Below are 72,089 nucleotides of genomic sequence, written 5' to 3'. Positions count from 1 at the left end.
CACTAGGTTTGACAGCATGGGAGATTAGAAATCCTGTGAGGAACTCATAGATGTTAAAAAGAATGTTCACAACTTTTCTGTACACGTCTAAAGAATAGAAAACTTTTCTTGTACTACATCAGCATGTGACCACAAAAGTAAGTAAATAATAAACATGTTAATTCTAAGCTGAAAAGTAAAAAAGTGTCTCGTCTCTTACTACTGTCTGCCCAGCACACAGAGCTTCAGGATTATAGTTTGTCTTCTTCTTGTTTTCATGTCCTTATAATAGAACAAATTAGATCCAGAGGACAGATAAAATGATGGTTACAGATATATTTATTATTTTTGCCCTGTCCTAATCAGAGTGTTTTATGGGAGTTTCTCTGCTGAAGAAAACCTTTTTAGTATTAAGGAAAACTGAAGAAAATAAAACCAATACACAAGAACTGATGCTTTTGCAAAACCCCCTAATTAATACAGGAATAAATATGCGAAGAAATAAATGACTGTTAATGAAATAAACAAAAAATCACGCATAAAGAAGAATGTTATTAACTTTAGCCACTTTGGTTAACAATTATAAAATCCCCAACTTAGTAATTAGACAAAAAAAGCCTTTAGAGTGAAACACAAACCGTGAAAGGTGCTGTGAGCAGGATGGCAGAAGCAGCAGCTGCAGGTGTCGGTGTTCTCTCCTCACTGGCTGTGCTAGAGCTTTCTCTTCATAGCGCATGCACTTTTGCATAAATTACAACGACGACCAATTGAGAAAATGCAAGCAGTGAATTGCAGTAAGTGAAATGGTCCTTGTCACATTTCATTATGTAAATATCATTTTCTTGTTCCCTGAGGGAATGAGATGTTTTATGTACAAAACTACAGACAATTTTGCTACATGGCTGATGAATCTCAGTCCTTGCTCTGCTGTATTTGACACTTAAAGGGGTATTGTAGTATTTAACAGAATCCACTAAAAGAGTTCTAAAATCTTGCAATCTATAATTTTGCAAGGCTGCCTTCAGGACCTCTTCAAATATTGGAACTTCAGGCCAGTTCCCAAACTGCACACTAATGTGCTGAATATTTACAACAAGGGTCATGAGCCTAAACAAATCTGTCAATTTAAAGATAACACACACACACATATATATAAATATATATATATATATATATATATATATATATATATATATATATATATATATATATATATATATATATATATATATATATGCATATACCATAGATCCGTTATATAAGCCGAGAATTTCGTCCTAGATTTTTGGCTTGGAGTTTGGGGTCGGTTTATACAACGAGTATCGTTTCAGATTCAAGATTTCCAGCGCAATGCCGGTTTTGCCGATGAATACGGAAGTAAATAATGACGAAACCACAGAGCCATCTTTCAGATGAAGAAGTAACTTTGCATGCCGGTACTTTAAATTAAATAAAGAATTTATTAAAAAAGTGTTTTAGTTGTTGATTTTATTAATAAAATTTATAATAAATTATCGGAAGTTTAAAATGAAATTTTTGTTTTGATTTACGATCAACATCTTGCGTTACTTAAACGGATGCGGTCACGTATCCACTTGCGATTGTAAACAAACAACCGAGAGCGTTAGTAGCCAGTCGGAGCCCAGATACATGTGTTTGTGGATGTAATTTCCGTCATTGCAGTGATGTACCTATATATATAATTCATTAAGACCATGCAAGCAAGACACATAATTGCTAAGGAAGGAAGAGAAGGTAAAAGTAAGCGATCGCAATCGAAACGAAGATGGACATTGTGTGGAAATATCTCCTCCCTTACTGAAGCCCAAAGATGTCAAATTAAATGGTGAGTACAGTATGAAATTGTTTCTAGAATAGAATGCCTTTTATTGTCACTATACGCATCTACAATGAGATTAAAAGCAGCTCCTTCAGTGCAGAAAAAGTTCTGTATAGGGCTTGTATGGTTGTTTTTAGCTTTAGCATAACGCCGGATCTGCGGCCCCGCTTCTGCTTTCTTTCCCTCCTCCGTCTGTGTTGTCTCCTAGACCCAACAACAATCCACGGAGAGCCCGCTGGTCTCGCTATGTTGTCTGGGATGTTGTGCGTGTGATGAAAAACACTCGAAACAGATGTCTGGCTCTGGACACCGATGTCTATAAGGTTCTGAATGGTGTAGCGGATGTTCGCCAAACCGATCGTGCACAAACAAGGACAAAAAAGTACAAAACAACAAAAAGTGCACTGAAAAGGAGAGCCCTGAGCTGCGACCATGCGTGCCACCATGCTCCTAGCTTAATCGAAGTAGGCTTGGCACTTTTTATAACTTTTTGGTTAGTACATTAGAAAAATGATTGGTGTTTTGGTAAATTATGCACATTATATTGTATATCAAAAATGCCGGCAGTCTCAAATTCTCACCGATAAACATTATAAATATACCCGAAGAGACACTTTTAAGGAAATTTAGAAAATTTTGCTTGGAGAAGGGGGTCGGCTTAAATACCGGTCATCGGCAAATACATGTAATTTAGTAGGTAGAGAAGGGATTCGGCTAATATACCGGGTCGGCCTGTATTCCGGGATCTACGGTATATATATATATATATGCATATATATATATATCTATCTATACTAATAAAAGGCAAAGCCCTCACTGACTGACTCACTCACTCATCACTAATTCTCCAACTTCCCTTGTAGGTAGAAGGCTGAAATTTGGCAGGTGCATTCCTTACAGCTTACTTACAAAAGTTAAGCAGGTTACATTTCGAAATTCTACACGTAATGGTCATAACTTTCGACAACATCCGCCATGTTAAACTTTCTTATTTATGGCCCCATCTTCACGAAATTCGGTAGGCGGCTTCCCTGCGCTAACCAAAACCGATGTACGTACTTATTTCATTGGTATGACGCCACTGTCGGTCGCCATATTGAACTTTCCAATGTCACTAGTTCTCCACCTTCCCGTGTAGGTAGAAGGCTGAAATTTAGCAGGATCATACCTTACAGCTTACTTACAAAAGTTAAGCAGGTTTCATTTCTAAATTCTACGCGTAACGGTCATAACAGTCGACAGCATCCGACATGTTGAAATTTCTTATTTATGGCCCCATCTTCACGAAATTTGATTGTCGGCTTCCCTGCGCTAACCAAAACTGATGTACGTACTTATTTTGGTGGTATGAGGCCAGTGTCGGCCGCCATATTGAACTTTCCAACGGTCTTTGCTACTTATGGGCCCATCTTCAAGAAATTTGGTACGCGGGTTCCCAATGCTAACTGAATCCTACTTACGTACATATATACGTCCATAGCCTGCAGTTCAGTCGCCATGTGAGGCGGCGTTGGGTCCCCCATCCCCACGCCTCCCAAATTGGTTGCCTGCCTATATAAGGCCGTCCGTCACTCCGGTCTCGTCATTCCCTTCCTTACTTCGCCACAGAATTCACGTCTTCCTGCCTTTTTATTTAACCCGCGGCTTCTCTGCGGTTTTATTGTTCATTTATTATGATTATAGTTATTGTGTAGGTATTTTAGACTTACTTTACATTGTTCAGGTACCCAGTTCCTTTATCGTTCCAACCGTACCCCCATTAACATGTCTATCGAGGTGATCACCATCAATCAAAGAACTGTCATTTACCAAGTGGTTTCCATGCCCAGAAATGGCACCTGCCTTTTCCATTCTCTGTGTCACATATTGTACGGCCATATCAGGCTCACTCTTGATATCCGGAGGAACATTACTGGGACAGGTTCAAGGTTGGACTGATGATGGTACAGGAGATAATTATACTACACAGGAGCACTATAAGAGTGAAATGCTTAAGTCCTTCACCTATGGATCTGCATGTGAGTTGATGGCTGCTGCTGAATTGTTCGGTTGTCGCTTTCAAGTGTACCAAAATGGCCAAATATTTTACACCTTTGGACAACCGCCAATGCCTCTTAAACATCTTTAAGATGTGACGATTTGAGTAGTGGACACTTTGATTTTTATAAATGTTTAAACTCTCAAAAGCTGGATGCGAAGTTATCGATGAAACCGGATATATGCTTACAACGCTTGATAGATGCCGAATGTCACTTCAGCACAACAAGTCCTGCAAATACTGTCGTAAATAAAAAACATACCATGAAATTCAAACCGATTATGACAGCAGCAATCCAAGCTGTGAGATTTGAGGCTAGATTACTGTTCACATGGCCATCTGTATGTTGCAGACTCAAGAGTAAGCTCAGTGCACAGCTTGCTCATATTACAACCAGAGGGCCAAACTGACAACGTGATATACAAAGTGATCCTTAACAAATAATTATTGGTATATTTTCCCTCAGTTTAAAAAAAATTACTTTTCTTCTTAATAAAAATGTTAAGGCAGTACTTCGCTGCTGCGAAGAGCAAGTATTTTGCTAGTATATTATATTTAAAAATCCTTTGACGCGACAAGACTTTTTAGAGATGAGACTTTTTGAAAAAGAGATTTTTTTCAAGTCCCATGAGACAAGACTTTTGTCTTGAGATTTTTTTCAAGTCACGTCCTCCTCTCAAACATTTTCAAACAAGACCATTGTCTTCTAAGCTCTCATTCGTTTGAATGCTTTTGTCAGACACACTTCCTGTGCTCTCAGCTCTTATACATTTTAACCTTTAGCTCACTTTAAGTTCCCAATTAAAGAAGACATATTATGTCCAAATCTTATTGAAGAATTTCATCACAAAGTGTTATCAACATAGAAAATGAGTACATGGGCAATCCTAACACAGAGAAAGGAGGAAGTCAAACAAATTAACATGGCAAATCAGTTACACGGCAAATTGGTTAAATGCGTATCAATAGACTATGCTGAAACAGTTGGTGGTGATCGTGCAGAAAATGAAAACAACAACTTACAATATCCCGAAGAATATCTACAACTGTTAACAACGTCCGGTCAGCCACTGGCTGAATTACTGTAGAAAGAAGGATGTATCCAAGAAAGGTAATGTAGTAGATCTTCCGCGGACATAACATTACACAATAAAGGAGATCTTGATATGCCATTCGTATTACAACATTAACAGTTTCCCATTAGAATAGCTTTTGCAAAGACAATTAACAAATCTCAGAGCCAAACATTCGAAAAAGTAATTTTATTTAATAAAGAGAAAAAAACAAAATTCAATCACGGACAGTTTTATGTCATGTTGATGCAAATGTAACAATTCCCATGAAAATAACAATCTGTTTAAATTGTACATCCGCATCCCCATACGTGAGCTGGCAGACCTGCTAAGAGGCTAGTGTGTAGTGCAGTCAAGGGGGTTTGCAAGCGAAGCAAGCAGGGGGCGAACCCCCATAATATATATATATATATATATATGTAGAAACATTGCATGATGCTCCTGAGCATATAATCACTGATGTTACCTGGGGTCAACAGATGTTTTAGATCTTTCATCATCAGACATCCTCACCCAGGTGACTCAACCATGGTTGATCAGGCAATCCTTTTCTGATTTAGAATCATTTTGAGGCCCTTCCTACTGTCTTTGTGATGTTCTTGATGGATCTTCTGTTCTGTCAAGTGATGCCAAGTGCACTGAGGGCTCCTGCAAAGCCCCTGTAAACCTTTTTGCAGCAGTCCTCATTCTTGGCTTTCTTTCTCTTATGGGCCTCCTGCGATTGCTCCTCCCATGGGACTGTCATCACCAAAGGAATGATACACTTCATTATTTCTGAGACAAAGTGGATGTAATTACATCCACTTCTTCAAATCCTCAGAGAGCTGCCAATTACAAACAATTGCCAGGTCTCCAACTGGCATCTTATTTCTTGCTTGCTGCTCTCCAGCTTCTTCAATGTTGCATTTATTTGTCCATGAGGTTAGACTTACTCTTGGACTGCTCTTAGTTCCCATATAGACAGCTTCTGCAATGATTTCAGCAGTTGATTATGGTGTCAAGTGTACTGACCTTGTCAAGAGTTTTTGGGAAGTTGCTCAAGATGTGCTCCAATGGACAGACTGGAGACACCTCTTTGCCCAGCTTGTGAGATTAGATGGATTGTGCAAGATATCATAACAGATTATCAGAATTGTGGTGCTGCAAGTAGCATTTGGGGGTTTGGTGTTGTTACTGTGTAGCTCAACAGTGCCAGCAGTGATGATTTAATGGTGTGGAGTGCTACACTCTGGGATCCTTTGACAAAAACAGATAAACAGAAATGCTTCAATGCCACTGGATATAAGGAACCTGCTACATCAAAAGGTAAATTAATCCTGGAGCTGAGTAGGAACAGTATTAAATATTGCACCACCACACCATGTACAAAAATGAAGCAAATATATAATGATATGTCAAGTTTTACGATGCATGCCACTCATTTCTCATGTCTTTACTGTAATTCCTTGAATACTTTGACCATGCTCACAAGCAACATGTGTTCCACACACATGATTCAGCATGTCTCGAGTGCTCATCCTGGTGCCCTGCTCATGTGTATGCCAGAAAAATGTCTAATAGCCAGAAAAGCCCAAGCTTTACCAACAGTACAGATTGTCACATCAACACACTTTCCAGCTCATTCCATTGACCCACTTCAATCCTCTCGATTATAAACCTGTCCAATCAGACCTAAATAAAAAAAGCAAAAATACAAATGGATAGAGCATGAACAGAGCAGGTGTCTTATAGATCACCTTTAAAATGAAATCAAACAACTGATGTGTTAGCGGCCTGCAAAAGAGAAAATGGATGGTCATTCAATTCAAGAGCCTAGTGGTGCAACAAAAGAAAAAACAAATACAGAGAAGCAAAAACATTGTTATGCCAAAAAGTATAGCAACCTGACATTTGCCAACTCAAAAATAAAGTTATAAATAAGTAAATGATGATCTGAAAAGGCCATAAATACCACAGTTGAGAGTAATAAGAGTGACCTAACAGCAGCTTTGCACGGCACATTGACACCAACATGGATGTGAACAACAATTTGGAAGACAGTGAGTTCACTACAGGAAAAAAAGACCCACCAAACAAAGCCATACCTGAATAAAGAAATCCTTACACAATCATTTTTTAAATCTGGTTCAAATATAGAATCCATAATGTTCCATTGTGTATCAACTTTTTACCACAAGTGTTATTGTCCTTTTAAAAATGTTTAATATATGTTTGCTAACTGCACTGTCAGGTGATGCTGCACTCAACAATTTGTTTGTTGCATTCACTGTCATACACATTTGGTGCCATGGGGGGCCTTCAGGGGAAGGCTCCCAATATGTTTGCCCACCTCAAAATTATATATTCATATACATTTTAATGCATGTGTTTTACATAATAACAAATATATAAAAAAATAAATAAACAAATTTAAAGAAAAGAAAATAATACTGTTTGGTGAAAAATGTAAAAAATGGCATTTTTTCTTGGACAGTAATTCACTGATATTTTGAAAGTCACAAACTGAGAGTGCAGGACAAAACTGTGATGAAAAATGCTTTCCCATTCAAGGCATTGCCTCGACCGTTACCATCAGGTGCTCTCAATTCACGTTTGCCAGAATGCCTGCAGCTGTTTTCTTCAGCACTGAAGGCTCTGGTTGCTTATTCCATCTCAGAAACAGTGGGGTAACTTGTAGTAATTTAATTTTGGTGGATATTTGAAAACACAAGTGACAGGTTCTTCTGCACATTAAAATGTTAATTGCTCATGTCTTGAGATACTGTTTATGCTGCTTCCAAAGCAATATACAAGGGACGTTCAAAAAGTTTCCGTACTTTTTTTAACTCTATTTATTAGGAATTTAAAAAAACAAATTACATTGCTTTTCTACATAGTCACCTTCGTTTATGACACAATTTTCCCAGCGTTGTACCAGCTTTTTTAATGCAAAATTACTACTTCTCCCACCTTCACTATTTCCAACGAAAATGTAAAAGTGTTGAAACGTTTTGAACATCCTTCATATGTCTAGCTTAATTGCCACCTGCAAAAGTTTATACTGATTAATTAGACTTTATGATGTATTGAATATAAGACAGTCACATCTTAATTCACATGGGCCGCAGTGTTATTTTTCATTTTATTATGTTTTAACTAGAGGGCTCTGCCCCCTGCTCACTTCGCTCGCCCACCCCCCGTGTTTGGTTTACCGGATATACAATTTAAAGTGATTGTTATTTTCATGGGAATTGTTACATATGCATTATTTTCACTTTTACTTTAAAAACTTTTGTAAAAGCAATACTTACGTATAATGCTGCTCGCGTTGTGAAGGGGGGGCGGCTGAGCACACACTGAGGAGATGCTGTCGGATCATCTACTGTCTGCTGGCGAGCTGCCTGTTCTGCTTGTCGCATGTTGTTATTTTAAGAGCTGGGAGCACATGATGCTTGTCTGGCAAAAGCAATCCAACAACTGCTAGGTTAGATGTCTATGGACTTGTTTTAAATGATGGCTCACTGTCTTGTCTCACGTGACGTTGTAAAAACAATAATTGTCCTTTATTTCCGGGGTATAGTTAAATCACTTTCTTGCAGGATGTATAACGCTGCTCACGTTGTGAAGGGTTGGGGGGCAACTGCTGTCGCGCTGCTCTTTGATCATTTTAAAGCCTGTACAGCTGCTGTCCTTTTTGCCACTCCATGTCTCTGCTGCTCACGTTGTGATCGCTTCTCCATGATCATAAATATACACCTGAACAAACTGTGTTTTCTTTCAAATTAAACTTGTCGCTGCTTTAACTGTTGCGGGACCACAGGTTCTCATAGCGTATGCTCCATTATTGTGTAAATCTACGTTTGGTGTATTGAATGATGCAAATGCGAAAAGACTTTGTTTTCTGCTCTTTGCCTTGCTTTGTCCTGCTTTTTTTTCAATTACACCTGGTCCTTTTGTTTGCGCTAATGCAATCTTTTAGTCGTCGATGTTTCATTTATAACGTATTGATTGTCCTTTATACGCTTTATATGCACTGAGACCCCTGTATCGGTGTGTGCTGCGTGCCTATTTACACTACTAATTTTTTTTGATGGCCGTGCTCTGATATTGCTTGTAAGTAGGGTGTGTCTTTTAAGAATCTCATGTTCTATATCCCCACTAGACGCCCAGTGGCCATTCTCTTTCATCTCGCGGGTCTTTTATTTGTCTTCCGTGATCTTAACATGAAGATCACGTATCGTCTCCTAGTCATTCCCTCCCACAGGATATTTTTTTATAATAGAGAGATATCTTTCTAGTACATGATTGAGTGTTAAGCCACTGTGCTTGGGAGGCATATACTGTACCTGATTCATCTCATCTCCCTGCCTCCTGTATTATGTTAGAGACACATGTTTTTTCCTGTCAGCTGTCTTATCTAAATGTTTCTGGTCCCTTTTCATATGAATAAAATCAAATACAATGAAATTAACTTTACAGATCAAAGTGACATACTTTAAACAGTGACTACGCTACACATGCCACCGGGAAAAAACAATGACAAGTTAGAAGATGTAACGTGAGTCGAGAAAAAAAAAACGTGGTCAAAATCAGACCATCAAAATCCAAAATGAGATCACAATCAAAGTCAAAGTCAGTATACCATCAACAAAATAATTAAATATTTAAAGTCTTTATTTTCAGATTTGTGGGAAGAAAAAAGTCCAGAAAACCAATAGCAAAAAATATGTGAAGCCAGGAAAAATACTGTATATAAAGTTTGGAAATCACAACACATAAGACATACCTTCAGGCTTCAAACCTTATTTTGTAAAATCAAATGTAATATTGTTCATTCCTACATATAATATGTTACATTTACTTACATTAAATTTCATCTTCCAGAGATCTTCCATTATCTGCCCTTATATTTGGTTACTACTGTATTTTCTGCAAACTTGGCCAGCTTGCTTTTTAAATTTGTATGTAAAATCAAGATAAATAATATTATATGCACCACTCTGATCATATCCTTCTGTTGCTAAACTGCCCAAATCCCGGTGTATCCAGCTTGTACAGGCTTACCCAAGAAGACGCAAAACTAGAATTGCTGCCAAAGAGGCTTCTTACAAAGCACTGAGTTAAGGGACTGAGTACTTACTTTATATGAATGCGGGGATTTCAGTTACTGATGTTAATAAATTTGCAAACCTTTCTGACAACATGTTCTCACTTTTTCAATGGGGGTTTTCAGTGTAGAGTGATGAGCAAAAATGGCACTTTTATACAATGAAAATTAACACAGTAAAGTGTGCAGATTGTGAAGTCCACTGTATATATGTGGGAGTGCGCATATTTTGTATATACTTTACAACATTTCTCTGTTTATATTGTAATATTACATTTTGTATTTATGTTGCATTTCTTTTTTACATTATATGTATTATACTTTCATGGCACTTGTGTATTTGGAAGTGCCAATAAATAAGAATAATTTAAAAAAATAAAAAATACATAATAACCATCACAAGAATACACTTAGAAATGTTCTTGTTTTTGATGGAATTTGGTATTGTCTTGTTTTTATCAAGATACCAATAAATTGATTTTAAAAAAACAGCCAAGGCATCACCAGGGTTTCTATTGGCTATTACTGTTTGAAATGAATGATTTTTAATTTATTACTCACATATGATTGCAAAGCCCCATTTTCAGAAGACATTCATTTACTGCCCCAAGCGGCAACTCCTTTAGCTTATCCTTAATTAGTCCTGTATAATTGCTAATTAATAATTGGAGAAACTTAGGTAGTTGCATTAGCAGCACTGAAACCTGCTATTCTGCTTATTTGGATAGCAACGTACTGGCATTTGTAAAATTCAGTTCTGGGTAAATATTTAAAATAGTAATAACAATAATAATATTTAACAAGTCTGTGCAGTCATTTCAGCCAAAAAATGCTGTTTGTTCGCTAACTTGGAAACAGAGTCCAAACAATGAACTGAAATTGAAAGCTATCTTTAAAATGACTGTCATGCAAATGAAGGAAACCTCAGATTCGTGACATCCTGTTTAGGACAACAGCAGGATATAATAATGTTTGCTAACATGGGTGATAAAGTGAAAGAAGCAGATTTTTGGCCATTCCAGTAGCTACTATATTTCTTCAGATACCACTTCATTCCATAAACTCTGTCGAACTTTTTCTGCATGGAGATACCGATTCAAATTTGTAATTATACATCCCTTTCCCAAGTAGCTCATAAACTGTATTGTGATTAATTTTTCATTCATTGTAAAGATAAACAGAGAGTAATGTGGAAAGAACACTGGCTTTAAAAATCCACACACAGACCAAAGTCTTTACCACTAGAATGATTAGATTTTAATTGCACGTGTAATCTTCTTTCTCTTAACATAACAAAAAGATAAACAATCTTTGTAAGATACATCAGAATGGTTTGAATTACCATGAATTAAGATGAAGGTGTGAATGCAGCAAAAGATAAAATGAAGATCTAAGAAACATGGCACAGCATCCTGCCCATTTTGATGTGGTTATAGATTTTTCATCCTTCCTGACTTATTTCTTGAAATTGCTTCTAAAGAAAACTGGAGGATATGTGGGTGGATGGATCCTGTAGTCGTTCATTTTGGCAAAATATAACAATGTGAGGTTCTTTCAGATGTTACACAATTCAAAGATTTTCCTTTAGCATTTCTACATCATAATTCTTCATTAGTTGTGGTAATTATACTTCAAAGACAAATGATATTCTATATGGTGTTCCATAAGGATCTCTCTTGGGCCTGCTGCTCTTCTCAATCTACATGCTTCCATTAGGTCAGATTATCTCAAGGCATAACGTGAGCTACCACAGCTATGCTGATAACACACAACTGTATTTATCAATAGCACCTGATGACCCCGACTCTCTTGATTCACTGACACAATGTCTTATTTGTGTTTCTGAATGGATGAGTAGTAATTTTCTCAGACTAAATAAGGACAAATTGGAAATCTTATTGATTGGCAAAATGGATATAATGAGGGTATTAGAAATAAATTTGAATCATTAGGCTTGCAAGTTTAGACAGAGGTAAAGAATGTAGGCATAATTATTGACTCTCACCTAAATTTTAAATCATACATTAATCAGATTACTAGGACAGCATTTTTCACAAATGTAGCAAAAATTAGACCCCTTACAATTTTGCAAAAAGCTGAAAAATTAGTCCACACTTTTGTTTTTAGTCAGCTAGGTTACTGCAATGCACTCCTCTCAGGTAGTCCCAAAAAAGACATCAATCGCTTGTAATGACTGCAGAATGCAGCGGCTAGAGTCTTAACTAGGAAATGAAAATCCGAGCACACCTCTCCAGTTTTGATGTCACTACACTGGTTACCTGTGTCATCTAGAATTGACTCTAAAATACTGCTTATGGTTTACTAAGCCTTAAATAATCTCACTCTATCTTATATTTCAGAACGCCTTTCACTTTACACTCCAAATCGTAACCTTAGATCTTCAAATGTGTGTCTGGTTAGAATTCCAAGAGCTAAACAACCTGCAATTGCTGAGTGCTTTGAGTAGTGAGAAAAGTACTATATAAATGCAAAGAATTATTATTATTATTATTATTATTATTAAACTTAAAAGAAATGGTGAGGGAGGCATGGTGGCGCAGTGGTAGCGCTGTTGCCTTGCAGTTAGGAGACCTGGGTTCGCTTCCCGGGTCCTCCCTGCATGGAGTTTGCATGTTCTCATCGTGTCTGCGTGGGTTTCCTCCGGGCGCTCCGGTTTCCTCCCACAGTCCAAAGACATGCAGGTTAGGTATTTGGCGATTCTAAATTGGCCCTAGGGTGTGTTTGTGTGTGTCCTGTGGTGGGTTGGCACCCTGCCCAGGATTGGTTCCTGTGTTGGCTGGGATTGGCTCCAGCAGACCCCCGTGACCCAGTGGTTGGATTCAGCGGGTTGGAAAATGGATGGATGGATGGAAGAAGTGGTGAACTGTTATGCACCTAAAATCTGGAATAGCTTAACAATTGAAATTCGCTAAGCTAATACGGTGAAGCACTTTAAAAAACTACTAAAAACCCTTTAGTTTAACATGGCTTTCTCATAGCTACATTTTAATGTAACTCTAATATTCTGTATATGCATTGTGACATATTAAGGGCTCTTGCTTCCTTGAACCCTCAGATACCACATCAGACACCAGATAAAAAGTCCAATAATTATTTATTATAATAATAATGTGCACAAAGCACCCTCCACTCCCAAATACTCAATAAAGAATACAATAATCCAATCTTCCACTCCCAGACGCTTAGCCACCCTGCCTCCCAACTCAGCTCGCCGTCTGGGAGCTGTCACAGTCCTTTTATAGTCCCTGACCCGGAAGTATTTCAATCCCCAGTTCATGTGATCCTTATCACTTCCAGGTCAGATAAAAAGTCCTTTTTTTCATCCCGGAAGTACGTCACTTCTGCTGTCGCTTTGCCTATGATGCACTTCCGGGTTATGGGGCACATATGACTCTCTAAGCCTCCCTGCAGTGTCCTCTGTTGGCCCCTGGGGTATTCAGCAGGTTTGTAGAGGAAACCTCCATAGTCCATGATTTCCTGCTGGTATCCGGGGCACCTCCATGCTGCAGGGAGAGCTCCATCTGGCGGCCTGGGGGTATTGGCCGGGATGAAAAGCTGGCCATAGACCACAGCATTTAATTATCTTTTTTTTCATGGCTCCACAATCTGTACTAACCACTGCTTTCTCTGCTGATCTTTTTCCAGTTTTCTGTGGTGGTGATCTGTGCCTCTACCACCTGATCAAAGCACCATGCTGTCCCTGCATTGATGGATTGAAGGCCAGAGGTCCACATGACCTTCATCATCAAGTTCATCCACGTGAAGCCTGAAAACCATGAGGACTGATTGAGATCATTTATGTTAGGTAGAATGCCCAGTATGTGCTGGGGGGTCTTGTGACCTCAGAACCACTGCAGATTTTGTTTTTTTTTCTCCAGCCAGAATACACAGCAATAAACAAAAACCCCTCAGGTGCAAAAAAATGCAAAAAACAAACAGAAGTAAGAGTGCACATGCAAATAAATGATTCAGTGTAAGCTTGGCGGGTATATGGTCTCAAGACGGCCTTCCATCCTCCAGACTCGTACGAGCCTGCAGTGGTGAGGTGAGGGGCAGTGGATGGGTTTTATTTATAAGACTGATAGTATAAAGGAGAAAACCGTCTTTTAGCCTTGATGTTCTATCTGCTATACTCTTACAGCGTCTCCTTGATAGTAGCAGAATCAACAGTTCATGTTTTGTCCTTAATAATGTTAAGGGCCCTCCTGAGAACTCTGGTATTATAGATGTCCTCTAGTGCAGGGAGTGCTGTTCCAATGTTATTTTGTGCCAAATTTGACCACCTGCTGGTGAGCCTTGTGGTCCCATGCCATACTGTCCCCAAACCAAACTGTGATGGAGTAGGTGAGAACACTCTCAATAGTGCATCTGTAGAAGTTGCTTAGGATTTTGCTTGGCACGACAAATTTCCCCAGCCTTCTCAGAAAATACAAACACTGCCCAGCTTTCTCACCAGCACCCTCTGCTTCCTGTGTCTAAGCCAATTCTGCACCCATCTAAAAGTATCACCCTGAACTCCCATTTCTTTTAATTTGATGCCCAACCTCTCATGTGGCACCTTATCAAATGCTTTCTGAAAGTCCTGATAAATAATATCATAAGCTCCACTTTGATCAGATCCTTTTGTTTCCTCCTCATAGAATTCAAGTATGTTAGTAAAACATGACCTTCCTCTTCTGAACCCATGCTTCCTTAATCCTTAATAATTCCTTCCATTAATTGTCCTGTAATGCACATTCAGCTTACTGGCCTACAGTTGCTTGGATCTGCCCTGTCACCCTTTTTATATAATGGGATGATATTTGCCATTTTCCAGTCCTTCAGAATCTGTCCAGTGTGCAGTGACTTTTTAAAAATTTGTGTCAGATAGAGAGGTGCTGTGAATGACAGTTGGAACAGCAAGCAATAACAACAGGGTCAGCTTTAAAAAAATAAATAAATACATTTTTGCGTAATCCATTCTACTAATTTACTCAAGCAATGTAGGGTACTTTGGCTGGTAATTTTTTTATAGCTCTTCGCCTCATCTTTATCATTTCTAATTTTGCATTTGATTTTTCTTTGTCTTTCCTAACTGGCTCACAATCTGTTTTGGACCTGTGATTCCCAGGATAATGTGAGAAGACATGAACATTACACGTGACCAGGTGACTAAACCACAGCATGTGAACACGTAGGCACACTTCACCATATCCTGAGAATCCCATTTGCAGGAGTGTGTTTAAAAATGGTGGCATGAAGTGTGGAAATAACTCAGACTGGGATTGCACATCTCCAATATCCAGCCCCTCCCAAAACATTCAACCCCGCCCCCTTCTGCAGGTTGCAGTAAGATGGACTTGGAATGAAAGAGTAAATGATCAGGAGTTAACGCCAGTGGCACACAATTTAAAATCATCCAAGATTTTTTGTGTACCTAAAGCAGGGGAAGCCCATATTGTAGGTAATTGATTGAGTAAAGCATTGTGCATATTTGAGTAGCCATTTTGTTTTCTGGTTTAATATCATGGTAATTAATGTGTCCACTAAAATATATCAGAGTAAAAGTAGCCATTTGCATTTGAAAATGTAGCAAATGAAAAGTAGCCATAAAATGTTACACTCTAGTAAAACAGAAATATTCCCAAGACATACTCAAATGCAATAATAAAGTTTTTTTCTATGGAGATACTACATACCACTGCTTTACATTTTTATACCCCTTGTAAAAGAAGTGTCACTTTTTGTGTGATGCTTTTGGTGCAGCCTTTGATTCTTGTGTGCTTAAGTGCATCTGCTTCTCTGCTATACTAGTTAGTCACAACCAGGCATCCTCAGCAAAGGCTGCATTGGTGATCTGAAAGAAGTCTGCGGGACCTTGATAAAGTCTTAAAAATTTTAAAGAAAAAATAATTTCTGTACAGAAAATGGTTATAGATCACTTTATAAAGTTTTTGCCTTTTAGAAACAGTGGTGCTGTGTTACGATGTGACTGACATCACGGTATCTGCTGAAGTGTTGACAGATGAATGTTCGGTCTCCAAATTCATATCAGCTTTATAAGCGACATGGCGACAGTATTCATAAGTGACGTGTCTTATCCACTGCTGGCTGTTTCTTTCTGGCCTGAACAGGATGACAAAGACCTTGGGCAGAGTGATGCAGCCAAGAATACCCCAAGAGGATAACACGATGGACACCCCAAGTATGACTGTCTGCAGGTCTTTGTTTTGACTCACAATTATAAGAAGTGTGCAGGCCCAGATGGCAAGGAAGATCAGCATGCTGAAGGAAATCGATCGGGACTCACTAAATGTGGGAGGAAGTGCATTGCTCTTGATCGCCAAAACCCATGAGATCAAACATAGCAAAACAAGGTAGCCGAAAGAAATTAGATACCAATAAATGTTGTTGCAGTCACAGGCCACATTAGTAATTCTTTGTCCTTTTGGAAGATAAGTGGAATGAAGAGGATCAATCAACATCCATGCCAAACAAATGGCTACCTCTCCCAGAGTTCCCACTGTGATGATAATAATGTAGAGGTGAAGCTGAAGCTTGCTTGGCCTTGCTGCTGTGTTGGCAAAGGCGATCAAAATTCGGCAGGACCTGGCAAGAATACTGGAGAGGCAGACCGAGAACCCCATAGCTGAAAGAGGCAGGCCTATCAGACATGTGTTTTTTGTTGGGGTCACAGCAAATAGGAAAGCACTGGAGAAAGCAATAATGAGACCTGCCAGGTAGCAATAGAAGATGTTCCCTCCAGAAGTTTTCACAATGGGGGTCTTGATATGCGTCAAAAAAACTGCCAGAGACCCCAAACATAGGAGGATGCCCAGCGGGGAAAGGATGTAGATCAAAACTTCATGGGCGATAGTGAGAGGCAGGCAGTCTGCAAGAATAAAACGGAACAGAAGAAAAGGACATCAGCCACGTGAAATAAATGAGGCTCAGCAATGCCGGCTGTTAAAGTTCAGCTGGCAAGTCTGCTTTCTTATTTCGTTGGAGACTGGGGTTTATATGAAATTAAATTGCTGTATACTCCATGTGAGAGTGTAAAACCAATAACAGACAAAAAGTAATGAACACCTTAGAATTCCAAGTATAAACATGTATAGTGGGTATGAGGCGGGATGGGTCAGAAAAGGAAGACCATCATCCATCCTTCCAGTTCAGGTTTGGCTTCACAGCCTATTTTTTATTTTGTGATGGATGAAACAATAAATGCTTTTAGATATATAAACATACTGTAGACCCATACAGGGGCACCCTCACCCCACCTATCATACTGTACGAAGTGAAAATGAGTGAATAAGGAGAAACCAAATTATGAACCAACAGAAAGCAGCCATTGACTTGTTGAAGAGCATGCAGCTAATTTTCAATTTTAGATCTGGAAGACTGACTAATCCTGCACTCAGATAGTTCCAGAAGGACACCATTATAGAAAGGAGACCAACAGACTGAAGGAGTAGCAAGGACAGGAAATTTCCAATGGGAGCTGCAAAGGAAGCAGTCATATGAAACCTTCACTGGATGGGAGAAAAAGAAAGTGATGGTCTTGAAGCCTATTGTGACCGCACTGAATACAAAACAGCAAAGCAACCATGGACGGGTTGTAAGTCTATCACAGAGCATACTCAAACACACACACACAAACAAACAACAAGTAATTTAACATGGGTGTCTTTGAAATTAATTTAAAAAATAAGCACTCAGAAGAAAAACCTGTTCAAACAATGAGAGGAAATGTAAACGTCACACAGGTAAATATCATGGCAGAAGTGAAAATCATGGAACCTCTGGAGTTGTAAAGACAGGAACATTTACTCAGACTGCTAATCATATTTATACAGTGTGTGTATGTGTATATGTGTATATATACAGTATATATATATATACTGTATATATATATATATATCCTTATATATAATTTGATACTATCCGTATGTATGGTGTTTATAGCAATACCTCGAGCAGCCACAAGAGCAGCGGCTGCGGGAAGGATGCGTAGTAAACGAAGTCAGATGACTGATGGGGAACGTAGACTTGCTAACGTGACCACACGTACATAACGAGCACAACAAACGGATGAGCAGCGTACGGCTACAAATGCTACTAACGCTGAAAGAAATCGTGCAAATCGGACACAAAGGACAGATGAAGAACATGTACTACAGAATGATACTAACGCTGACAGACATCGTGCCAGCCGTGCACAAGCGACTGAAGAAGCTCGAGTAGCCGCAAATGCAGCACGGGTTGAAAGAAATCGAGCAGCCCGTGCCTTGCAGAGGTCTATTTTAACCACAAATCAGTGCCATGATAACAAAATCTTTTCAAGGACATAGCAAAACAAATAATTCTTTGCAGAGAATGTATGGATTTCACAAACGTTGAACTTGTAGCCCGATTCGATCGGGCTCCCAGTCGCTAGTATATATATATATATATATATATATATATATATATATATATATATATATATATATATATATATATATATATATATATATATATATATATATATATATATATATATATATGTATTGTGACAGATTGGGGCCGCTATCCTCCCTTGAACCCCTGTCCAAGACACCAGATAAAAGTCCAATAGTTGACTTTATTAATCTTCCACAGTGCACAAAGCACCCTCTCCTCCACTACTCATAAACAAACCAACAACCAATCGCAAATACAATCCTCCACTCCCAGATGCGTTGCCACCCTTCCATGTAGCTCAGCTCCCCGTCTGGGAGCTCCCACAGTCCTTTTATACACCCTGACCCGGAAGTGTTCCCAATCCCCAGTCCATGTGATTCTTTATCACTTCCGGGTCAGGTACAAGTCCTTTTCTTCAGCCCGGAAGCATGTCATTTCTGTTGTCGCTCTTCATATGACGCACTTCTGGGTTATAGGGCAAAAATGATTCTTTGGTCCTCATTGCAGCTCACTCTTGCGGCCCCTGTGGTATCCAGCAGGGTCGTGTATAAAAACTACATAGTCCATGATTCCCTGCTGGTCTTCAGGGCACCTCCATACTGCAGGGAGGGCTCCATCTTAACGGCTCCTTTTAAGCTGCACCCAGGAGTAATCCAGGTGGCTAGAATCACAGGTGTGGTGAAAGCCCAAAGTAGGGCTCTGCAGCTCCCCATGGTGGCTACCACGGAACCCAACAGAGCTGTGGCAAACTCCAGTTTTCATGGAGCCCTGTAGGGATCTGAGATGCCCCTGCAACCCAGGGGCACTGCCATCTAGCTCTCCAGGTGAGTCAGAGCCCTATGTACATCTGCTTTCCTGGTCCTTCCATTATGACAGCCTCCTGGCTGGGAAAGAGCCCCAGCCATCTGTCTGTCACAATAGATGAGCAAAGAAATTCATGAGAGTAATTAATTAAACTCAGTCTGTGGTCTCATGAACAGGTGCCACATCAAATACTCCCCTTGAATAGCGAAGGACTAATTAATCTTTTCACTGATCAACAAACATTGTTTATCCTGCTTTGATTATTGTTTTAAATACAGCCATATATGATGCAAGGGTAATGGATTCGGGAGGAGGAACATTAGCTCTTTATCGACAATTCAAATCTCACAAGTTTATTCAAGACTTACTGTAAGACCTTGAATCCATTGAGATATTTATAATAAAATACCACCTATTTGATAATTTTCTAATGTGGCTCTCTTTTTCTTCCACAATATGTATAATATGTATAATATATAGCATATAGACTGTAGGGGGCACTCTTGAACAAGCTCTGAACCCAAATAATGGAAAGATTTTTATTCCAAGAAGTAATAATAACAGGGATACAGGGTACTGAAGACTAAAAAACAATAATAAGGACAACACAACAAACCCTAAACCCTCCCTGGGCCTACGTAATTTTGGATGGTAATCCTATGAAATCTTTCCCATCTAAACTGTACCTTAAGTTCCTGACGCATTCTGATTGTTAGGTGTATCAGATTTGCCCAACTCGAGCTGCTATCTTGTTGCTGGACCATGTCAATATGCATGACTGAAAATCACTGGGCATGTGAAATTTAGCTGCTGTGTGACAGATTTCCAGTAAGATTGTGCTTCCTACTTTTTCTGACGGCCAATATCATATTGTCTCGGTTTAACAGGTACTGTGAGTCCAGCCTCAATCTCCACCCTTTTTTCTTATTCCATTCTGTTGTGGTGTGTATAATGTGAGACATCAGATAGGTGAGCTTCTCTCCTGTTTGTGAGATCCATAACACCCGTGTTCCTTATTTCTTGTTGCTGCAATCCATGCATTGCACTTTCAGATGAACATTTATTGGTTGTCAGCTCTCATGCACACAGAGTCCACCCCTTCGACTAAAGACGAGGCAAGTCATGGACAAGTTGGAGTGACTCACTGGCCAAGTCATACTAGACAACTGGTTTTCAGTGGAGTGTATCTCTGAATTCCTCTGACTCACTAGGATTACATCAGTGGAGGCTGTGACTGAAATTCACTGGAAAAATTGTCTAATGTGGCATGGCCTTTATCAGTCTCCTCTGTCGATTTTCTGACCTCCCTTCCTCCTTCTCCTTCAGCATTAGTTGAGCTCCTGCCAACACTAAACCTCCCATCTTCAAGCAAACTGATACACTTTTGGAATAGGCACATTGATGGCCTTGGAATCTCCTGGAAGCAGCCTCTTAGTCCTACCCCTAGAGTCTCCAGGTCTCTCTGCAGTAATCAAAACCATACATTCCTTAAATGGACAGTCTGTCTCCATCACACCTGTCTATTATCGTGGAGCCAATAGAGACCCGCATATTCAATTGGAAGACATCTGACCTACACTATGTAATCTCCCACTGTCCTCCATTTTAATTTATATCCCAGGAGTAATTAGCACCCACCCTCCATGCAACATATTGGACCATAGCACCTTCTTTTAGTGATGAATTTCTATCACCAGAACTGTTACCACTGCCAGTGTACTTACCACTGTGGTATCTTTTGGCCCCACTGCTTCCCTGCACTGCCGTGTTTGTTTAGCCATAGCTCCGGAATTTGTTAATGGACAGAAATTTTTGGTTTCAAATCACTTTGTTTCCTGTCTGCTTAAACAAATCTGTGTATTTATGTGTATTCCTTATGTCATTCATAATCTGTAAAGTCAGCATTTGCAACTTGTCTCAGCGCTCAGTGCCTGCACTCTGTGAAGAACGCCATATAAAGCTTAACTGGAATGAATTGTAGCTGTGGGCCCTACCAAGCCTAATGTCACAATATTCACGTATTTGTAATGTTGATTTTGATGCTACAGTAATGTCTGTTGTGTTAAAAAATGGACAAAAGTGCTGAATATTTTTTAAGGACCAGGAGACAAAGAGCCTTTAACGGTAATCAACAGGAGAAGTGCTATTCTAGGCAGAGTACTGTGAAAAAGGTTCTAACCATATGTACGATGCTTCTCCCTACCTATCTACAATAGCTAAATACAGATTTACACTACATGGCCAAAAGCACATAAATACCCCTCCAAGTTACTGAGTTCAGGTGTTTCATTGTTGTCAGGTGCATAATCTCAAGCACACAGCTATGTTGGCAGTAGAATGGGTTGTACTGAAGGCCTCTGAGACTTTAAACATGGCTTTGTCATAGGATGCCACTTTTGCTACAAGTCAGTTTATGAAATTTCTGTTCTGCTGGTCAACTATAAGTGCTGTTACTGTGAAGTGGAAAGAGAAACAACAGCTCAGCCACAAGTAGTAGACCACACAAACTCACAGAGTGTGGCCACCAAATACTGAAGTGCATATCATGGAAAAATCATCTATCCTGTGTTGCATCACTCATAACACAGTTCCAAACAGCTTCTGGAAGCAACGTCAGTACAAGAACTGTGCCTATTGAGCTTCATGAAATGGGTTTCCATGGCCAAACAGTTGCACATATGCTTACTAAGAAGGTCACAATTTGCAATGCCAAATATTGGCTGGAGTTGCTGTAAAGCTTGCCGCCATTGAACTATGTAGTAGTGTTCTCTGGAGTGATGAATCATGCTTCACTATCTGGCAGTATGATGGACAAGTCTGGGTTTTGGTGGATTTCAGGAGAATGCTACCTTCCAGACTGTATAGTGCCTTCTCTAAAAGTAGGTGGATGAGGTATAATGGTCAGGGGTTGTTTTTCAGATTTGGGTTGGGCCACTTGAATCCAGTGAAAAGTACTGTTAATGCTACAGGACACATTTTAGACAATTTCTAACAACAGTTTGGGAAGGCCCTTTTCTGTTCTAGCATGATGGTGCCCCTATGCATAAAGCCAGGCCCATAAAAACATGGAGGAACTAAAGAAGCCTGCAAAGAGACTTGAGATTAACCCTACTGAACACCTGGAAGTACTTTTTTGTGGGTCTAGTGGTACGTTATTGAATGCTACAATATTGCTTGATGGGTGCCAGTGGGAGGAAATACTTTGCAGCTGACTCTTGTCGCTAGCTTTTACTAGATGACCAGAGTATCCTCGATAATACCAATAGCAGTGGGCAATGTTTGTGCAAAATAACAAAATACTTTTGTAGCTATTATCAGAAAACACAATTCTTTGTCAAAATAAGGTAAAGAATTTTAGAGAAAAGCTTCTCTAATAAGGTAGAGAAAAATATTTAATGATAATTTGAAAATAAAAGAAAGCTTAATAATAATAAAAACCTCCTAGTGGTTACTTGTACTTACCCGTCCCATTGCTAAAAGTCCCTTCTGAGCAGTTCTGACACTGGCTACAGCAGTCTCCGATCATTTCAATTCTTTCCATGATTTTACAGGATTTAGAACACAAAGATGGGTTTTGCTAAAGAAAAAATCAAATGGAAAATAACACACAGCTTTGACTACTAATTGCCATATTTTTTTCTGAACAATAACAATGATGACCAACCACTAGACCTCTCCTTAATGACCCATGATGTCCCTGAACCCCAGTGCCACTTAAGCAGATGTTGTATTTATGCAACTTCTAGTCCTGGAGTATGTCAGACTTATTGACTGTTCTTGCTGATCTCATCACTGGACTTTGCCAGTTAATGTGACTGAAAATCATGGGCATGTCAAATTTAGTGACTGCATGCCAATCTTCCAGCGTGGTTGTGTTCAAAAACATGTTGCCTAACAGAGCTGGTGTTGTACAGAGGGTTAATGGGTCTTGATGATAGTTTGGCCTTATTTTGGAAGTGAGCACAGAATGGTATTTAAATGGTTTCTCCTTGCAAGGAGCATACATCCTTAGAATGTGCGTGATGGAGGACAATGACACACTCAAATAAATATAAAAGTGTGAAATCCATTTAGAGCAGGAAGACAGAAATAATACAAATGTAGGGCCAACGGACAACACTTAAATACAAGGGCTGGTGTTTCTCTTTGAAGATAAAAGCTAAATATCTTTACCATCACTGATATCCAAAATTCTATTGTTGTTCTGGGAATAACCAATAAAGTGTACTTACGGAAAGAGAGATGTTGTAGCATGTCAAAGTTTTGTGGTTTGTAGTTGCTGCAGTTAGGTATGCTGTGTAGACATATTCATTTTCAATTGCATTCATAATGTAATCTGGGAGAGGTGATGTTGTGTTCTACACAAAAATAGAATTAGAGCAGTTTAATATATTTCCATTTCAAACAATAATTTTGCAAGAACCCAAGTTTGTAAAACTTTGCAATGTTACAGATTATCAATGTTTATGTTTTTTTGTTCATTTGTTCACTTTTTAAATCTGATTTTGCAAGTACAGGGACACAGAGGACCCCTTTACACCTGGATTTAACATGTGTTTTGTACGTGGACTGTAGCCAAGTATATTCAATGTCCACATCATTGCCTGATACAGGTTTGCTGTCCACTTACCTGCTTTTATGGAGATTAAAAAACGCACAGCAATTAAAAGATGCACAAGTGAAATGACCTGAGTTGAGGACTGCACAAAGTACACTTGTTTTCTAATGCTATTGTGTATTTGTAATATCTAGCACTGTCATTATTTTATGTAAAAATGTCTTCTAAGAATATTTTTAAACTGTTTTGTTTAAAGAAAGATTTTCTGAACAAGAAAGAATATACTCAAAGTGAAAAGAGTAAAAAGAGACATTGTTTTCAGGGTTTTACTGATAAGAACAGCTATGATTCTTTCATGTTTTCTTAACCTCCCCACCAGAGTCTTTGGACGATTCTGTTAAATGCTATTTCAGAATTTGAAATTTGTTTTTGTGCAGTGGTGTGTAAAGCTACTGCTTGTGACATCATTTAGAAATGTTGATCTTGAACACAAAGTACACTTCAATATTCTATCTATCTATCTATCTATCTATCTATCTATCTATCTATCTATCTATCTACGAGGTGTGGCAGAAAAGTAATGAGACTGATTTTTTATTTACCAAAGTTTTTATTTTTTTCAAACATCAATGTTATCCCCTTCAAAGTAGTTCCCTTGGGTAGCTACACACCGATGGAGACGTTGTTCCCACTGTTGGTAGCAGTGCTGGAAGTCTTCAACCGGTATGGTCTTCAGCATGTCCGTTACACTCTTTTGGATGTTTTCTAAAGTCCCGAAATGACGTCCTTTGAGGACATTTTTCAGTTTAGGAAAAAGGAAAAAGTCACACGGACTGAGGTCAGGTGAATAAGGGGGTTGGGGAACCACAGGAATGCCTTTTGAGGTCAAAAATTCTGTTATGGAGAGGGCAGTGTGACATGGGGCGTTGTCATGATGGAGCATCCATTTGTCTGCAATGTCTGGTCTCACGCGAATGACCCTTTTTCTGAGCCTTTCAAGGACGTCTTTATAAAAAACTTGATTGACAGTTTGTCCTGGAGGAACAAATTCTTTGTGGACGATTCCCCTTTTGTGCGTGCGTGACGCACAACCAAAAACACAACTTCGCTAATAGCAGTCACAAAAATCACGTAGTTAACGGAAGGAGTTGAAACTCGCACTGAGCTATGGGAGGGTACTGATACACGTGCTCTATCAAGGACAACAGCGCAGCATTGCCAAATCGCTTGCAGTGTTGCCAGTCTCATTACTTTTCTGCCACACCTCATATATAGAGCCCAATGTCTGTCTGTCTGTCTGTCTGTCTGTCTGCTTTTCACAATTGAACTTTAGATTGTGGTTGATTTTGCGACTTCTCTCATTGTGCTAAGAATCATAGTTCACTTGCAGGAACAATATATTTTTAGCTAATCTGAGACAGAGGCTGTGGGATGAAGGTAGGGGGAAGCATGACATGAGGAGTGGGGAGCCGGGCAGGACCCTCCTCGCTGTTCTGTTTCACTTCTATGTGGGCAGAACCGCAGGGGACGGCTAGTCTGTTAAATAATGATTTTCATTTCTATCTTTCCATCCATCCATCCATTATCCAACCCGCTATATCCTAACTACAGGGTCACAAGGTCCAGCCAACACAGGGCGCAAGGTAGGAAACAAACCCTGGGCAGGGTGCTAGCCCACCACAGGATGTGCACACACACACACACACACACACACACACACACGGGACAATTTAGGATCACCAATGCACCTAACCTGCATGTCTTGGGACTGTGGGAGGAAACCCATGCAGACAGGGAGAACATGCAAACTCCACACAGGGAGGCAGACAGCGCTACCACTGCGCCACCAATTTAAGTACAATATTAATTGTGGCTCTCCACAGATGACAAAGCTGCAGATGTAAGGCACATGAAGATTTCTGGTTTTCCGCCTTAGTACAAAGAGACCTCTTTTTTTTTTTTCTTTTGCATATAGAACAAAATCAAAAACACACCATTCTCTATCCTGCAAGCCTGTCCGGAGCTGCTGCTTAAAGGCTGTGGCAGAAGGCAGGAGTAAGCCCTGGACCGTGTACCAGACCCATTCAGGAGCACATCCTTGTTCACACAGGGTCAATGAGTTCTCAGTTCTCATAACCTGCATGTCTTGTGGAGATATGGCAGGGAAACCCCCACAGATGGAGGGAGAACAGACAACAACTGGGTGCATTATTGAAATATGTCTCTGAGGGATGGCAGCACTAACCACTTTTCTGTCCCTGCCATCCTCCATGTGTTGCATTCTTCCGAAAATAAATAATGAAAAGGAGCTTAAATCTACCCACAGCGCCACCATGCCACCCTACTTCTATCTATCTACCTATTATATTGTGCCTTTCACATCTATCTATCTATCTATCTATCTATCTATCTATCTATCTATCTATCTATCTATCTATCTATCTATCTATCTATCTATGGCACCTAACAGTTCTCTGTTTATATTTAAACATTACATTTTGTGTTATGCCAGATTTCTTTTGTATACTATATTTAGTATCATTATAATCAATGTACTGTATATTACACTGGACTCATAAGTGGAAGTATGCTTAATGAGAATAAATTGAATAGACCTGAAGTTTTCTATTTTACTAGTTGTGTCTAGAATTGGGCCCTAGAATCTGGCTATTATTATGCAAACAGAACAAATTAATGAATATATATATAATGTGTTGCAATTATTATTACTGTTATTACCCAAAATATATTGCTTAATTAACTTCATTAAATGATATAACCTAAGAGTCAAAATTAATTCACATTTTCACCTTTGCACAGCAACAATGGCAACTGTGACATCAAAGCATGTCATCAGAGGATTTTGGTATAAAATACTTGCACCTTTAAAGATTTAGACACACCTTTCCCTTTGTTTCTCTTGCTGCCTCCTGTAATGGTGTTTGTATCCATGCTAAGCACACCGTAATCTCAGTATCTTCTCAGTGATCTCCCTGCACATACTCAGGCTGGGAGTGTTCAGCTCTTTTGTAATCTTCAGGCAGACCATGGCCGTGATCCCTTCAACATGGCTGTTCATTTTAGTTACAGCACATTCACTTAATTGGCATTTCAGAAATAATTCTAGACATGTGAACTAACATCACACAAGAACAGCCATTGTCAGAGTTGCAATCTGTGCAGTGTTTTTGATGAGGCCAATCCAAGGTACAATTTAGAACATGGAACTAAATGTCCGGAGACAGATAATGCATGCACTCCAGTGCTAATGAACAGGACACCACAAACCCTCCCCACTCTCACCTCTGTATTTGACATGAGACTGCTTAGTTTATCACAGATCTCCCATCTTTGTTGCCCACTCCAAGTTTTATTACTTATTACCAATCTTGGTTTTACATTCAGAGCAGTACTGGAGTAAAAATTAAGAATAAAGGTGAAAACATTGTGAACTTCTAATGTGTACTTACGTTTTCTGACGCGAGTAAGGGGTTGGTCCAGTTCTGGCATCTGGACAGGTTTTCCAGACATGTGCTGTTGACAGCTTTATAAAGGACTTGAATGAGACTGTACGTCTGTCTTAGTAAACTCGTCTGTAAGTAATATGTATCATTACTGAAATCCCAAGTTTTGTTCTGACATTTTACAGTGACATTCAAGTTGTCTGCAGTTCCTTGGATTTCATATGTTTGATTTGATTGCGTCAAATTTACTTTGACTACCTGAGGAAAAAAAATACATAAAGTAAAGTGTTATCTTCAAAAAACAACTTCCAGAGAAGGTTTATAAAATTAAGCTACTGTAGTTAATGTTATAGATTTTCTTGAATGACAGCAATATAGACAGTCTTCAATAATGTTCGATTTTTTGTACAAAGAGGTCACAAAGATAAAAACTAACTGTGAAAAGTACAGACCAGAATATTCCAAATAATAGGTGGGTTGGCGATGAAAAATGAGCCCCTAGTTTGTGTTTCTGTGTAAGTACAAGTGTTGGGGGGTTCAGCAGAAAATGACAAATAATAGGTGGATAGGTGAATTGGCCCTAGTGTGTGTTTGTGTGTGTGTGCCCGTGTTCGATCTGCAATGGACTGGCGGCCTGTCCAGCGACTGCTCCTGACTTGTGCCAGATGCTTGATGGGATAGACTACAGCTTTTACCCATGTTCCTGCTCTAGATAAGCAGGTCTGGAAGGATGGATGGGTAGGTATTTATAACAATCCACAAAGAGATGTTATACGCTAAGATACGTACCTTAAAATACTCCTCAAAGCCATAAGAGTCCTGCAACTCATGGTAGAGCAGAATTGTGCCATTTAGTATTTGACTGTCCAATGCCAAGTCCTCAAGTGTTTCAAGGCAACAGAAGATAAACGGTTTTGTTTTGTTTTTTGTGGCAGTTAAAAGCTGCTTGAAATCATTTAAATTACCAAAAAACAAAGTGGCATTATCTGGAGCTTCCAAAATTTTTTTCCTGATAACATCTTTCTTCTTGGCAAAATTATTGAACACAACTGTCCAGTCACTGCAAAAGTTCGAGCTGTTTTGATTTTCAAACTCAATGTAGTTGTTACAGGCTTCGTAAGCATTTCCCACAAGGGTCCATTTTTCTTGAGTAAAAAATGATTCCACTGTGTGTCCAAAAGTGGTTATGTTTGGTTCAAACATGACTAATCCATTTTGATTGTACACAATCTGGTGAGGAAAAAAAAAGATATAAATTAGACTGAGCCTTTCAACTAAGAATTGGTCCAGAGTTTCTGCTTTAAAGTGTAGAGTTCATTTGACACACAATGGAGCCATAGATCCATGCACTTCTCAGGGCCTCCATACAGGAGCCTGCAAAGTTCAAAGGACACGGCCAGAATTGTGCATGAAAATACAACACTTGAAAGTTCAGATTCCAGTTATCATCATGCATCTCCTGTAATGAATTTTATACAGCAAGTGTCCACTGGATTAGGTAAACCTGCCAAGCCCACATAATAGAATGTATTAATGGTGGAAGCCAAATAATACTCAGGCCTGCACTAATAGGCCTCTCTTCAAACTCACAATATATTGGCTGTTTAACAGCTGAACATTATCAGCACATATTATGTAATATTTCAAATCAAATGCAAAACATTACCAGCATGGATTTCTTTTAGATTTTTTGCAAAATGAAAAAGATTATCTATATATATATAATGTACATAAATATATAGATACTAGCAAAATACCCGCGCTTCGCAGCAGAGAAGTTGTGTGTTAAAGAAGTTATGAAAAAGAAAAGGAAACATTTTCAAAATAACGTAACATGATTGTCAAAGTAATTGTTTTGTGTATTTGGTGGCAGTGTCACAAAGTTGTTTTCGTCTAGCTGCATCAGAAAATGTACCACGACGTCTGACACGCCTCCTTTTTACTGTTTTCTCACAGCTTGGATTGCTGCTGTCATAATCGGTTTGAGTCTACATATATATATATATATATATATATATATATATATTGTAACGCATGTGCGTGTAGGAGGCCGCGGACAGATCTTAAAGCGCTTCAAAAGACGTTCACCGGCAGGGAGTGGCGGGATACTAACCTTTCTCCTTTGTCTTCCAGAAAAGAGACGCCCGCCATCATAGCCTGCCCGCAGTACGCCCACTTCGCCTTCCTCCACCATCTTTCCTGACGCCAGCAGTCCCATCCTCCCTCACGGTTCCTTCCCAGCATTCCTCCACTTCCGCTCCTCCTCTATAAAATGGCCGCCGACGCCTCTGAAGGGCGCCGCGCATATGAACTATTTTGTTTATATTTTTGACCTGTTTGCTTTTGCAATATTGTGGATTGTCTGCAATATACGGGGCCGGAAAACCCCAAACCTTGATATTGTCTATTGCTTCATCTTTTACAGTGGCGTAGTCGACAGGATAGGAGCCCGAGAGAGATGACTGAAGGGCAAGACCTAAACACAGTGCTGCAGGGGATGAATACCCAGATCCTGGCCCTGAAGTAGGCGCAAGCCGCAACCACCCGCGAGTTGGAGGAAACGAAGGCCAGGTTGGCAGAAGTCCGAAGGGTAAGACCCGATCCGCCTCGTCCAACGCCTCCGCCTCTGGTGCCCATGACAGACGCGGATGACATCGAGTCCTACCTGGGCATCTTCGAACGGACGGCCACCCGGAACGAGTGGCTGCGGTCCGAGTGGGCGTCCATTCTGGCGCCCTACCTGAAGGGACCCGCACAGCGGGCTTATTACGACCTCCCCGAGGAGGAGGCCGCGAGTTATGACCTCCTAAAGCAGGAGATCCTGGCACGCTACGGCATCACGCCGGGCCAGCAGGCGACCGAATGGCGGAGCTGGCAGTTTGACCCGGAGAAGCCGGCCCGTGCACAGGCCTTTGACTTCTGGGGCAAAATGGGACGCTGGTTGCGGCCCAAAGGTCCCCAAGCCCGAAAGGTCGTTGAACAGGTGGCCTGTGAGGGCCTGATAAACGCCTTGCCATGCTCCCTCTCCCAGCAGGTCCGGCGCCATCCTTATAAGGACGTGCCAGGCCTCCTGGAAGTCCTGGAGCGTCAGCTTGCGGTCTACCAAGCCGGGGGGTCGGAAAGGCACGCTCGTGGGAACCGACAGGGACGCAGCCTAAAGAAAGGCTGGCCTCCCCGCGCTGTTTCAAGTGTGGCGAGACCGGCCTTCTACTGCCGACCTGTCCCCTCAACACCCCAACGGAGCCGATGGACTGCACCTGGGCCACCGCCGAAAGGTACTGTACTCCGTCGCACCCGCTGGCAAGTCCAAACACGGGAGTGATGTTATTAAACGGGCACTCGGTGGTGGCTCTATTTGACTCCGGCAGCAACATTACAATTGTCGCTCGCCGTTACGTATTACCGCGACAGTGGCTTTCGCAGCACTTGCAAGTCACTTGTGTGCATGGGAAGACCAAGTCTTACCGTTCCGCTTGCTGTTACATCACATGGAAGGGGCAAGTTTCCAACCCCCCCTATCCAGTAATTTTGGGACAAGACTGGTCGCACAGGAAAAGCGGTAAGACGAACACTGCTCACGGGGCCTCGCTAGGTCTGGTTATAAGGGGGCGAGGCACCCTTCCTGCGGTCTCCACGCCATGCTCTGAGGCAAGCCAAAATGGCGCAGGCGCTTCGGGGTAACTTTCTCAGGCGACGGACTCTGACCCGGAAGCATCCACCGGTGAAGGGATGAGCCAGGGAACACTTCCGCCAACCCGCTCCCAAGACCCCCTGAGCAATTTGGACCACCAATTTCGGTCCACGCCTGCCTCGTTTAAAAGAATGGAATGACGATTCCCTGCGGTTTGCCCGGAATGCGATTGTTCTTCCAGGCAGCTCATAAGCTGACGGTTCCATGCCACGCGAGCCCTTCTTTGTGCTGGAGAATAATCTGTTGTATCGGGTGGCAACCCACGAGGGTGAGGTGCGGAAATTGTTGCTAGTGCCACGTACCTTCCAACGGGAGGTATGTGAACTAGCTAACGCTCACCTCCTAGGCGCCCACCTTGGGGCCGAGAAGACATTGGAGAAAATTAAGCTCCGCTTTTACTGGCCCGGGATCAATGAGGAGGTCCGGCGCTTCTGTCAATCCTGTCGGGAATGTCAGATTCACCAGATTCCTAGGGGGGACCGCGCTCCTCTCGTCCCAATACCCCTGATAGACATCCCGTTTGACCGAATTGGGGTGGACTTTGTAGGACCCCTGGAATCCTCAAACCGTGGCCACAAGTACATACTGGTCATGGTAGATTATGCAACCCGATACCCAGAGGCGGTTCCCCTGCGCTCCGCTAACACCAAGAATATCGCACGGGAATTAGTCAACCTATTTTCAGAGTGGGTATCCCCAAAGAAGTCCTCACGGACCAGGGTACTCCCTTCACCTCAGATACGTTCAGGGAGGTTGCCAAATTACTGAGAATAAAGCACCTGAAGACGTCTGTCTACCACCCCCAAACAGACGGGCTGGTAGAACGTTCTAACCAGACGCTTAAACAGATGCTCCGCAAGGTAGTCAGCGCCGATGGCAGAAATTGGGACCAGCTCCTACTGCTCGTGCTTTTTGGCTACCAGGAGGTGCCCCAGGCCTCTACAGGCTTCTCCCCTTTTGAATTGTTGTATGGCCGACAACCCCGGGGACTTTTAGACATACTAAAAGAGGGCTGGGAGGCTGAGGCCCTTCCCTCCTCCAATATATTGGAGTATGTGGCGCAACTGCGCGACAGGCTCGCTAAAATCAGGCCACTCCTAAAGGACCACGTGACTCGTGCGCAGGCAGCGCAGGCCGGTGTTACAACCGCAACTCCGTCCTCCGGGAGTTCCACCCGGGGGATCGAGTGGTGGTGCTCGTTCCTACCTCCCACTCCAAGTTGCTAGCTCACTGGCAGGGGCCATACGAGGTTAAGGAAAGAAAGGGGCTCATCGACTATTTAGTTAAGCAACCTAATCGTCGACCAAGCGAGAGGATTTACCATGTCAATTTGTTAAAACCCTGGAAGGACAGGAACGAGCCTCCCGAAACTCGTAGATCCCTCTTATTTTTTGGTTGCACGTCTGCCCTTAATCTCGGTGACGAGCTGACACCCCTACAGCGGCGAGAGATAACCCAGGCTATCCACGCCATCCCCGAAGTAGTGAGCGAGTCACCGGGCCGGACCTCGCTGATTGCACACGATATAGTCACGGACCCCGGAGTGATTGTCCGGGAGAGGCCCTATAGACTCCCGGAGGCAAAACGTGCCGAAGTGAAACTGGAGGTGCAACGAATATTGGATATGGACATTATCAAAGAAAGCCATAGCCCTTGGTCCAGCCCAATCGTCCTCGTTTCCAAGCCGGACGGCTCCTGGAGGTTCTGCAATGACTTTAGACGTCTAAACCAGGCCTCCAAGTTCGACGCCTACCCGATGCCCCGCATTGACGACCTGCTTGAATGGCTGGGTGCGGCTCGGTACTTGAGTACTCTTGATATGATGAAAGGGTATTGGCAAATTCCCTTAACGGCATCTGCAAAAGAAAAAACGGCCTTTAGCACCCCTAGTGGACATTGGCAATACAAGGTCCTCCCATTTGGGCTGCACGGGGCCCCAGCAACCTTTCAGCGTCTGGTGGATAGAGTGCTGAAGCCCCACCAGTCCTATAGTGCCGCCTACCTGGATGACGTCGTCATCTATTCCAGCACCTGGGAGGAGCATCTATTGCAGGTCTCTGCTGTCCTCGCGACACTCGCTAAAGCCGGCCTCCGCATTAACCCCCGTAAGTGTTTTTTTGGCTTAAAGGAGGCCAAATATTTAGGCTACCTTGTGGGAGGAGGACAGGTGAGACCCCAATGTTCCAAAGTCAAAGACATCCTGGAATGGCCCCGTCCGAATACCAAGAGACAGGTGCAGGCTTTCTTGGGGCTGGCGGGGTACTACCGCCAGTTCGTACCCCGTTTCTCCGAAAGGGCAGCACCCTTGACTAATCTCACAAAGAAGGGCGCTCCCCTGCATGTGGTATGGAACGACAACGCGGAACACGCATTCAATGACCTGAAAAAGGCTCTAACGTTGGCACCTGTATTAAGGACCCCTGATTTTGGGCGGCCTTTTATCCTCCAGACCGACGCTTCGGACACAGGCCTGGGCACCGTGTTGAGCCAAAGCGTCGATGGTGTCGAACACCCCGTGATGTACCTAAGCCGGAAACTGTTGGACCGAGAGGCCAGGTACGCGGCAGTGGAGAGGGAAGCCCTGGCCATTAAGTGGGCCGTGACTTATCTCCGGTACTACCTGTTGGTTCGCGAATTCACTCTGGCGACTGATCACGCTGCGCTTCAGTGGATGTCCCTCCACAAAGAGTCGAATCCGCGGGTCACCAGGTGGTTTCTGGACTTACAGCCCTATAAGTTCACAGTCACTCATCACCGCGGCGGCCTTCACGCCAATGCCGATGCCCTCTCTCGCATCCACGACCTCTCGGTTAGGTCCGCCTGTCCTGACGGTCTTGGGCTAAGGGGGGGGTGTGTCACATATGCGCGAGTAGGAGGCCGCGGACGGATCTTAAAGCGCTTCGAAAGACGTTCGCCGGCAGGGAGTGGCGGGGTACTAACCTTTCTCCTTTGTCTTCCAGAAAAAGAGACGCTCCGCCATCATAGCCTGCCTGCAGTACGTCCACTTCCGCCCTTCCTCCGCCATCTTTCCTGACGTCAGCAGTCCCATCCTCCCTCACGGTTCCTTCCCAGCATTCCTCCACTTCCGGCTCCTCCTCTATAAAATGGCCGCCGACGCCTCTGAAGGGCGTCGCACATATGAACTATTTTGTTTATATTTTTGACCTGTTTGCTTTTGCAATATTGTGGATTGTCTGCAATATACGGGGCCGGAAAACCCCAAACCTTGATATTGTCTATTGCTTCATCTTTTACAATATATATATAAACACACACACATACATATCTTCATATATATATACACATATATACATATATCTATATACATATATACATATATACACACCTATCTACATTATATATACACACACATACATACATACATACACACACAAATTATATATATGTGTGTGTGTTTTTGTGTGCGTTTGTATGAGTGTGTATATATTATGTAGATAGGTGTGTGTGTGTATATATATATATATATATATATATATACACACACACACACACACACACACACAGGTATATATATGTGTATATATATGTATGTGTCTATATGTGTGTGTATAGCTTTGGTCACTGAGTGCAAGGGAAAAAAAATAAAATGTAGTCTATAAGTTATTAAACAGTAAACCATTAACGTTTTAAGAAGTAAAGATTCATTGAGCACCACTGGAGTGGTTTCGGGTAAGCTACATTTTAAAGACGGTATAACACAAAAGGTAAGTAGTAACAACAGCAGCTAAAATGTATATGGATCATCTCTTGGTAGTTGATCCCTTTTGAAAGCCGCAACACATCGGCTGTGGTATAGAAATGCTTTGGTTTGGGATAAAAGAAAAAAAGGTGTAAAGAAAGGAATCATGCCTTTTTCTTTTATATAGTGTAGAGAGACGTCTTCGCTAACGATATGAGCATCGCGGTGGGTCTCGTGTAGACTGGAGAGACAGCCCTGCCATTAACTGGCTGAGATGGCACTGTCAGTCCTCCACCCCTGTGCGTGTCTTCATAATCCGACCTGGCGACCTCATAATCGTATACGTGCAAAAGAAAGTGCGAAGTGCCTTAATTTTAGTTTGCCGCGGTCTACAAATGGGATCCCGTGTTTACAGTTGTCTGGGCTATAGCTCATGGGAAGGAGGAAAAAAATTAAAAAGTGTTTACTTTTACATAAAGCAGAAGCGCAGTCAGCGTCTCAAAGGCCGGCACAGCTACGCACATGTGCCGGCTGCCCGACTTTTATAGTATTTTTGCAGTGCAGGAAACGGCTCTTTTTGCAGACACGTTCATGTAATCAAAAGTCTCCGCGCTCTTTAGAGGTCTTGCTTGTTCTCTGCCTACTGCGTTCATAGTCAGTTCACATGAGCCTCTCGGAGTACATGCATTGAAGCTTCTGAGCTGTGCCTGTGCTATCTCGTACAATCTTGCAATGTCCACGGCTTTATTTAATGTTAGCTAAGACCCGGCACTTAAAAGTTTCTCTCGCAGTTTCGCTGAGTTTGTGTCAAACACCACCCTGACCATCTCATCTTCATCTGAATATTTAGTTGCAGAGTGTTTCTATTGGATTGCCGCTGAGGGACGGCCTTATATGGGCAGGAACTTAATTACAAGGGAGGCATGATGATGCGAGACGCAAGACGCATCTCCACCTCCCACGGCCATCGAGTTGCCATCTATTACACTATATGGACAATAAAATAGGTTCCAGTTATGACCATTACGCATAGAATTTTGAAATGAAACCTGCCTAACTTTTGTAAGTAAGCTGTAAGGAATGAGCTGTAAGGAATCAGCCTTCCACCTACACGGGAAGTTGGAGAATTAGTGATGAGTGTGTCAGTGAGGGCTTTGCCTTTTATTAGTATATATATATATATATATATATATATATATATATATATATATATATATATATATATATATATATATATATATATATATATATATATATATATATATATATATGATTTATGGGCGGTACGTATATATATTCTGGTGGACGGCCAGGACTCATGCCCAGCCTGGATACCCCTTTGACACTGGGACTGGGGGAGCAGCCATGAAACGCACACTACATCCCTTGGAATGTGTGGTGGCAGCCCTCCTGGGTTACATCGGGGCCACAGGCATGGGACTTAGGGCTCAGCTCTGTTGGGCTTCATGGCCACCACTGGGAGGAGCTGCATGGCTTAATGAGCCCATGTGGGCTGGAACGCAGCTACACCCGGAAGTGCAGCCTGAATTAGGTTACCGTAATTATCACCTGAAGCACTTCCGGGTGGGCTATAAGAAGAGCCTGCAGTCACTACTCGGGGAGCTGGAGTCGGATGGCAGTGGACAGAGCTTGCAGGGGAGGAGTGGAGGCGGTAGAAGAAAAGAAGGGCTGAGCATTTTGATTGTTTGTGCATTGTGTTTGTGCTGTGTGCACCAAACGAAGAATAAAAAGTGTGCGTTTTGAGACATTTGTTGTCCATGTCTGTCCGTGTCCAGGTTCAAGTTCACAATATATACCTGTATATGTATTAATTTCTTAGTTCAGAATCGCAAGCTGATTATTTAAGTGGTTACCTATAAGGTAACGCTAGTCGGTCAGTTGTGAAAAATCTGCCACATTCTCTCAGCTATGAGAAACAGCTCATTGCCACTGCCAGTGAATTAACGTTTTATCTAGTTTGTTATAGAAAAACAAGTTACCCTCAGAGTCCAGAGCCCCGATCACAACATTATAACAGGCACATTCCGAGAAACAGCAAGTTAACATTTCTATATCTGTTTTCTATTTTTATCTGAACAGATACCAGCAGAAACATTTTTTTTTATCAGGGAGCAGCATAAACAGTCTATGTTCAGTAGCAACTCTTTAAAGGCTAATTTTATTTCGAAAAAGCACACAAATAAATGGCTTCACACATAACTCAGCATAAAAACCTGTTGCTGCCTGTTGTGCCAGGTTCAATTTCACAATATATACCTGTATATGTATTAAATTCTTAGTTCTGAATCGCAAGCTGATTATTTAAGTGGTCACCTATAAGGTAACGCTAGTGATTGGTCAGTCAGTTGTGAAACTGACGCCTGTTTGCAGCAGCAGCGGATCGACAGCCAGCAGGAATGCACAGTGGGATGGCTGCCTGGCTGTCTTTGTGAGACGGATGTGCGCGGGTGGCAATTACAGTGAGACACAATATGGTTTGTATCTCCTGTCATCTTAAGTGTCTGTCCTCCCAGGCGAATGTTGCCATAGGACGGTGCATCAGCTACACTTGGGAACCGATCAGCTGCCTCACTTTCATTTTTGATCTACATCTCCAGATCACTTGCATCAAAATCAGAGTCCGATTCAACAATAATATGAAAAAAGTCATCCACAGATTATTTTGCTTTGAGCATTCACTTTGGTATCTCTCCACATCCCATTTTAGAAGTTGTTTGCACTTTGCTACTAATGCAAGCACAAGGAATTGATATCAAATCAACAAAGCTAACTTTCCTTCTAGCAAAAGCATTTCAAAAAGCGCCGTAAGAAGAAGATCACTGATCTCTATGGATTGCTAACTAGACTGAGGCTTTCAAAATAATACAAACCGGATTCCAAAAAAGTTGGGACACTAAACAAATTGTGAATAAAAACTGAATGCAATGATGTGGAGATGGCAAATGTCAATATTTTATTTGTAATAGAACGTAGATGACAGATCAAACGTTTAATCCGAGTAAATGTATCATTTTAAAGGAAAAATATGTTGATTCAAAATTTCAGGGTGTCAACAAATCCCAAAAAAAGTTGGGACAAGTAGCAATAAGAGGCTGGAAAAAGTAAATTTGAGCATAACGAAGAGCTGGAAGACCAATAAACACTAATTAGGTCAATTGGCAACATGATTGGATATAAAAAGAGCTTCTCAGAGTGGCAGTGTCTCTCAGAAGCCAAGATGGGTAGAGGATCACCAATTCCCACAATGTTGCGCAGAAAGATAGTGGAGCAATATCAGAAAGGTGTTACCCAGCGAAAATTGCAAAGACTTTGCATCTATCATCATCAACTGTGCATAACATCATCCGAAGATTCAGAGAATCTGGAACAATCTCTGTGCGTAAGGGTCGAGGCCGTAAAACCATACTGGATGCCCGTGATCTCCGGGCCCTTAAACGACACTGCACCACAAACAGGAATGCTACTGTAAAGGAAATCACAGAATGGGCTCAGGAATACTTCCAGAAACCATTGTCAGTGAACACAATCCACCGTGCCATCCGCCGTTGCCAGCTGAAACTCTACAGTGCAAAGAAGAAGCCATTTCTAAGCAAGATCCACAAGCTCAGGCGTTGTCACTGGGCCAGGGATCATTTAAAATGGAGTGTGGCAAAATGGAAGACTGTTCTGTGGTCAGACGAGTCACGATTCAAGTTCTTTTGGAAATCTGGGATGCCATGTCATCCGGACCAAAGAGGACAAGGACAACCCAAGTTGTTATCAACGCTCAGTTCAGAAGCCTGCATCTCTGATGGTATGGGGTTGCATGAGTGCGTGTGGCATGGGCAGCTTGCATGTCTGGAAAGGCACCATCAATGCAGAAAAATATATTCAGGTTCTAGAACAACATATGCTCCCATCCAGACGTCATCTCTTTCAGGGAAGACCCTGCATTTTTCAACAAGATAATGCCAGACCACATTCTGCATCAATCACAACATCATGGCTGCGTAGGAGAAGGATCCGGGTACTGAAATGTCCAGTCTGCAGTCCAGATCTTTCACCTATAGAGAACATTTGGCGCATCATAAAGAGGAAGGTGCGACAAAGAAGGCCCAAGACGATTGAACAGTTAGAGGCCTGTATTAGACAAGAATGGGAGAGCATTCCTATTTCTAAACTTGAGAAACTGGTCTCCTCAGTCCCCAGATGTCTGTTGAGTGTTGTAAGAAGAAGGGGAGATGCCACACAGTGGTGAAAATGGCCTTGTCCCAACTTTTTTGGGATTTGTTGACACCATGAAATTCTGAATCAACATATTTTTCCCTTAAAATGATACATTTTCTCAGTTTAAACTTTTGTTCCGTGATTTATGTTGTATTCTGAATAAAATATTAGAAGTTGGCACCTCCACATTATTGCATTCAGTTTTTATTCACGATTTGTATAGTGTCCCAACTTTTTTGGAATCCGGTTTGTAATCATAATAACAAAAACTGCATTCATTCTTGATAAAATAATTGTCGGCATTAATTAATTAATGCATTAACGTGATAATAATGCGTTAACTTGCCCAGGCGTAATATATATACAGGTAAAATTCCATTACAACGAACTCCCAGGGACCTAAAAAATATTTTGTTATAACGAACACTTTGTTGTAATGAGATTCTGTATTTGTTACTATAGTGCTTTCTTTAACTTGCGCCCAGACGTTTGCAATCATTACAATAGCTTCTTTTGTGTTAATTTTGTATTGAATGTACTTCGTAGTAACAAGATTTCTATAGACTCACGTCATTTGGGGAAACTGTCGGGACTATAAAAATACTTTGTTGTAATGAAAATTTTGTTGTAAAGATATTCATTATAATGGAATTTTACCTGTATATAGTAGGTGCCATGAAGGAAGGACAGGTGTCCTGGCTGGGAAAGAGGGATTCTTGCCCAGCCAGGAGGCCATAATGTGTGGACTATGTGAACAGACATACCAGGTGCAGTCATTCCCCCAAACGAAGGGGGGCAGTGTTCCTCAAGGCTAATTAAGATACCACACAGAGTGGTATGGGAGTTAAACTCCAGAAAAGCAGCGCTGTCAAAGTCTTTGGATATTGCCAGAAGGTGCTGCCGAGGGAGGACTGCCATGGTTTCAATATGAGCCAAAGTACACTGGATGACCTTAAGCAGTTTCTCCATCAGAGTTAAAAGAGAGTAAATTTAAAAAAATATTTGAAACTGCAATTGTTTTGGGCATTACTGTGTCTGAAGTTCGGGGTTCAGTGCTGCCCCTTGTATTTGCAATATATATGTAAAATGGAATGTTTCTTAGTCTGTCTGTCTATGTGTCTGTACATTCCTTATGCAATCCTACACCCTTTGACTGAGCTCGACCAAATATTGTATTGTAGGACCACACAGACAAGAAGGTCTACTTTGGAACCCAAAATTTTGACCCTGAGGTTCCCAGTGATTTTTCCTCGCCCATGTGCAGTAGTTTCACTCCAATTCCTCCTGCTGGCTCAGACCAAGTGAAACATCCAAACCATCTAAAGCCATACTAGCAGACAAAATGACCAGAGCTTTAGCATTACTTACTTGAGCCGTGCTGTGTGCAGCTTCTGTCTACTGTAATATAAAAGGGAGTATCATGCAGTTTTGGTGGAGGTTGTTGGGTGAGGCTTGATAAGGAGTGGAAGTGCAATGCACCACAAAAGAGAATAAAACAGTTGTTGATTAACTCCTGTTTTGTCTGCTTTCCTTCATAATTTAAGCACTAAGAACCATCCACCTTGAACTAAGAAGAGTCAGATATGACAGCAGCATTCAGAGTTACAAACTGTCAATGTAATACTGTGATACAAAAGAACAGAATATTTACCCTTAAGAACAGAGACATTGATAGAGAGGCAGTGTGAATGACAGGTGGGACAGCTAGCAATAACAACAGGGTCAGCATTCAAAAAACCCATAAACTTTTCCTTTCTTGCCTAAACCCGTTGTACAAATATACCCAGGCAATGCAGTGTAGTTCAGCAAGTCCTCTCATATTTTGTAACACTGCAAACTAAACGCCACAAAATATCCTTAAACATAATGAAAAACAAATCAGGTAAATAACAGGCCCTATCTTACTGTGCTAATTTTTACAGAATCCACATTTGAACTTTCTCAGTTATGAAGTCATTAATGACACTCACTTGATGGAGGAAACTGCAAAACCATTCATGCTTTCTTGGTACATTGTTAAGTGTAAGTACTTTCTTTTGGGTTTCAGACTGCTATCTTTAAAAGGCCTCCATGTAATAAATGAAACCTGGATGAGGTGGGAGACCACTTGGGTCCTGTGATGGACAGTGGGGCACGTAATGGCCCACTCGGTTCAAGACCTTTTACGTTCTCGCCTTCTGCAGCCCTACGCAGTTGTTGCCACCACTCTTGACAATATGTTACTGATGGCGAGACTATACAAAAAAAGAATTTCTGTGCACGCCAACTAGCCCAGGGCCCACAGCAAAAGTCCCTGTTCCCCATGTCATTACCACACCCTGGTCATAAGACATTGTTACCTTCAGAGTTCGATTTCCAAAGTCTAGCATATAGTCCAGCGTGTCTTGAGTGAGGTGAAGAAGTAAAGGCAGTTCAAACAGAGACCAATATTCTTCGTAGAAGCAGGATCCACAGAAAGTGAAGAGCTTGTATCCCACTGTAAATCCAGAATAAGCCACTTCCATGTCTTTCAGTGCAACCTCAAGTGCAGTAACCACTGTATACATGAATGTGCTGTTTTAAAGAAAAGAGAAATCAGCAATAGGTGTAAGAGCTATTCTGGTATGAGGTTTTATGATCTTGAAAAGTTCTGTTAAAAGTTTAAATTAAGGTAAAGATGCCTAACTTAAAAGCATCTCCTATCATAAAACCTGTTGGACCTACTCACTCCTAAGATACCCCTTTATATCTCAACTCATTATGGTTTTCGGACACAGCTGGACTCGTTTATGTTGTGCCAACAGGCACAGAAATGACTCTGGAGCAACAAAAGGCAGAGGACTATTTACTGTATCTAGGGAGCAGGTAAAAAAAGATACCCAAAATTGCTTTTATTTTACTCTTTAACAGTCACAGCTCTATAAATGCATGTTAATTCTGTGTGACAACTCGAGGGTGTCCCTGAGCCCCAAACCCCAGAAACAACTATCAGAGACACAGTCCTGGGTTAATTAAAGGCTTTTTTATTTGCACAAACTGTGTACCTTTTAAAGACTTCCATTTCCAGTCGCCCAGCATAAACAGAACATTTCCCTTCCCTATGCATTGCATTGGGTTCTCCTCCATGATTCCCAGTCAAGTGTTGCCTATCCTTTCTCCTGGCTCTGAGTCCCCAGGTTAAGTGGAGGGATCTCTTTTAAAGCCCAACCAGAGGGTACTTCTGGTGCACAATCTGTTCCATCTTAGAAGCACGTCCAGGTCAGACAGGACCCCAAAGGTCCTTGTACTGTCAAAATCCAACTCCTCCCCCTAGCCAGCCCCCACAGACCCTGACAGTACAGTCGCATGGGGCCACAACTCCCATGCTGCCCTGCACGTAAATATCAAAATGTCAACAGATACAGTAGGAAAGGTATATCAAGTGTCCTCTGCTGCACTGATGCAAATGTAGTACATGCCCTTCACATTTTTTTTTAATTTAATTGATTTTATTGTAATCATTCCATACAAATAGATCAATTTTTACAAAAAATAGGATTGAAAACAAATCAACACCCACCCCTAACGCCCTACACATTTTTTAATGTGAATTTCATTAATTTCATATTAATCACATATTTTATACTGTGACTTAAGTGACAAATTAAACTTCATTAAAGGTTCAAGAAAAAAACATGTCAAAATAAAAACAAAATCAAACTGTTTGCATTTTATGATTTTTACACTTACTCATTGCCTCCATATGTGCAAACTTCAAACATCCCTAAAACATACAAGTCACCTTCTGTCTCCAACAAGCACGGCAGACCAGCTTGCCCCATGATCCCCAAAGAATATCCCAGGATCAAAAAAACACTAAGGATTGGGATGTGTTGCATTTTCCAAATTTCCCTGAAAAGCAAAGGGTTAAAAAAATTAACATAATGACAACTAGACAGATATTAATAGCCTTTTGGGGGAAACACTGAAATAGTTTTCAATTAATGAATGGCTGATGGCCCCTGGTGCCAGTTTAGGGCAGGTTCCTCCCTTACACATAATGCTTCTGGGACAGACTCCAGCCATGTGTCACCATGAAATTAATTAAACCGGCTTGGTAATGTTGTATTGCACGTTATGATTGATGGCCTTAGTTTTTCTTCCATTTCTGAATATTCTCCCTCTTATATTCCTCTTAAGGCCATGTCACATTAGACGACTAGTCCATTGATTTTCAGTCGTAGCCCATATTTACATAATCTTTGAAAGTCAGAGGCACTCGCTTAATGTGACATTTCCTGTGACTTAGTCCAGCTAGGCCACATCAAAAGCAAAAAGTAAAATTTTCTCTTTAGTCATGGGGTGGATTCTATGTGCAAGAGAGCTCACAACCAATGAATACGGGTCTAGATGTACAATGTAGAGAATGCAACAAGAAGGAATAAGGCAGGCAGGTGTTTTGGACTTCACAAACAAAAGAGAAGCTCATCCGTCTGATATCCCATGTCCCACAACAGAATGGAAAAAAAGAAAAAAAAAGTACAGAGCTTGCGGCTGAGTTGGCTGTAGCTCTTAACCCTTCGTACAGTGCCGGCTCCGTCAGGCAGCACATTATTGGCTGTCACAAATGGGTGAGCATGACTGGGCTTGAGTTTTGGTATGCAATACATAGATGTGATATGGCCAGCGATTTTCAGTCATGGTCCAGTGGTGAGGTCTACGATAACAGGCAGCAAGTTTGAAATACCCCATGATTAGAAATCATGTAACGTATTGCCCAATGCCTTTTCACTTTCATATTTTAACAAGGCTTATTTTTCCAGGTTGGATGCTGAACTTTTCAGTTTTCTATTAGTTCTTAAGGACAAAATAGCAGTGTGGTGGAGTGTGGGGATTCCAGTCTGGGCACTGCCTTTGTATGTTTATGTTCTGTGGGTGACACTGGTTGATCATCAGGTACTCTCATCTTACTCCCAGGATCCCAAAACTTGCATTTTAGGGTAATTGATGGCTGTGAACTGGTCCAATGTTAATGTCCCATGTGATGGGTTGGTTCCCTGCCTGGCAAAAGATGCTTTCAGATTGGGCTCTGATTCCCTCAACTCTGAAATGGATTAAATTAATTTGCTAATGAATGAATGATAATAAAGTTCAGAACCTGAACCTGCTTTGTGCATTACAGGCCTTCACTGGTTGCAGAGCACTGGATACATGGCACAAAGCAACCTTGGCAGGGGTACCAATCTGTGGCAAGACAAACTCATTCACACTTCAAAAACTGTAAAGTTGGCAGTCGCCCTAACCATCAATATCTTTGGAAATTACAGCACGGAGAGAAGAACCACACAAACATGTGGAGAACATGCAGACTACACGGGAATAAAGAACAAGCTTGGAGTAGAACACAAGAGAAAATGAAAACAAAACTGATGGCCATTATGATGAACACTGCACATCCTCTCTGTGACACAGTAGAACTGAGGACATTTAACCAATGAGTTATTCCACAGAAGCGTGTAAAGAAACATGACTAGGGCTCCACTATGGCAATACACCTACATAGTGCTTCACTATGACTGCCATCTTATCTTTAGCCAAGTCAAAAGTTCTCGTTTTTCTTTGTAAGTATTTGTGTATATTAGCGGGAGTTGTTATTTTATTGTTATAATATTTCTAGAGCTTCTGTAAAAAGCTCGGTTTCCCTCTTGGTACAAACAACGATCTATTTATCAATCTATCTATTTATCTATCTATCTATCTATCTATTGTGGGAAGCAACCCGGACACAGACAGGTAGACATGATTTTAAAGCACCACACACGTTTATTTACAACTATTTACACACTCGAAACACACACAACCCAGTGCCGCACCACCAATCACTCCAAAGTCCAGGCCTTTTCCAAATGCCTTTGCCTCTTCAGGTCTGCCTCCTTTCCTGTCCTCTCCTCCAAGACTCTGTTCACTTCCACCCGACTCCAGCCATCGAATGGTGGGAGGCAGCCCTTTTATACACACCTAGATGTGCTCCAGGTGCCTCCTGATGAGCTTCCGTCGCCCCTTCCTGGTGTGGCGAAAGTACCGACTGTGGACCCGGAAGCACTCCGGGTGTCCCTGTTCTTCTTCCCCCAGCACTTCCAGATTGTGGCGGAAGTGCTGAGGGCCAGGGCTCCACAGGCATTGGGGCACCACCTGGTGGTGACCACGGGCCCCTATAGGGTTGAGCTTCTAAGCTCCGTTCTCATGGTCCTCCAGTCCATCCACCCCCAGCCACTAGCCTATCTATCTATCACAGCACTAAACTGTACATTGACAAAATGTACTGTCCTAATATCCAAAGATCAATGATGTACAGTATTTGCTAACATAACAACTGTGAAAGAAGATTAATGTATACATGGTATAACTTTCAGGTGCTTTCATGGACTTTCACTCTTAAAACTACTGATCCTTTATGGCACTTTACTAGGTTATGTGAATTCTCACAGCTCCATTGCTTGATAAAGAACCATTTCATTTTGTGAAGGGTTCTTTGCACGTGAAATTAGTTTGTGGGCATTTAAAAGGTTGACAATACATAGACAAAAAAAAAATCTTTAAAGCATAGCAGGCTATTGATCTGAACAGATCAAAAAAGCCTGAACTTAGTCTATGTGATTATACTCTGAAAGAATCCGTTTAAAATCAGAAACCCATCTGAGTTTTAAAAATCTGTTATTGTCTATTCATTTATGGAATCTTTTACAGTTTAGAATAAATAAAGGGTGTTTCACAACAACTTTCCTGGGTATGGTTTTTGTGGAGACCAAAAATGCTTCTGTTATGGCATCACTCTGGATACTTTATTTTTAAGAGAGTAGCTGTTTTGAAAGTTGGAGCAGAATTTTTTTAGTTACTTAAAGAAATGGTCAAGTCATCTGTCTATCTATCTATCTATCTATCTATCTATCTATCTATCTATCTATCTATCTATCTATCTATCTATCTATCTATCTATCTATCTATCTATCTATCTCCTTAGAGCTGTGATAAAACAACACTTAAATTGTACATCACTATTCCATCCTAATATCCAAAAAATTATCAGGAAACTTCTATTAAAGTATTTAAACAGTATTATAAGCTTATTTGCCAAGTACATATTTGTTCACAGAGGGATGCTTGCATAACGTGTTTGTTGTTCTATTCGTCTCTTAATAAGTGACTTTTTGATTTTTTTTCAGCTTTTATGGTTCACTTATCTCAAGCAGCAAAGAAGTGTGTGAGTGTATCAGAAAGTCCTGCAAAGACCCTGACTTGTTCTGGGGACCACTTTTAGCCTTCAGGAGTGGCTGTCAACCAAGTAAAAGAAAACAAAGTCAAAGAAAAATATACAAGTTGAAGTGACCTCTCTCGAGGTACATTTAAAGTCATGCAGAATGTTTCTCTGTTTTAGATGGACAAGTTATATGCTTCTCAATGTGAGATTTTGAAATTTCAAAAATGTGTACAGCTGTAATTGAGATTAAGAAAATTCCTGATTTTAAAACTATTCTCATTGAACAAAGTAACACAGGCTAAGTTCAGGTTTTCTTGATTTGTTGTAGTCTTGCTAGGTAGCCTACTATACATTAAAGATTTCTGTTTTGTCTACAAATTAGGAAAATTTCTAAAGGCTAAAGAACCAACCTCATGTGCAAAGAATCTGTCTCCGAATGAAATGATTCTTTGTCAAGCAATAGATAAATAAGGGACCCCACAACCTAGCAAATGCCATTAAAGAACTACTAATTTTAGAAGTATGAATCTATACTAATAAAAGGCAAAGCCCTCACTCACTCATTCACTCACTCACTCACTCATCACTAATTCTCCAACTTCCCGTGTAGGTAGAAGGCTAAAATTTGGCAGGCTCATTCCTTACAGCTTACTTACAAAAGTTGGGCAGGTTTCATTTTGAAATTCTACGCGTAATGGTCAGAACTGGAACCTATTTTTATCCATATACTGTACTGTAATGGACTGCAGCTCAATGGCCGTGGGGGGCGGAGTTGAGTGTCACATCATCACGCCTCCAACGTAATCACGTGAACTGACTGTGAACGCAGTACGTAGAAAACAAGGAAGAGCTCCAAAGAGCGCTGAAGAAAAAACGCATACAATCATATTCATAAGTGCAGCTACTGCGGAAACAAAGCACGGTGAAAGTTTATAGACACACTCACGATGCCATTTGTCATGCTTTTGACGAATACTTTATTCGCAAGATACAAGTTTAATGAGAAGACACGAGGTAAAAACGAGACTTTGGATCACTTTGTAACGGAGTTAAAATTACTGTAGCAAGAAACTTTTAAGTGCCGGGTCTTAGCTAACATTAAATAAAGCCGTGGACATCGCAACATCACACAAGAGAGCAGCTCATGTGACCTAACTGAATGCAGGACGAGTGATCACTTCCATGCATCAAACTAGTTCAAAAAACGCTTTAAACAATTGACAAGGTAGTAAAAGAATATGCTCTGAGCTGAGCTCCACAGCTAACACGGTCTTGCGGAAGCGACTTCGTCACGCTGCCACCAAATACTCACAGAAAAATCCACAAGTTAATACCCACGCTTTCTCTAGAGTTTCTCCACACTCAATGTATTCCTCGCATCCCCGTTATACCCTCTGATCTCCCATTTCAATTCAAATGCCTCCAATTGACCAGTAATAAGTTTTAAGGACAGACCCTACAAAAGGTTGCCATTGATTTGAGGCAAGATTGCTTTTCTCCTAGACAACTATACGTTGCATTCTCAAGAGTGAGCTCGCACAGCTTCGTCATATTACAACCAGAGCACTGAACTGACAACCTGCTATACAAAGAGAACTATAACAATCGTAATAAACGAACAATAAAACAGCGGAGAACCAGTGGATTAAATAAAAAGGCAGCTTCCTTGGTGAAGCAAGGAAAAAGGATGGCCTTATATGTTGTTCGTTTATAAAACAGCAGAGAAGCTGTGTAAAGACTGCTTCACAAAAAAAACAGCAGAACGCCTTATATGAGCTGGCAGTCAACTAAAGAAGGGAATCAATATATATCTATAATCATAATAAACAAACAAAAAATAGCACAGAAGCCGCAGATTAAATAAAGGAAATGGGTACCTGAACAGTAAAGTAAGTCTCAAATAGCTACACAATAACTATAACAATCGTAATAAACGAACAATAAAACAGTGCAGAACTGCGAAGCAAGGAGAAAGGATGGCTTTATATGGCATTCGTTTATAAAGCAGCGGAGAGGCTGTGTGAAGGCAGCTACACAAAAAAACAGCAGAGCGCCACACTCTTAATGTATTCCTTGCATCACCGTTATGCACTCTGATCTCCCATTTCAATTCAAATGCCTCAAATTTCCAATAAGGCTCTGCTTCGTGATGACAAGTAATAAGTCTCAGGGACAGACCCTACAAAAGGTTGCCATTGATTTGAGGCAACATTGCTTTTCTCCTGAACAACTATACGTTGCATTCTCAAGATTAAGCTCACAGAGCTTGGTCATATTACAACCGAAGTGCTGAACTGACAACGTGGTATACAAAGAAATCCTTAACAGATAGTTATTGGTATATTTTCCTTCAGTTTCTGTTGTGAACGCTGGCCCGGACACAGGCAGACGGACAACATAGTTTCGCCACACACCCTTTATTATATACAATATTTACAGTTTTCGTGCACTACCAACCCCAGTGCCTCCAGCACCAATCCCAGAAATGTCCAGGCCACACAGTCCTTTTGTCTTTCTCTCCTGGCCGCCTCCAGTCCTCACTCCAGCTCCGTCTTGCTTCCTCCCAACTCTCGCCACGACTGCTGGGAGGCGGCCCCTTTTATGGGCACTCCTCCGCAGACACGCCCTTGTGTGGCGGAAGTGCCGGCTGCGCACCCGGAAGCCGTATGGGTGTCCCCTGTCGTCTTCTCCCCAGCACTTTCTGGTGTGGCGGAAGTCCTGGGCTCCAGGGCTGTTCAGGCAGTGGGTCGCCGCCTGGCGGTGGCCATGGGCCCCTACAGGGCTGGGCTTCCATGCCCCCTACCCAAGGCCACCAACATAACCAGGGTGGACACCCCCTCGTGTTCTGGTGGAGGTACAGGCCCTCCTCCAGTCCTACTGGGCGTCCCAGCCGGGCTCCTGCCTCGTAGATATGTGTATATATGTGTCTGTGTGTATTATATATATATATATATATGTGTATATGTGTGTATATATATGTGTGTGTATATATGTAGATATGTATATATCTGTATATATATATGTGTCTGTGTGTGTATATATATATATATTGTGGTATATAGGACGAGGACGAGAGGAGGGCTTGTGCCTCCTCCAGACCGAGAGGGGGCGTCCATCCTGGTTATGTTGGGGGCCTCGGGTAAAGGGCTTGGAAGCCCAGCCCTGTAGGGACCCGTGGCCACCGCCAGGCGGCGCCCCGATGCCGGTTTATCCCGTGTGGTCCTCGGCCGGGACTGGAGCCCGGCCGGGACGCTTGGAGGACCAGAGGAGGGCGTGTGCCTCCTCCAGACCGAGAGGGGGCGTCCGTCCTGGTTATGCAGGAGGCCTCGGGTAAAGGGCTTGGAAGCCCAGCCCTGTAGGGACCCGTGGCCACCGCCAGGCGGCGCCCCGATGCCGGTTTATCCCATGTGGTCCTCGGCCGGGACTGGAGCCCGGCCGGGACGCCTTGGAGGACCAGAGGAGGGCATGTGCCTCCTCCAGACCGAGAGGGGGCGTCCGTCCTGGTTATGCAGGAGGCCTCGGGTAAAGGGCTTGGAAGCCCAGCCCTGTAGGGACCCGTGGCCACCGCCAGGCAGCGCCCCGGTGCCTGAATATCCCAGGAGCCCAGCACTTCCACCACACCAGGAAGTGCTGGGGGGAAGACGACGACAGGGGACACCCAGACGGCTTCCGGCTGCGCAGCCGGCATTTCCGCCACACTGGGGTGTGGCTAGGACTGATTGCCAGGAAGCAGCTGGAGTCCATCCGGGTTCCCATTTAAGGGGCCGCCTCCCTCCAGTCATTGACAAGAGTCGGGTGGAAGAGTGGCGACGTCTGGAGGAGGAAGGAGGCGGTAGGAAGAAAAGAGAGAGAGAGAGAGAAAAGAGAGAGAGAGAGAAAAGAGAAGAAGAAAAGAGAAGGCATTGGAGTGGCCTGGACTAAGGAGTATTGGGGCTGGTGAGCGGAATTGTAAAAGAGAAATGAAGAATAAAGATGTGTTTGTGGGTGACATTGACGTGTCTGCCTGTCTGTGTCCGGGGCGAGGTTCACAATATATATATGTGTGTGCGTATGTATGTATGTATGTATGTATGTGTATGTGTGTATATATATGTATATTTATGTGTATGTATGTATGTGTATATGTATATATGTATATGTGTGTGTGTATGTATGTGTATATATATGTTAATATGTGTATATCCTTCTATATAAAAGCGGTCGGTTGTCCTTCCGTCCCGTGAGTGCTACGCAGGCGCGGAGTTTCACACACATCCCGTCCATTTTGCAAGGCACGATGGGATTTGTAGTTTTGTTTTTCCAGGTAAAAGATGATTTTCTACTCCAGACTGTGTGATATCTTCTTCTTCTTTCTTTCTTACTATATAAAAGCGGTCGGGATTGTCCTTCCGTCCCATGAGTGGAAAGTGTAGCGGTATTCTGCTTATCACAGACTTACTACTTGCTGCTTGCGGTACGAAGCGACATGAAGTGAGCAGAGTTCTAGTGCTCCCATCGTTCCCTTGCTTTTGTGCGCGATGCACTGGAAAAATAGCCAAAATTATGTCTCTGGAAATAATTAATGTTGATGGAGTACAAATGCCTCACTGCGTAGTAAATATCAGGGGGGTTTAAAAGGGCGACCTCAATATAGAAAAAAAGTTTAAATTTCATCACAAAAATAACAGAAACTACGAGTATTAAAGTAATACCACTCAAATGCATTATAACCAAATTAATGAGTTTGTATAAAATATCAAACTGATCTACATATTTAATTGCCTTAAGAAGTGGTCAACTTAAAAATCAGTCGCCTTAAAAGGCGGGTCAGCCTAGTATATGTATATATATATATGTAGATGTGTATATGTATACATATTGTCATGCTTGGGTCACAGATTTGCACAGAGACACCTGTGGTTGTAGAAAACAGGAATTTTATTCAAACACTGCAATCAAACATTTGTTTCTTTTTCAAAAGCTTAAACGTGCTCCATGACAAGTCAGAGATGACAGTTCCACTAGGAGCAGAGAATGTCAGAGAGAGAGAGAGAGATAAAAGCAAAACAATCAATTCCAAATCTCACAGGTGCTGCACAAGGCTTATAAGTTAGCGGAGTATCGCGTGAGGCTTGTATTACGCATTATAGCGCAAGTGAGAAGGGTAAGGAGCAACGTGAAGGTAGACTGTGTTTCAAGGATTGGGGTTTTCCCAGGGGCGCCTGTATCTTCTTGGGGTGCCATCAGCCCTCCAACTCACAATATGTATATATGAGTATATGTAGATATGTCTATATGTAGATATGTATATATATATATATGTATATATGTATATGTACAGTATATATGTTTATATGTGTGTGTGTTTGTGTGTGTGTATATATATATATATATATGACAGCAGCACTCATAACAGTGACAAAACAATTACATTGACAGTCATGTTACGTTATTTTTAAAATGTTTCCTTTTCTTTTTCATAACTTCTTTAACACACTACAGTACTTCTCCGCTGCGAAGCGCGGGTATTTTGCTAGTTTATACTAATAAAAGGCAAAGCCCTTACTGACTCATTCCTTACAGCTTACTTACAAAAGTTAAGCAGGTTTCATTTCGAAATTCTACACGTAATGATCATAACAGTTGACAACAGCCACCATGTTGAACTTTCTTATTTATGGCCCCATCTTCATGAAATTTGGTAGGCGGCTTCCCTGCGCTAACCGAAACTGATGTACGTACTTATTTTCGGTGATACTGTATGACACCACTGTCAGCCGCCATATTGAACTTTCCAACGGTCTTTGTTACTTATTGGCCCATCTTCAAGAAATTTGGTACGCGGGTTCCCAACACTAACTGAATCCTACTTACGTACATATATACATCCATAGCCTGTAGCTTGGTCGTCGTGTGAGGTGGCGTTGGGTCCCCTATTCCCACACCTCCAACGTTTTTGGCTGTCTGCCTATATAAGGTCGTCCGTCGCTCCAGTCTCTTCATTCCCTTCCTTGCTTCACCACAGGATTCACGTCTCCCTACAGATAACTGCAACCTGTTTATTTAATCCACAGCTTCTCTGCTGCTTTATTGTTTGTTTATTACGATTATAGTTATTGTGTAGGTATTTTAGACTTAGTTTACATTGTTCAGGTACCCATTTCCTTTATCGTTCCAACCGTACCCCCATTAACATGTCTATCGAGGTGATCACCATCGATCAAAGAACTATCACTTACCGAGTGGTTTCCATGCCCGGAGATGGCGCCTGCCTTTTCCATTCTCTTTCTTACATATTGCACGGCCATATCAGGCTCACTCTTGATATCCGGAGGAACATTGAGTCTTATGTATTGAATGACTGGGACAGGTTCAAGGTGTGGACGGATGACGGTACAGGAGATAATTATACTACACAGGAGCACTAGAAGAGTGAAATGCTTAAGCCCTTCACCTGTGTGTCTGCATGTGAGTTGATGGCTCTTTCTGAATTGTTCGGTTGTCGCTTTCAAGTGTATCGAAATGGCCAAATATTTTACACCTTTGGACAACTGCCAATGCCCCTTAAACATCTTAGATTCACAGGTGACGATTTCAGTAGTGGACACTTTGATGTTTATGAATGTTTAAACTCTGAAAAGCTGGATGTGAAGTTATCGATGAAACCAGTTGTATGCTTACAACGTTTTACAGATGCCGAATGTCATTTTAACACAACAAGTCCTGCAAATACTAACGTAATTGAAACAAACCATGAAACTCAAACCGGTTATGACAGCAGCAATCCAAGCTGTGAGATTTCAGACAAGATTGCTTTTCACATGGCCAACTGTACGTTGCATGTTCAAGAGTAAGCTCAGCACACAGCTTGGTCATATTACAACCGAAGGGCCGAACTGACAACGTGGTATACAAAGAGATCCTTAACAAATAATTATTGGTATAGTTTCCCTCAGTTTAAAAAGGTTTACTTTTCTTCTTAATAAAAATTTGAAGGCAGTACTTCTCCGCTGCGAAGCACGGGTATTTTGCTAGTCACAACATAAAACTATGAAAGCAGTAAAATCTTGTGTTGTGAAAAGGGCCATCTTATGGAAGCTTCCCCAATTTGATTAACATAGAAAACTAAATAAAGCAACATAAACCAAACAAGAATCTACACATCTACATCTTTAGAGATGTTGGAGGTAACCAATACAAACATGCAGACTCCATACAAAAACATATGCATGAGATATGAAACTAAAGCTGACTCTGGATCTGTGAAACCGCAGCACTTACTACTGTGCCACTATGTATTACATTGTGTTAGATTATATTCTAGTATCTGATCCAAACATCTTTTGCATTTTCGAAAGCCATTTATTGAAATTTCATAGTGTCTGTGGTTATGGAGGACTTCTTGTGTATCCCACAGTAAGGAACACAAGTGAGCAACCAACCCTGAGAGAGACATTAGTCTGTTGCAAAGCATTTTGGAACACGGGAGCCTTGAGGTAGCACTAACCACTGTGCCATCATGCTTCCCAAATGATAAACTGCAATCAGCAAATGAAAAGCTTACTTCTTCCTTACCTGCTCATTTGAATTAAGCAGCATTAAGTCCAAATCTAAAACCTAAAAAAACAATAAAATGACATGTTAGTGGTAATACAACCTTATTGAAGATTCTACCAGTAGGTTAATAAAGCAAGCTAAATAAAGTAATATCTACTCAACGGCAATCCCCCCATTTTACACATCTCTAAAAACTAATGTTTTCACATTAACCGTAGTTAATAAATGTTTTACTGAACAAAAAATAATTACACTTAATGCAGATTAGGATAAGCCTACTCATTTCAGCCATATCAGAACCATTAAATCTTAACTCACAGTAAAGCTTGAACCCTGGAATGCAAGCACAGGTCACTCTGATGTTGGCACCTGCACACACTCAATAAAAGACTGCACTTTTTTTCATAGGTTATGACAGTGTCCAATCAGAAGATTGTTGTGGTTTATCTAAAATAACACAAATTCTTTCCTTCCACTTGCATTGGATGAAGAAAAAGAGCTTCTGTGGAAGGATCATTCTGTAGAACTGGAAAATCTTGTTTGATGACCTATGGGAGAGTGTTAGGGTCGAATGGGAATACTAATGGGATGTGGGTTCCATTGTTGGGTTCCTCTTATGTTGGATGTTACAAGGTTTATTCCCGGCTTGATTGAGGTTGCCTGTCCCCAGTATGAGAAGGGTATCCTCTGTCATTATTAGGATGTCAGAATAAACTGAAGTAGCACAGCATTCATCCATCCTTCAATCTGGGCTACAGGGGCCCTGAAATTACTTCATTAATTTATTACTTTTAGTTTGGTTCTTTTTTTTGGTTGTTTCCATTTAGGGGTCACCATAGCGGATCATCTGTCTCCAGCTATATCTGTCTTTTACATCATTGTCTGCCTTCATGTCCGCCCTCGCCACATCCATAAACCTCTTCTTTGGCCTTCCTCTTTTGCTCTTGCCTAGCAGTTCCATCCTCAACATTCGTTTTCCAATGCACCGCTCATGTCTCTTCCACACGTTCCCAAACCATCTCAATCTAGCCTCTCCAAATTGGTCACCAAACTGTCATACCCGTTTTGTCCCTTTAACATACTCATTCCTAATCCTCTCAGCCCTCGTTATTCCGAGCGAAAATTGGATTAATGAATTACTGACACACTTTAAAAGAAATACGTGTTCTTTGTTTTCCAAACAAATATTCCTGCTGATTCCGTCCTCTTTAACTCCTTTCCTATTATCCCTAAAACCACTCGCCTATTGCTAGTCACATCATTACAGTTCACTGTACTTAATGATGGAGGTCAGCTACTAACACAGCGCTTGCAGCTGCAGAATCCCTGAATATGCTCTGTTGGAAATGTAAAGCATGTGAGGAGGAAAATGATTTAACGTGTTTTAACAGCGACAGTTGTTCAGAAACGGCCATTGACAGTAGAGTGGATCCTAGTTTTAGCGTTGAAGAAGCATACAAAGGTTAGCATTTTGTACAAACAGTAAATTTTGATGACACTTCTAAATGTGCTTGGTGTGTTAGGCAACTGTCAGAGATGCCATTCGAGTAATCTGCCAGGAGCAAAGCAGATGTATCAAGCACAGGAGAGCCATTACAGAATTTAAATATGTTCATAAGTGATGGCATGTCTAATGTAATTCTGACTGAGCCAAACTGACATGCACAGCAACTCAGCCAGGGAAGCCAAACCCTTGAGACAGTAGTGAGAAATCCTGTTTGAAATCAGAGCTCTTCATTGACGCATTGACTCCTAGGGAGTCTAGAATTTTTTCATTTTAAAGTTTTCATTTTAAAGTTAATAGTCATTCAATGTGTCAACTACCTTGCAATGGAGTGCATATATACATGATGCCATTATTGATTCTAACGTGTCATAATTAAACACATTTCACTGCACATAATTTTCTCACCAGTTTAAAATGGAATACAAAAAGTGTACTGCAGTTCGACTCACGCCCATGGACTGGGTGTCATAACTAAAAACAAAGCAAAAGTATTGCATGTGGCTGAGCTGCTTCTCTAAGAGTATTTCATTTTGATTCAAGATGACTTGGTAATCATGCAAAAACTGAATGCAATCAAGTGTCCTTTCAGAGTCCGCATTTGGTCTGCTAGGAATACCAAACATGAGTGTGTTCACACTGCTAAAAATGAAATCTGAGTGAAAAGTGACTATGTCAAGAAATTAAATCTTCTTTTCCTTATTGTAAGGATTATTGACTTATCACACGATTTTTATTTACACTTTTTCGCTTACTATAAGCAATCTTGTCAAGTGAATTTTACTTACCCCATTGGTGGATATTTTTACTAAATAAAAGCAGTGCTCCCAGACAGGAAGGTGATAAGGCAGGAGATCCACCACCTTATTGATCAGGTAGAAGTTGGCAATGTACAGTAAATGGCCATTTCATTCTCTTCCATGTCCACCTGTTGTTGGAAAAGGCCAATGTAATAGAAGCAGCAACAGGAGGAGAATTCCCATGTGCTACAGTACATTCAAGAGCAGAAATCTTGAAGAGCTGCAGCATACAATTATATGGTCATTAACCAGGGCATCCATACGCCAATGTTCTTTCTAAATATGCACCTGTATAAACTGATAAGTTTCTGTGTGTCCGTCCAGTTGCTATATCTCTGTCATTCCAAAAGATGGTGCATCACTAACATTTTCTAAATAATAAAATGCTCTGCATTTCTCATTTTAATAGAATCGTTAACATTAACACTATTCTTACAAATCCCATACCAAACAACCCATACCCAGCCGGGAAGCCCCTGTAGCATATGTTTCAGGAGAGCAAACATGGGAAACACAACATCTCCTCCTGGACGATAGATGACAGCCTCCCTCAGACTCAGCCTCAGACTCCCCCAGGGTTTCATGGGGGTTGAAATGTTGTGCAGCCCTGTTGGGATCTGCAGGCGCCACCATGGGGAGCAGCCGGATGTAGGCAATCAAGCAACTGGAGCGCTTCCAGATGCCCAGTAAAAGGAGCCAGCAACCACCACTCAGCGGCCAGAGTCGGGTGGAGGAGGACGAGGTTGCCTGGGAGGAGTGGTGGTGCAGAGGAAGAGTGTGTTACTTTTGTGTGTTGGTGCTTTGGGACTGTGTTGTGGCTGGGGGACACGGGGAAGATGTGCCCTCCAGCTGAAGAAAAATAAAAGTTTATTTATTTTATACGTGTGCCTCCGTGTCCAATCTGTGTTATGGTGCACTGCAAACACTAACACTGAGGTTGATTACTTTGAATTCAATGTTATTTTTCACTTCATCTCCTTTGTCTCTTTCTCTCAAATTAGAGAGTTGAAGAATTAGACTCTGTTTTTAATATTTCACCTGGCCCACTGTGCTCATCAGATGGCTATCAAGTATAACTGACATTGCGATTTTGTGACCACATAGATTACAATAATCATTACATTTCATTCTCAGACCTTCTTAGTTCAAATCAAGGCTCTTGAGGGGGCCATGGTCTATTCTACCAGTTCATCGTGGGGTCCACTCCCCTACTTACTCACACTGACACTGGGGACATTTCAGAGTCGCCAATTAACCAAAGGATTAAGAGGCGGACTTGGCAGAGAAGTATTGCTGTAGAGTCTACCCGGCTTTACCCAGGACTGCATTTTGAACTTGTATGGTTCCCTTTGTGACTTTTCAGTCAGTCAGCACTTTTGCTTTCTTAACAGATACTTACTTGAATGTCAGGTGTCAGATTAGTCCTTATGTTGTATGCAATGCCATTTATATCTCTGCTGACGCTTCTGGCTTCAAGCTCCACACTTTGCCTCCTATGCTGGCTTTGCCCCGAGGCGTGCGTTGCTCTTCATGAATGAGGTGCTGGCACTATGACACACTCTTTCAACATTGCACATCGTACACACCCTGTATTGTTCAAACAATGCATTCTCCCCATGCTTTTTACTTATTGTATTTTTTAATTTTTTTTCAGGAATGTTCTTAAAGTAAGCATTCAGGAAGCAAGGTCTGCGGTTCCTTTCAATACATTTTCTTAGAATCATTTCAAACATGCCATTGTGCCATCAAGTGCAGGATGTGGAGGCGGATTTTCTATGGGCATGTGAGGTGTTTGCCTACAGATTGCCAAGACGGAGAGGCAGGATTCTACTTGCTTGACATTTTTAATCAGTGCTGGACCAGTAAAGGATAAAATGTAATGGATCCTGCTTTACTAGAATTCCAAGTAGCTGCAGAAGTCTACCAGAAAACCAAAACGAAAATTGCAATGAAGAATGGATGGTTTTGAGAATGTGTTATGTGTAATGGAACATTAACGTTCACCCTTGTAAGCAATAACAACTGAAAAGACTTGGAACCCTCATTTACCTCCTGTCAAAAAACAAAACAAAAAGAGGCGGGTTAGGTTTAATGACGCAGTTTAGGGTACATGATGATTTTGTATCCTAAAACCTACTTTAGCAAAGCTGTTTAAAATTCAGAAATAATTTCAATTCCGAATATTCTTACAAAGAACTGTACATTATATACTGTTGCAAATATAATCATCTGTACAACCAGAATAATACAAATGAACCAAAAAATGAATAAAAAGGTTATCTTCTGTAGACAATTAATGCCAGCCAAATGGGATGAACAAATATAGCAAATAAAGGTCAAAATTAATAGAATGCTGAATGAAGCCGATGTCACATTATGTGACTTCAAGTTGCTGCCTGTGCCAGATTTGCTGACTTCAGTTGCCGATGTCTTCACCTGACCATGTAGGTTTACACAACTGATAATCGGTAGGCACTTCAAATTTACCAACTGCGTGGTGACCTTTCAGCACAGTTGTGTCCGCCCCTTTTTTTCTGACAGCCAATAATGTGCTGCCGGTGCTGTAAAAAAAAGGTTAACAGGTAGGGAAACTGTCTTAACCTCAGCCCCATTTTTTTCTTTTTTTCCTTTCAATTGCGGTGCATAAAACACAAGACATCAGACTGACAAGCTTCTGTTTTATTTAAGAGATTCCTTATTTCTTGTCACAGCATTAAATCCATTGTACTTCAGAATGATCATCCATTGGTTGTCTGCTCTCATGCACACATAGCCCACCCCTAAAACTAAAGACAAAATCAAAACTGTTTCATTTTGTTGGAGTGAGTCATGGTCTAGTCGGAGTGATTTGCTGGACATATCACATTATACAACTGGATTCATTTGAGTGACAGACGCTGTCTCAGTGACATTATATAGACGAAGGCTACATATGAAAATCGCTGGAAAAGGCTTCAACCTCAACAGGTTATATTGTGTCTACCATGTGTGATGGATGATTCGCTTTCTCAGTCTCTGTATTACATAAAGCACTCCGCTATCTAAGCTTCGTTTCTCTATTTATACTCTGATCTCTTCTCATCCTGCCAGTCGAGTGCTTGCTCTTAACTCAGCCCTGACCTGCATGTGTTCTGGTTAAAATGTAGCTTTACACTCAAATGAAGGTCACTTATGTCCATCTCCTGATCACGAGTTCCTTTAGATTGGCTCGATATTTATAACCTTGTCATAGTACAATTTGGACAGTCAATTAAAAATATAGCAAAACATAAAAATCATCAACAGTTTTTGTCCTCATATATATATATATATATATATATTATATATTGTGGCGGAGGCACATGTAGAAATAAATGAAAAGGTTTTTAATTTTTCTTCAGCCATGGGGCACGTCTTCCCCATGTCCCACAGGCCTAACACAGTCCCAAAACAACACACAAAGTAAAACACCCCAAACCACACTCTTCTTCCTCCACTACTCCTCCCAGGCAGCCTCGTCCTCCTCCTCCCGACTCTGGTACCCGGAATGGAGTGAGGCGTTCCCTTTTATCCAGTATCCGGATGTGCTCCAGGTGCTTCCTGATGAGCTTCCTGCAACACTTCCGGGTATGGCGGAAATGCTGCATGAGCACCCAGAAGTACAGCGGGAGTATTTGCCTTTGGGCTTAACAGCACTTCCTGTTGTGGCGGAAGTGCTGCAGTCCATGTTCCCTGTTCCCTGGCGGTAGCCACGTGCCCCAACTGGGTGGAGCCTCCCAACTCCGATCTTGTGGCTCCCCTGTACCCCAGGGCAGTCACCCTCTCGTGGCCCGGGGAAGGTATTGGCGCTCTCCCGGTCCTTCCATGTCCCAGGCATCCCAACTGTGCAGCTGTCTATCACTATATTTATATAATCTTGGAGGACTGAATTTATAACAGAAGACTAAAATTTCAAGATAGGTTTATGACTTGCACTCACAACATCTTATTGGAAACTTCTTGAGGTCCTGCATGATATACCAAAAATGAATATTGGAGGATCTAAATGTATTTAGTTTAAACTAAGTTTAAATTAGATACCCTAACCAGAATGGAAGGAATTGGGTTAACATAACCTATTTGAATTACTCTGACTTTTTAAAAATGTCAGCTTTGAATGTAAAACAGTCTTGTTAAATCAAATTACTGAATGTTAACAAAATTTAAATATGCTGATTGCACACTCTGGTATTACATGATCATTTCCAATCAATTAAATATCACCTAAATGTTTGTTTTTAAAAAATCCTTTTTTATGTTTTAATAAAACTAGCAATTCGTCCAATCACTAACCACAACCACATCATTATTGAATGACATTAGCAAGTAACCAATCACGCCTAGGTAATTAGCATATTAAATCACCTCCATTCTCCACATGGAGACAAACCTGCTCATGTGGATTAGGATGTGCAATGGACTTACAAGGCTACTGAAGACAAACACACTCAAAGCCGCCTTGATAACTGCACAATCTTAAGCATTTACATGACTATTACATCCAGTATTTATCTTTCTCCAAAGTTAGACATTGAATGACGATTGCTAAAACACCTTTACAAAAAAAGGGGGTGACTCAATACAAATTGACTCAGTTAATGCTAATAAGACATTTCTTGCCACCAAAAACACTCAAAATTGTTCAAATATTCTCAAAACCTTTCCAAAAAACAACTCTAAGTCTAACTCTAAAAATCTAAACAGAAAAACCACCTGATCTGGCAACATTGCATCCTAGCATGATTGCCAATGAAATCCATTTGGTTTTTATAAACATAAATTAACTGAGTTCTTATGATAGCCAAACAAATTACGTGAGCTGTACTAGAAACAGATATGCAAAGCCTACCAACATGCTCATTTTCAGATGAATCGTCTTAAAGCAGCTGTGTAATGACAAACTACTAAAAATCAATTTTTGAATCTTAAAAGCATATTTATTTTGAGTAGAGCTGATTTAAAACAATTGGGCAATGTCAATAAAAATTGATTTCCGTAAATGGTGCTCTTTATTAAAGAAATTAAATATATACACACTTTTTTACACAAATTATACTTGTCAGTCTGAGACCCGACCCAAGACATTTGAGTCAGTTGTACTAGAAATGGGATACGTAAAACCTTAAATCCTATTCATTATGAGTACAGTTAATTTGAGTTAGCTGATAGCAACATTCCCCAAGAATCTTTTTTTTTTTTTGTATAAATTACTGATCTGAAGTCAAGGATTGCTAGCGTGTTGAGCTACTGTGAGTCTTGTTACATATACAATATAATACACTTTCATTATTCACCTTCAGGTTATAGGACATTTTTTCTATTGTTGTCATTTCAGTAAAACAGGTTGTACAGGATTTAATGGCATCACTTTACATTCATCATTCCCTATTAATTTCTTATTAGTTTTACTTTTCGTTAAATTTAGCCACAGAATTATTTGTGCTGGCAGCAGGCAGCTCTTATTATTTATTCTTAACCCTCACTATAGAGCCTGAGGCCTAAATGAATACATAGAAATCTACATATTTTGGTTTTAAAAATGTTTCCCTCTTATTTCACATTTTTAACAACACACTGCTGGCAGCATTCATTTTCCAAATGGGCATGGCAACGGCAGTACCAGCCTCAAACATTTAGATTGTTCCTTTGGGATATGCCAGAGACATAAATTTATATTCAGTAGAGAACTGTCAGCCTGTTTTTGCCTCCTCTACTGGGGAGCAAAAGAGGCTTCATATGTGGTCATGTGGGTCTGCATCATATGGCAGTCATATGTTCTTTCCTTCTGTCTAGTGAGATGTCTACCATTTGCTATGACAGACCAAGACCTATTCAGCACAAGAATTTTCAGACATTGATTTGACCTACCAGTTTTCATGACACGGAATCACAGCAAATAAGGATCATGCTTGCAAGGTCTTCAAAGCTGTCACTTGTGGGTCTCTCAATGACTGGGACATGACAATGATGACCTGTGTTGTCTTAGAAAGCTCCTGCCAATGCTAGTTAAGTGTGTTTGTCCAGAGCCACCTTTAAATTATATTGCGTGTGTTCATAAAAGTTACTTATGAAAGCTTTGAAATCATATCAGTTGTCTTATATTATTTTTTGTCCCGTGCCTCCTGATTCACTAGTATGAGAAAATCCCCACATTGACATACCATTTGACAACTCTTGATGTCTAGTTATGCATGACATCACACTTTTTGAGGTTCCTGCCTAGTTTTGGTCCTCTAGACCCAAGATACCTTATTTTCAGGACATTTTTAGATAATATTTCGTGCAGAAAATTATACCGGTAAGGTTGGGGATCATGCACTGGTACAGTGCGTTGCCACACCCACCACACAATGAAACAGCGCGGGATCCCGGTTGGCAACCCCCTAGGCAGACACGCAGTCCTGGCCCACCCCCCAGAATTACCCTCTATCTGTTACAGACATGTGTTACATGGGTGTCACATTGGCCTGGACCAGCCACTTGGGTCCTCAACAATGAGGATCCTATAAGCCAGATCACCCTTGGGGAATCCCACCACATGGTCATAGTGCCATAACTGACGCTCCCTCACAATGCAGGTAATGTGCCTCTGCCTGAGCAACATTTGACACAAAGTCAAACCAGTGGTACCCAACGATTCTCAGAAGAGACACAATACTGAAGGAGTCCAGTCTTCATCTCAGGTCACTGGATAGTGTCCATGTCTCACAACCATATAGCAAGACAGGAAACACCAGGACTCTAAAGACTTGGACCTTTGTCCTTTTACAAAGATATCGGGAGCTCCATACGCCCTTTCCAGCGACCTCATGACCCCCCATGCTCTCCCAATCTGTCTACTGACTTCATAGGAAGAGTCACCAGAGACATGAATGCCACTGCCAAGGTAAATAAACCTCTCAATGAGGCTGACACTCTCTCCGCAGACAGAGACACTGCTGATGGCTGTGCCTAAGAGGTCATTAAAGGCCTGGATCTTGGTTTTTATCCAGGACACTTGCAAGCGCAGACACTCAGACTCCTCGCTCAGTCTCCTGAGAAGCCCAATCAGAGCCTCCATTGACTCCTCCAAGATCACAGCATCATCTGCAAAGTCAAGATTGGTGAATCTTTGTTCACCAACAGATGTTCCACAGCCATGCTCAACATGCAGTTCATACAAGCATTGAACAGAGGAGGAGCAAGAACAGACAGCTGACAACCCCCAGAATCAACTGGGAAAAATGCAGAGGTTCTGACTCCACTCTGCATAGCACTCACAGTACAGTGTACAGGCTGGCCATGATATCCAGTAAATTTGGGGGGATCCCGCGAAGTCTCAGGATGTCCCACAGAGCAGCTCTACCAACTGAATCAAATGCTTTATAAAATTCAACACAGGTTGCAATACAGTTCTGCTTATATTCGTGTTTGTGCCCATGAGAACCCTCAGTGCCAGGATGCAGTCAATGGTAGACTTCTTAGGTGTAAAACCAGACTGCTCCAGTTGCTCTTAGGTGAGCAAGTGATCACGGATCCTACTGAGGACGACCCTAGCAAGGACCTTACCCGGCACAGAGAGCAGTGTTATCCCCCTGTAGTTGCTGCAATCCAGGCTATTACCCTTCCTTTTCCAGATAGGGATGACGAATCCCATTTTCCAGTCAGTTAGGATGATGCCCGTCTCCCAAATCGAAGCAAAGATTGCTTGCAATACAAGGAGGACAGCCTTGCCACAAGCCTGGAGATTTTCACCCTGGATACCACATATTCCTGCAGCCTTCCCTACCCTCAGCTAGTTCACCACCTGTGTAATCTCAGTGAGATTGGGTGGATCACAGTTAATTGGAGGATCAGCCTTAAGAACCATGGACCTAGAGATGTCCAATGTCTTAGCCAAGTGGATCGCCTTTAAACAGTTGCTCAAAGAAGCCAGCCCAGTGGATCACAATAGCTGTGTCATCCATAAGGACTGTTCCATCACCCACCCTGACTGTGACTCATTGAGGAGCAGATTCAGATGTGCGTAATGCTTTGACTCCTCTGTAAGCAGGACATGGGTCACTAGACCATAGATGGTGTAACAATTGCTCTCTCATTCTTCTAACAAGCACCTCCTTATCTGCCCTCAGAGCCTTCACAGCCATCCTTCTCAGTTCCCAGTACAGACTGGAATTGCAATCAAGCCGTGTTCTGCAACTCCTCTCGATGAAATCCAGGGTGCTCTGTGAGATGAAACAGCTCCTTCTGGGAACACTGGCAAAACCAACACAACCCTCAGCAACCTTCAGGGTCTTGTCAAAGAGGGTCTCCCACATCACATTAGGAATCCCTGTCACACCCAAGTCTGCACGTTCCTCACACAAACTGTGTGCAAACTCATTAGAAACAGCCTGATCTTGGAGTCTGGCCAGGTCCAGCCTCATTTTCATAGTATGCGGTAGCCTACTTGACCTAATCTGGAACTTCAAAATAGCAACAAGTATGTGGTCAGAATTCACAAACTGGACACTTCTGTAGACCCTGCAGTTCTGTAGGAGCCTCCAGCATCTGCCCATGAGGATGGGATCAATCTCCTTCATCACACTACTAGTATTAGAGTACCAAGTCCAACCAGGTGGCTCAGGGCGTTGGAACCAGGATCCAGCGAAATACAGACCCTGACCTTTTGCAAAGTCAAGGAACATGGAGCCACTTTTACCGCTGTCACCAGACCCATGGGGACTGACATAATCCTCATAGCCAGCCTTGTCAGTGCCAGTGGTCACCCATGACCAGAGGAGTGTCACCTTACGGGCACTCATCAACCACCGAGCGAAGTTATGAATAAAATGTCTCCCTCACTCAGATATCATTCACCATGGTTGTAGCATACACCAAGACAACAGACAAGGCACCCAAAGAGTGCCGTAATCTGAGCTCATAATATGCTCATTGAAAGGAGTGACATCGGACACAATCGGAAGAAGCCAATCTGCCACAGCAACAGCTACTCCCTGAGTATGACAGCCATGTACTTCTACCTAATGAAGTAAATCCTTACATTTCTCAATAACGTATTAAGGCCAGTTACACTAATTCATACTTTTTTAATATGTTATTTACCCCATGTGGTTTGTGACGATGGCTCAAAAAAAATTGTTAATCTCATGTTTTCATGCATAATGGATATAATGTTTCTGATATAATTGACTTCAATAATGACCAACGTTGGACAGCAGTATCAAAAAGTGCCCATAAAAAAAACTCACGCTACTAATGTTTCATAATTCACATGTCAAGTCATCCAGTCAATATGCTCACATCACAAACACATGTATTTTTATTAAAATATTATTAAATAAACCATGTCCTGAAAATGTTCTTGTCTACAAAAAAAGATCATGCTCAGATCTGCCCTAACTTTTGAATTGTATACCAGCCCACCCCCGACCACTCAATTCATTGGTCAGGAGTTCCGCCCAGTAACAATGTAATTATTGTCTAACACTGCGCTTCACGCAACAGCAACAAAAAGCATGCACTAAGAGACATATAAAACTTAAGAATAAATATTAAAGACAAGACAGTGATTATCAGGAAGAGGCTCTGTCTCGTACCTGTGCATATCTGAGATGTATCAACAAGCAGAGGTTCAATTCACACGTGCAGTTTCACAGACTGCCACTAAATAATCCTGAGGTACAAACATAACAGCGGGAGTCGAGACTGTAATTCGAATGCTCCTTCACATTTGAATGCATTCGATCTTTATTGACTAGAGTGTCTGGAGGTTTATTCAACAATATTTTAGTTAACATCCACATGTCTGGCACGTTATGAGCATATAACTGAATGGTTTGACATGAGGATTACAAAAAATGCATGTAACATGAGATCTCTTAATTGAGTTGTTTTTGATATTGTTTGTTGTTGTCCGGTGTTGGTCACCACTGATGCCTGTTCTATCAGAAACTTATTTGTGTTCTTCAGGGGAACAAGAGATTACATTTTTGTCTTTGGCTATCACTATAAACTATATGAGGTAAGTAACACAGCATTTCTCAACCTTTAAGTATTTGCGACCCGAGTTTTCATAACAGTTGTAATCGCGCCCCCCCTAACATTTTTTTGAAATGTAGATGCATATTTTATTATACCTACTTAACTTTTATCAACATTTATCTAACTCTATATTTATTGTTCTAGTATCAGAATGTAGTTTGAGTTAACTTGTTTTGCTTTCAACAGATGTTTTTTTCATATTTTTGATTCTTGTTTTCTTTTTTCACATCTTCGCGCCCCTTTTTTGTTACTTCGTGCCCCCCTAGGGGGCTCGCCCCACAGGTTGAGAACCACTGAAGTAACATAATAAAAAACTTACCTTTTGAGTGGAGTATTCTTTTAAAGTAACCACATGCAGAATTCTTCATATATAATCACATCTGAAACCACTGCAATGAATGGCTTCAGAGCCTTGTACTGATGGCAGGAGCACGTTAAGAAGAATTTTAGAAAAGGTAAGTAGGTGACTGCGTCACCTCTAATATGCTAATCTGATTGCTTACATCTTGCCTGAAGAAGAGGCCTGAGTTGCCTCGAAAGCTTGCATACTGTAATCTTTTCAGTTAGCCAATAAAAGGTGTTATTTTGCTTGACTTCTCACTACTGGCAAAAAAAAAAAATGTAGCCCTGCCTGACTTCTTCGAGTGGAGAGTTAATTAGGTGAGCTCTCCCGCCATCTTTTGGCAGTTCTGCTTACTGCAGCCTCCCTGAAGAGTCAAGGCATGCCTATAGTGAGAGAACAAATGAAAATTATGGTGGTCCACATATAGCAGATATGTGCAAAGAAAAGCCTCCTCAAGAGTGTCAAGGGTGGTAGAAGCCAAGCTCAGCTTCTCTGCTTCCTGCTCACTGTTGGGTGTGATTTTCCAATTGCATCCACAGCCGTGTGTTATTTTTTTAAAATGTACTTTTTGTATTACACTTTTCATCAATTTTTTTTGTTGTCTGTTTTCCTTTTCTCAGTTTTTGGGAACAAAAACAACTGACATATTTTTCAGGCTCATACCAACAGAAGCTTATTCTTGCCGAAAAAAAGAGAAATTGCATTTCACAAAGATATTCCCTGCTCTGGTTGTCTAGTGACAGCTATTGACAGTGAGATTAAGTAGGCATTTAGCAACAGTTCAGCAACAGTCACTGGCATACGTTTAGTTTTAATCATCATAAAGTTTAGCAGGTTTAGAAGAAATATATATAGAGAGAGACATATAGGGAGAGTGCCAGCACAGAGTTGCCAATCCTGTCCCACAGCACCAGGGTCTGCATGAGGTCTGCGTTTTCTCTCCATGCATTTAGATTAGATTAGATCAACTTTATTAATCCCATGTGGAAATTTAAATGCATATAACAGCAGAAACATTAAAAAGCAAACATATAGACTCATCAAACAAATAACACTATCATCCATCCATTATCCAACCCGCTATATCCTAACTACAGGGTCATGGGGGTCTGCTGCAGCCAATCCCAGCCAACATAGGGCGCAAGGCAGGAAACAAACCTCAGGCAGGGTGCCAGCCCACCTCAGGGCACACACACACACCAAGCACACATTAGGGACAATTTAGAATTGCAAATGTACCTAACCTGCATGCCTTTGGGCTGTAGGAGGAAACCGGAGTACCCAGAGGAAACCCCCGCAGACACGGGGAGAGCATGCAAACTCCATGCAGGGAGGACCCGGGAAGCGAACCTGAGTCTCCTAACTACGAGGCAGCAGCGCTACCCACTGCACCACCGTGCCGCCCATAATACAATCAGTCAATTAATAATAAATGTATATTGTGCACAATTTACAAAGTGAACCTACAGAGTATAAGCATTTAGTTTGGGTTGCTGGAGGAAGCACTGACCTGCCTGATTGCAGCAAGCAGAAACGACCAAACCAGAGGCACTTCATAGCATACCATGGAGGAATGAGCCTGTGGCTAAAAGTACTCCAAGTCAGTGCCTCCTGCAGGGAATGGAGGGATTTTTTCATGATGACGTCCAGTTTTGCGATTCAGGTTAAGTCTTTGATGAAGAAGGCTTTTCCGATAAGTGTATTGTGCATCTTTTGAGCTCAGTTTGCTTCTCCAGGAGACTGCACTGTAGAACAACACACTGGCCACTATGCACTTGTGGACATCAGGAAGTACGGTCAACTCTGGTCCTTTTTGTAGAGTGCCACTGTGTTGTCAGGTCAGTCCATTTTTCTGTTTATGTGAACCCCCAGGTACCTGTGACTCTGCAGAACTTCCATCTCCTCCCATTGAATGGTGACTGGTCTAAGAAGCTCTCTGGCATGCCAGATGTCCACCACTCACTCTTTTGTCTTGGATATGTTGAGTGGCCATTCACAAGACAAAGTCCTCCACTAGCTTTCTGTACTCTGACTCACCTCCGTTATTAATGCAGCAATTTCTGTAGATGACAAGTGCTGGTATTGTATTGGAGCCATTGTGTAGACGGCAAACAGGGAGGCAGGAGAGTTCCCTGAGGTGCCCCACTATTACAGGCACACAGTCCCTGAGCCTCACAAACTGCTGTCTGTTGGTCAGGTAGTCCATGATTCAGGAGATTGTGAGGACATCAAGATGCATTTGTGCATTAATTGGTATCAGTGAGTATTTTTTTACCACCTATAAATTGTGCTAAACTGCAGATGATTATTATGGATTGAATCAATATTATTGTGCACATATTGATAACATGTAATATACATGATATCCATAAAATCAAGCATACAACTGTACACACAAACACACAACAGAAAATATGAATTAATAATAAAATTTAAAAAGTTAAAAGCACTCTCAGTTGAAAAAAATTATTATTTATTGTCTTGTCTTCAGGATCCTCCTTTCCTTGCACTTAGAGGCTGTACAGATTTGAGGCAGTTTGTTAAAGTGACAGGTAAAAATGATGCGTCCTGTACGCCAGGGGTCCCTAACTCTGGTTTTGAAGGGCCTCACTGGCTACAGGTTTTCATTTAAACCTTTTTCTTAATTACTGACCTGATTTTGCTGCTGATTAACTTCTTTTGAATTAAATTTAATTGACTTGTTTTTTAAAATTTGTTCCCCTGAATTTCTTCATTGTTCCTCTGAACTGCTTAATTTCTTCCCTTAAATGGCACCCAAACAGAAATGAAATGTGAAGTGAGTGAGCCAACCAAAGACCAGCAAAGTTAGGCCCTCAAACTCGAACCAGTTGCTTAATTAGGCGCCAGTTCTTGTTATTATTTAAACCCGTTCTTTAATTCCATGGCTTGTTGCTGCTCTCATTGTGCAATAGCATACATTTCTGAAATTGCTGATTTTCTATTTTCTACGAGCAATGATAAAATGTTTTGGGGATCTGAGCAGATCAAAATTCCTAAGACCTTCATCTTTCTTTATTTTCAGAAATTGTATGATTGCTATCCTTGTTCATAGCTGTGTCACTTCTTGGCTGGATTATTGCAATTCCCTTTTCTTTGGTCTTTCTCGCAAATCTCTTTATAAGCTTCAGTTGGTCCAGAATTCAGCTGCCCGCATAATTACTAAAACTCCCTGTATTCACAATATCACTCCAGTCAATCCCTTGCAGCAGCTTCACTAGCTTCCAGTTAAGTTCCGCATTGAATTAAAAATTCTTCTGTTAACTTTTAAGGCTATCCACAAACATGCCCCTCCATATCTGTCCGACCTCTTCCATATTGCCATCCCCGCCCCCCCAGGACCCTTAGATCCTCTTCCTCCATCCACTAGACCGTCCCCTTTGTCCGCCTTACCACCATCCTCTGCTCCCCTGGGGTCTCATGTATAACGCCGTGCGTAGAATTCACACTATAACATGATGTAAGCACAAAAGCCGAAATGTGCTTATGCACAGAAAATTCCAGATGCAGGAATCTGTGCATACTCCAACTTCCAAGTTCTTCCGCTCCATAAATCCAGATCAGCGTGAAAACTAACGCATGTGCACGCGCTTTATGTAACGCCCAGTCTCCTCCCAGAATTACACCTCTTTGAATATGCAAATCAATATAAATAGACCTTAAGCTCAGCGTTCTGTAGCAGTTTGAGCTACTTTTAGTATGAAAATGTGCTATATAAATAAATGTTGTTGTTGTTGTTCTGTGAAAAGACAATGGCAAAAGCAAGAGGGAAAATATAAGAATTTCAGCGAATACCAAGTGGAGGCAAAGAAAAACTTACTATTTGTTGGTTTATACAGTGGTATAAACAACAAAAGGAAGTTGATCAAGTGACATAGCGTGTTGGAGAAACAAGCTCAAGTTCACAAAGTTGCACAGTGCCCGACATAAAAAACAAGTTGTCACATATCAAAGTCGCCGTGAAAAGGCGAGACGTAGCCCACCGTCTGAGTGTCATATGGAAACTTATTAGGGTACAGTGAGAAAAAAAGGCACAGAGTAGGAAAAAAGCACGAAATGTTGACTTCAATCTCGAAATATCCACTTTAATCACGTAGTTTATTTTGTCATTACAGTAGAACATAAACTTCATCTTAAAATCATTTAATTTACTAGTTTCTCAAATCCCTTCGTAACTAAAGTAGCACGTTAAATGCTTTGTTTTGTATTTGATCTTCTATGTGCTGTATGTATGTGAATCACTACGTGCTTCCGTTCTTTCTCTTACTCTGACAGGACACAGAATCCATTAAACTTGTGATATTATAGCTCTTTAATTAATTAAAATACTGAGATATATACGTGATATCATTTTCATGATGATTGGAATGAAAGCATGTTATTAAGAACACGATGGCGAAGTGACTGTTCATGCCTCATACAAGATGCTGCTGTGCCAGCATCGACCTTCGATGAAATAATTTATTGTAGCAGTACTGTCTCTTTCAAACGTACTAACCTTCAATTCATGTCCTTACTTTTCTTTCCCCAAATACCCAATCGCCACACAATCAGCTCTGTAATAGACGTTAAGCCATCTGTAAGCTTACAACGACGATTCTTCAAAACTTTTAAGGAACATTGAAATATCTTCATAGTACGTGTTTAATTATTCCATCCATCTATCCTTCCAGTGTCGCGCCAGCCTCAGCAAATATACAGCACGAGGCAGGAACAATACGTGAACATGCAAGCGCTGCGGCACCGTGTCCTCACATGTTTCATTATTAACAATACAGATTATTTAAATGAAGTTAAAGTTTTATCTGTATAATATTATCAACATATTTTGCTGCATTTCATCTTACAAATGATACAGTCATCATATGCAAATACGAGCTTTATAAAGTGGCTCAGGTTGTGTACCATTATAACTGTAGTGCAAGTTTACAGTGAGGTGATTGTACTTATAAGTACAAACAGTTCTACAAGGAGCACTTGATTGAGTGCGTTTATAGTTCTTGGGATGAAACTGTTTCTGAACCGCGAGGTCCGTACAGGAAAGGCTTTGAAACGTTTTGCCGTGGCTGAGGCATCGTGGGCTTGATGCTGTATATCGATAATTCTCTTTCCGATCAGCTGCTGCTTTTATTCCCCACTCAGATACAGTGATATAAATACTCCGAGGGGTGCCGTGACAGTTATATGGAAAAAGATGATCCGCTGTGGCAACTCCTAATGGGAGCAGCGGAAAGAAGAAGAAGGTGCAGTGAGAGTAGCAACGCTAAAGTAGTTATGGTATTTGGAATACTATGGCTATTCCCTGGACCATTATATTGTTACAAGTTAATTACAATCAGATGCATCACACTAATAAACAATATGCGGTTAGTTTCAGTGTACTGTATTTATAAAGCCACGTCAGGAAAATAAAGAGTAACCACACAGGAACAGTAGCACTGCTTTGACGCTGGGTGCAGCCAGTCTGCAAAACCAAGCAGAGAACTTTCGTACGACAAGGTATGAGGTACCGTTGAAAAGTACATGGCTTTACGCCAAGTGTAGGTTTTATACATCGCGATTTGAACGTGTAAACGTTCTTACGCAACATTTCTGTTCGTACTCACCGTTTATGCATGAGGCCCCAGGTATAACGCCGTGCGTAGAACTCGCACTATAACATGGTGTAAGCACAAAAACCAAAATGTGCTTACGCACAGAAAAATCCAGATGCAGGAATCTGTGCGTAC

At 41.3% G+C, this 72,089-nt stretch overlaps 1 protein-coding gene across 2 annotated transcripts; it reads right to left on the bottom strand.

Moving 5' to 3' along the window:
* Positions 1–14,838: 14,838 nt before the first annotated feature.
* LOC120543221 (vomeronasal type-2 receptor 1-like) lies at positions 14,839–66,386 on the bottom strand. 2 transcript variants are annotated; one of them, XM_039776165.1, is made up of 9 exons: positions 66,319–66,386; positions 53,673–53,714; positions 42,611–42,772; positions 41,242–41,455; positions 28,074–28,514; positions 27,291–27,542; positions 23,495–23,620; positions 22,725–22,839; positions 14,839–16,908 (listed from the first exon to the last, which is right to left on the bottom strand). In XM_039776165.1, exons 2-9 carry the CDS (start codon positions 53,678–53,680, stop codon positions 15,998–16,000), a joined length of 2,229 nt encoding a protein of 742 aa, XP_039632099.1. In that variant the 5' UTR covers positions 53,681–53,714; positions 66,319–66,386; the 3' UTR covers positions 14,839–15,997. The 2 variants fall into 2 exon arrangements, with proteins under 2 accessions (XP_039632099.1, XP_039632098.1); XM_039776164.1 differs by lacking the exon at positions 66,319–66,386 and adding an exon at positions 55,947–56,031.
* Between the last annotated feature and the right edge of the window lie 5,703 nt (positions 66,387–72,089).

This window comes from Polypterus senegalus, chromosome 13 (assembly GCF_016835505.1).
Source record: "Polypterus senegalus isolate Bchr_013 chromosome 13, ASM1683550v1, whole genome shotgun sequence".
Lineage (NCBI taxonomy): Eukaryota > Metazoa > Chordata > Cladistia > Polypteriformes > Polypteridae > Polypterus > Polypterus senegalus.
The sequence above is the reverse complement of the archived record's forward strand: the minus strand, read 5'-3'. Positions and strand labels throughout refer to the sequence as shown.

What these genes read in the sequence shown, in the direction of transcription:
- LOC120543221 (XM_039776165.1), bottom strand. An exon ending in GCTTTGAGGAGTATTTTAAG is followed by an intron (nt 27,543 to 28,073) that starts GTACGTATCTTA and finishes TTTTTTCCTCAG; the next exon opens with GTAGTCAAAGTAAATTTGAC. An exon ending in CCTTACTCGCGTCAGAAAAC is followed by an intron (nt 23,621 to 27,290) that starts GTAAGTACACAT and finishes ATTTTTGTGTAG; the next exon opens with AACACAACATCACCTCTCCC.